Source organism: Heloderma suspectum, chromosome 9 (genome assembly GCF_057233095.1).
Source record: "Heloderma suspectum isolate Gila_16-S chromosome 9, 16-S_ref, whole genome shotgun sequence".
Lineage (NCBI taxonomy): Eukaryota > Metazoa > Chordata > Lepidosauria > Squamata > Helodermatidae > Heloderma > Heloderma suspectum.
In genome coordinates, this window is record NC_139466.1 from 903107 (window position 1) to 971555 (window position 68449).

Below are 68449 nucleotides of genomic sequence, written 5' to 3' on the forward strand. Positions count from 1 at the left end.
CATCTATGTGAAGACCCTTTGCCCCAATGTGCATCACTTTACATTTATTTATTTGTATTTTTTTATTTGATTTGAATGTCGCCAACCGGTAAATGCCCTTGGGGCAGTTTACAATCATAAAACCAAACAACAACAAAGTAACAAAACAGAACAAAACCACAACAACAAAAGTTTCAAAATAAAACAATAATAAACATTAAAATATGTAAACATATTAAAACATTGAAGAGCCAGCAGTAAAATTAATAAGCAATGCCTGCTGAAAAAGGTCTTAACCTGGCATTTAAATGTATACATGGATGGCGTCAGCTGGATCTCCCTGGGAAGGGCATTCCACAGATGGGGCCACTTCAGAGAAGGCTTTATCTCTGGCAGCTGTCCATTGCACCATTGTGGGCAGCAACACCCAGAAAAGAGCATTCAAAGATGATTCTAATAACCGGGCAGAAACATATGGGAGGAGGTGCTGCTTCTGGAGGACAGGTCCTAAGCCATTTAGGGCTTTCAAGGTCAGCACCAGGACTTTGAACTGGGCCCAGAAACTGACTGGCAACCAGTGCAGTTGACGCAGTCCTGGCGTAATATGCTCGAAATGGCCAGCCCCAGTAAGCAGCCTCCCTGCTCTGTTCTGCACTAACTGAAGTTTCCGGACCACCTTCAGAAGCAGCCCCATGCAGAATGCATTGTGACAATCCAGGTGGGAGGTTACAAGCACACGGATACCTGTAGCCAGGCTCTCTCTGTCCAGGTAGGGCCACAGCTGGTAAATCAGCCAAAGCTGGTAAAAGGCAATTCGTGCCCCTGGGGCCACTTGGGCCTCGAGTGACAGAGCTGGAGCTACGAACTTGCTCCTTCTGGGAGAGAGCCACCACATTTAGAGCAGCTTGAATGCCACTCAGCTGGACAGATGAACCACCTACTATCAGAAGCTCTGCCTTGTCTGGATTGAGTCTCAATTTATTGCCACTCATCCAGCCCATTGCCAAGTCCAAGCACCAGTTCAGGACAGTCACTGCCTCATCTGCATTTGATGAATAGGATTGGTGGAGTTGGGTGTCATCTGCATATTGATGACACTTCACCCCATCCCTCCAGACAACCTCTCCCAGCAGTTTCATGTGGATGTTAAAAAGCATGGGGGAGAAAATACAGCCCAGAGGGATGCCACATCCCTCCATGAAGCAGAACTCTAGTCCACCAGCACCACCTTCTGGAACTGGCTGTCCAAGTAGGAGGAGAACCCCTGTAAAACAGTGCCTCCAACTCCCAGTTCAGACAGCCTCCCTGGGAGGATACCATGCCTGGTGGTAGCAAAACCACTAACAGCCCTATGAGAAGCAACAGGGATGCACTCCCCATCTTTCTCCCAGCAAAGTTCATCCCACAGGGCAACCAAGGCAGTCTACCCCAAAACCAGGGTTAGCGATATTTTGCTTATCGCAGTCTTGTAAGCTGCCCAGAAAATATTTGTTGATGGGCAGCCATATACATTTCAAAACTCAGTCATGCACAAAAGCTCCTAGGCTCAGCCCCACATCTCCTGTTTGGATCTGAGGTAATGGATCTGAGGTAAGAGGCCTAGGAAGTGCCTCTCTCTGCTGAGACCCTGAAGACTTTCTGCCTGTCAGACTCAGAGGAGGCACTGCTTAGCTAGATGCACCAGCTGCGTGATGTGGGACAAGGCAACTTCTCAACCCTGGAGCAAAACATTGAAAGTGACAATCAGAAACCCCATCAAAGTGATTTGCTGGGGACCATGAGTGGGAGGGTGCTAGTGCATTCATGTGCTACTTGTGCACTTCCCACTGGTGCATCTGGTTGGCCACTGCGTGGACAGAATGCTGGACTTGATGGATCCTTGGCCCAATCCTGCAGGCCCTTCCTTGTGTTCTTATGAAATAGGGAGTTGGTGTTCTGCGCATGGTGCTGAGCATTTGAGGATGGCAGTGTCTGTCAGCAGTGGATCCATGGAGCACACAGAGGCTGTGCGGCCCCTCCATGTGGCTGCGGTCATGCCTTAGCCACTTCTTTCCTTGCTACCCATCCGATGCAAACACATATGCATGCAAATAAACCAAAGAAGAAATGTGAGTAAAGACAAAAATGGAGGCCGGGCCTCTTAACAAATGGATAGTGGTACAAGTTGCCATAGCCAAAAGCCATCATTGGAACCAATTCCCTAGGGAGGTGGTGGGCTCTCCCACACTGGAGGCATTCAAGGCGAGGCTGGACAGCCACCTGTCAGGGATGCTCTGACTTGGATTCCTGCATTGAGCAGGGGGCTGGACTCGATGGCCTTGTAGGCCCCTTCCAAACCCACTATTCTATGATTCTATGATCATCAGATGCATGGAAGGTGTTGGACGTTATAGACTTGAGTGCTGGGGAGGGAGATAAAGGGACGTAACCCTGGAAGTATCCAACATAAACCAGTTAATGGTCATTAATCATGCACATCTGTCTCTCAGCCCATAACAAGGCTTTTAGGGGGCAAGGGACATGCTGCCTCAGGCTACCACCAGGCGGCGCCAATGCAGTGCTTTTGACATGCAAGCCAATCAAATGGGCGGGGGGACCTGCCTGAGGACCGCTGCGGGGTGGGGGGCAGGCTGCGATGAAGCGGGCCCTTGGGTCCTCTTTGGAAGGTTCCACCCACCATGCAGGTTGGAGTGTGCCGCTAACAGGTGGCAGAAGAGGGGGCCTCTGTGATGTCAAAGCCCACGTTCAGGCGGCAGAAGAAATGCCAGCAGCACCTGGAGAACCCCCCTTGCCGCGGCTGTGGGTCAGCTGCCCCCCTGGTTCCAGCTGTTCCCATCATGGTGCAGAAAGTAGAGGCTGCCTTGCTCAGCCCCTTTCTTTGGTCTCGGGTCGAGGCCCTCGCCCAGCCCTGGCAGTTGCGGCCTCCCAGGAGAAGGGCAGGACTCTCGGGCCCTTTGGGACAGTCCTGCTCTGCAGTCCCAAGCACAGGAGCACACCCAGGCCCTGCTGGAGGGCGAGGGGGAGGCTGCCCTTGCGTGTGGGGCTCCGCACTTGCCTGCGTGAAGCCAGGCGTCTGGGCCTGCAGGAACCCCTCCCCTTCCCGCAAGAGGCCAACACGCCCCTCAGAGCAGCCTCTGGGGACATGAGAGGCCTCAGAAGATCTATCAGCGGGGCGGGGGACGACTTACGTCAGGGTTGCGGCACCTGGGGGCCTGGCTCTGTCGCCCGGGATGAAGAGGCCACTCCAGGGCCCTGGACCTCCTCCTCCTCCTCCTCGCCATCGCCCGACTCCTCAGAGTCCTCGCAGAGGCTGATGGTGGCCTGCACGGGGAAGTTCTCCAGCAGCTGCTCACCCTCAGCATACAGATAGTCGAAGGATCTGGATTTGGGCCAGCAGAGCCTGTGGGGGAGGAGAAGCACGGGAGGGGGCTGACCCAGGCCAGTACTCCACCCTGAAGAGAACAGCTGTGGGGGGTGTCTCTCTCTGCAGGCCTGGGGATTGCAGAGGAGGGCGAGTGGGCGGGCGGTTGGGCAGACGTGCGGGTGGGAGCCCGGGGCTAAAGCTGGGCAGGGGGTGGAAATGGCTGAGGCAAGGCCGTGTCGTCTCGGCTTTTTCGTACCTACGTGGCAGATCCCTCATAAGCCTAAAACTGCTATCTTGATTGGAGGGCAGCTGGGCACGGACCTCCAAGTCCAGTTTTGGACGTTTACCACAGGGGTCACCCTCAAGTCAGCCTTGGCTGATGTCAAGAAGTCAGCAGGGGAAGCGAAGAGCCCCCCCCCCCCACGCACATGTTTCCACCATCAAAGGTTGGCTCTGGACTGAGCGGCGCACACACCTGACAGGGTGTCGGAATGCCACGAGCACCTTGCTGGTCCTGCAGCCCTCCCTGTGCCAGGCCTGAGGGGAAGAAGGGAGAGGTGTTTGGCTGCAGCCAGGGCTCCGCCCGTCACCACACCAAGGAGGAACACAGGCATGCAGGCCCTGCGAGGCAGCACATGCCCGCCACAGGCTTCGACCAGCTGTTCCCTGCCACTGGAGAGCCCTGGGAGAGACCCTGCCGTGGGCCCACAGCCAAGTGGGGCCAGTCCCACGGGGGCAGCAGGAAGCCGTGGGACCCTGCAAGAGACCCTGGGGCTGTGTGGCTCAGCCAGCACCTCTCCCTAGCTTCCAGAACCGTGGAAGACAGCGGCTGGGGCTTCAAGGCAGTGGGGAGGTGGAGAGCAGCACTCTGTCCAGGCGCAGCCTCTGCTGAGGGACCCTCCTTCATCACCAGAAGGCAGTGCTGGGCAAGAGGGATGCCAAAGGCCTCCTGATGCGTGCCTTGGGGACAGTCAGAGTGGGCTGAAGTCCAGGGGGGTCAAAGGACCACCGAGGGAGTGGCAGCTGGTGGGGCAGAGGCAAACAGGCCCCGCCACAGCACCTGGGCTGGCCTGGGCGCCCCGCCCCCCCAGGGCCGACACTGCTGCTGGCCTCCCTTTTTCCTTTTGTTAAGAAACATTTAATAGCTGGGGGGCAGCCAGCTGGCCGTGTACTTGGGTGGAGATGTATTTTTACTTTAAAATACATATTACCTTTTTCTACAGTAAACTGGAGCGTATTCCCAAGTGTATTTGTTTAGCATCGGGGCACCAGAAGCAAACTCCATTTTATTCTTGTAGTCATGATGGAGCTATGATTTAAGTTTAAAATGTGAAACTGCACATGCTCAGAGTATGGCTGAGCATGTGCATCAGGGCTGGCAAGCAGTTTTCTTGCTGTTATTTTGCTCTACGGTATCAGGAATGTAGAAGGAGTTGCAAAGCATGGAATAGCAGGGAGAGGCATGGAAATGTGTGCTTCATGGCTGCGTTGTGTGTATTATGGTGGGCGGGGGTAAGAATTCTGCCTGAAGGCTGCTCTTCCACAGTCCCCCTGCCATGCCCCCACCCCCTTGCTGCTGTTCTGGCACTTCCAGTGTTGCTGCCAACTGAGGTCAATTGTCCCAGAGATAAACTGAACTTGTTAGATCAAAGGGAGCCCTTTGGACTCCTCTGCAGGCAGCTTCTGTGCAAGGGGCACAGACATTGTCTGCGCTTGCTAGCTGGGAAAGTCCACCATCGCCCCGGCAATGGCACGGAACTGAAGGCTGCCGGTGGAAAAGGCCGCCTGTCCGGCTGCCTCCCCCGACCACCCACCCAGAAGAAGGGCTGAGAGGCTGAGACTGCCTGGAAGCCAAGCCTTCCCACGCACGCGGCAGCTGCAGCTCAAAAGAGGATCAGCCCCCCAACCAGGGCTCCAGCTGCCGCCCTCCCATGGGCCAAATCCCACTAACCCCTCCAGGAATGCTGCTGCCCCGTGGGGGAACAAGCCGCCCTCTCAGCTTGTCTGCCTGGCACAGCCATAGCACAGGACTCAAGAAACGCAGGACCGCCCCCCAGCCCACTGATCTCTTTCGCACTGCCCCCTGCAGCTCCTGGGGGGGCAGGAGGGCAGCAAACCTGGAGCGCACCGTTTCCCCTCCAAAACTGGCCCAGGCCTGCTCGCGGCAGCCAGTCGAAATACGACAGGCCTGGCACGGTTGCCCCCACCCTTGGCGGCCTCAGGAGCCCTTGCTGCCTTTCTCTGGGTGTCCCGTGGAATAGAGCAGGAGCCTCCCCGGGCCCGCTCCCTGCCTTGGGTGCCTGCCTGGGGCGGGAGAGCAGCACTTACAGGGCCTGCGCGTGGCTTGGCCTCTTCGGTGGCCTCTGGGGCGGCAGGCAGCCACGGCCTCCATGGTGCAGTGGGCCTGTGGCAAAAAGGGGGAGGTGCAGATACGAGGCCAAAGGGCCCAGAGGCCTCCTGTCATGCACCCACCCACTCCCGCAGCTCGCCCCTGGCTTCTTCCAGGCCCCGGCCACAAAGACACGGGCACCCGTGTGGGACGTGCACATGGCCCGACTCTAGCTTCGCCAGCTCCCCTCCCACCAGCCACAGAGGCGTTGCAGCGGGAACACATTGGCTCAGCTGGAGCCCTGGGGTTCTGTGCGCATCTGCACGCAGCCCGCGCTGGTCCTGCAGCCCTGCACAGGCCGGGCCGGGCCGGGCCAGCGGCTGCCTCCCCAGGTGCCAGCAAAGCACCTTTCCGACACTAAGGTGCTTCTGGGCTGGTTGCTCAAGGCAGCCAAATGTGTGGCTTGCAGCCTGCCTCCCTTCCCTGCCCTCTCTCCCACCCCTGCCTCCTAGACCTTTGGAAGGAGCCCAAAGCCAGGAGCGTCCCCTACCTTCCTCCTCGTCTCCCTGGGCTCTGGATGTGGCTCCTGAACCCCAGGGGCTGAGAGCCAGGGAGCGTGGGCAGACGCCTCCGGGCAGACGCTTCTTCCATAGCTGGACCCCTCTGGGCATCCCTCACTCCTGGGTGCACTTTATAGCACTGGCTTGGAGTCGGGGATGGGGCAGCCTGGGCAGTGAAATGCATCCCAGTTGAATAAACAGGGGCACCATGGGGGGCTGAGGAACTTTGCCAGCTCCAGTGACAAAGCCAAACACAGAAAGGAAAAGTCAGGCACCATTTGTGAGAAACACTCCAGGGGGCAAGGATGGGAAGAGATGGGGGCCACCATCCATGGAGGTAATAGGTGGGAGGGGGAGTGGAGAGGCACAATCAGGGGAGATAATGAGAGGCTCTTCATAGCCATGCCTGTAAAGCTGGGCTACAGAAGGAAGCGAGGTCAGGCCTGGCCAACGCCCCATGTTGGCTGGGATGCGTCATAGAATCATAGAACAGTAGGGTTGGAAGGGGCCTACAAGACCATCAAGTCCACCCCCACCCCCCCACCCCGCTCAGTGCAGGAATCCAACTCAGACCATCCCTGACAAATGGCAGTCCAGCTTCATCTTGAATGCCTCCAGTGTGGGAGAGCCCCCCACCTCCCTAGGCAATTGGTTCCATCTCTGTATTGCTCTAACCACCAGGAAGTTTTCCCTGATGTTCAGCCGGAATCTGGCTTCCTGTCACTTGAGCCCACTGTCACCTAACCCCAGTGGGAGTTTTTCAGAAAGAAAAGAGAAAGTTACGCTTTAAGATACATAAACGGTACTGGGAGGATAAAATCAAAGTCCAGTGGTAGTATTTCCCCCTTTTGATGGCATAACCTGACTGCTTGTGTTCTCCCCCCTGGGCACGGGATTGCGAGGAGAATCAAGCGGCCATCTTGCATGTGTGAACTGCCGCCCACCCCTGGCTTTGTGGCCCCCAGAGACGGCCATCTGCCTGGCAGCCACCTGGGGTCTGGTTGTCCCCAGCTGCTCCCCCAGGAGTGGCCGGATGGATGGTGGAGGCTCAGTTGAGACCCCTCTCAGCAGCAGCAATCGGGAGCTGAGTCTGCCTTGGCAGAGAAAGGAGCAGCAGGGGGGGGGCCTGGGCTATGGGCGCAGAGCGGTGGCATGCAGCCCGGCACCTCTGCAACCACGTCAGGCTGGCCCAAACATGGCCGAAGGCGGGGTGAGCTGCTCCTGCTGCCACTGCAGGGCTCTTCAGGGACAGGGCAGACACTTGGGACTCTTCTGCCCTGGCTGAGCCCTCTGGCCCCCGCCCCTCGTGGAGCCCCTTCTCTGAGAAATCCAGCTCCGGCAGCCCAGGCTGCTTCTCTCTCTCTCTCTGCCTTCACACACCAGTTAAAACCCTTTCTATTTAGATGCCCCTTTCAAGAAATATGCCTGTGATCCTTTGCGGCTGGGATGGATATTTGCTTGTGGTGCTGCTCACTGATGCTGTGTTCCGTTTGTGCACCTCTTTTGTTTTATGATTGTTTCTCCTTTTTGAATGGTGCAGCTGAAGTCCGGGGTCACCTCAGCCAGTCCCTCCTGGAGCCAAAGGGTAGGATACAATAGGTATTCACGGATCAATAGAGCCAAATCTGTCTGAAAAACCATGAACGTCCCCACCCTGGAGTCCTGTTCGCCAAAGCCAAGAACAACAGGGTCTGCCCCAGGGATCCCCCTCCCCTTGCCCCACAAGGGCTTTGGCATAAGAGAAATGAAGAAAGATCCCAGGGAATCGGTCTGAATGTTCTTTCCTCCGTGGACATTCCCTGGCATGGCCCCATTTGCCCCTCCCTCCCTCCCTCCATTTGCAGGCTGTTCCTTTCTCCCATTTGCTTCTCATTTGGGACAGGGGTCTTGAAATAACAAGCCCCCCAGAGGGCAGCAAAGAAGCTGCCACTCCTTGTATGTCCACACAGTCTGGAAAGCAGCTGCCACTGCCACTTGGCTTGGGGGGGGGGGTGTTGGGGGGGTGCTCAGGAGGTCTCTGCCACCCGCCAGGCTCAAGGTTGCTCCTGCTGCCAGGGCTGCTTGGCCTGTCAGCGCTCTGGCATGTCCCGAGCAGTGCTGGCGGAAGAGGGCCCTTTGCAGCAAGAGGTCTGAAGGGGACACTTCGCACCTGGGCTCTGCAAGGGCTTGTTCGCACCCTGCCTTTTGTCAGCCGACACCTGACCGAGGACTGTGGTGGCGGCACACTCTGCCTTGGGGCCGCATCTCTGTTCCTTTGGCAGCACCCATGGAAGCCCCAGGCCCAGCTTGTGTCCAAGTATTGGAGAGGGCCACCGCGTCACTGTTGAGGAGGATCGGGACACAGTTCCCAGACCGGCTCCTTCCAGGGCCGTGAATGCTCCGGCATCCGAGTGCTGAGCAGAAGCCTCATCCGGCAGCAGCACGCCTCCCTGGAGACAGGCTGTCTGCAGCTGCTTCCCTCCCATGGCTTCACAGTGGCTTTGCTCCAATCCACACCCATCCGTCTATGTCCTGCTTTTCAAGGCCTACAAGCATTGCAAATATACTGACAACAATAACAATCCAATAAACAACTAAGATAATAAAGCACACCATCAAACTAAAAGCAACAAAAAGTATACAAAGAGCCAGAGCAAAGCTTATGATATCTTCAGCAGAGATGCACATAGAATTAAAGAACAGGGTGCCTCTGAGCATGTTCTGAGCCTAGGAATTTGTTTTCAGTACTGGTGTGCTTCCAGACAAGGGCTCCTAGCACAAGAGATCTAAAGGTATTGTCCAGCTATTCTGGCTTTTCCTTCTTCATGTATTATCTGCAGTTTGATAAAAGATGGAAGAAGAGGTGGGGAAACACAGCAGGGTTACAAGTGGAAGACGATGTCCTCTGGACCCCCATGAAATTCTGTGAATCTGGCCGGCAGTCTAGAGGGCAATGCTGGGGGAGAATCACATCCCCTAGAATCGTAGGGCTGGAAGGGGCCTGCAAGGCCGTCGAGTCCAGCCCCCTGCTCAGTGCAGGAGTCCAAGTCAGAGCATCCCCGACAGGTGGCTGTCCAGCCTCGTCTTGAACGCCTCCAGTGTGGGGGAGCCCCCCACCTCCCTCGGGAATTGGTTCCATTGTCGTATTGCTCTGACAGCCAGGAAGTTTTTCCTGATGTTCAGCCGGAATCTGGCTTCCTGTCACTTCAGCCCATGATTCTGCGTCCTGCACTCTGGGATGATCGAGAAGAGATGCTGGCTTTCCACTATGTGACAACCTTTCAAGTGCTTGAAGAGTGCTATCATGTCTCCTCTCAGTCTTCTCTTCCTGCCAGGCCTCTGTGATGCATGCTCACCCAGGATCAAGTCCTGGGTGGCCACCCTCTTACCATGAACCAGTCTGGCATTAGCCAGCAGCACCTTCAGGCTCATGACTACCAAGCTGCCCTGGTGTGCGAAAAGAACCAAAAGAAGAGACAGCAGTGAAATGGCTCACTCTCCTTCCTCTGCAACAGCTTCTCCAACTCCCACCATCATACCTCCCCCTGCCCACTGCACTGTAAATGGCAGCAGCCCCCTGCCCCCCTCCCACGTGCCTCCATCACTGCCTCTGCAGACACATCCTGATGCTACACCAGCACTAAAGGGGAAACACCACGAGAGTCAATGCCCCCGCCCCCACCGCCCAAATAACCAACAGCAATACTGTTTAGATCCAGCAACACGATAGATGCCGAATTGTCTGGGGGGTGGGGGTGCTCGTAGAAGTACCAGCTGAAGCATTTTCTAGCGCAGGAGCATCCCGCATGCAACCTCCCTGCATGGCGAAAATGCTGACGGCTGCATTCTTAAGAAGACACACCTGCTCGCAGGAAAGGGGACAGGCAAGTCCACTGAATGATGGTCTTTGGAGTGACATCACTTCATGTCTCGGACCCCTATCCCAATAGGAAAGGGCTGCCATCTGAGTCAGCTGCTGGTGCACAAACCAGATTCATTTGCAGGGTTCTTGCTTCATCAGCAAGGAAAAGGCCCTTCTGGGCACTGCTGGCAGCACAGGCTCAGCTCGGCAGGCCTGCTTGCTTCCCCCAGCCTTTCTCAGCACCCGGCCTCCTTTTTTATGGCCCAGAACTGTACAGAGAGAGCTCATCCGGGCAGCCCAGCCAGTGCTGTGGGTCTCACTCATTCCAGATGGCTCTGGGCCGGTTGGTGGCAGTGGCTGCACCTGCCTCTCCCCACACTTCTTTCCCCCCCTGGCTGAGTAAGGACTGGACCATGGGAGCTGCCCTGCTTTCAGCCATGCCCCAGCTGCCCCCTGATACATGGGGGGGCACCAAGGAGTGATCCGGGCCCTGGTCCTGCTGCTGGCCCTGCTTCCCAACCTGTTCATCCTCTTTGCAGTTCTCTGAATTGTCTCCACTTTGGCTTCCTCCTTTCTTAAAATGTGGGGCTTGCACTGGACCTAGAACTCAGCTGATACTGAGCCAGGGCAAGGGCACAATGGGCCTGACCTCCTGTTGGTCCCCATCATCTAGGACTCAGAGATCCTCAAGACAGGAGCAGAGGAAGCTGCCTTATAGCAAGTCAGAACCCCCTGGGCCCATCCAGCCCTGTCTTGCACACTGATTGGCAGCAATGGCTCTGCAAGGTTTCAGGCAGGGTTGTTCCCCAGCCCTCCCTGGAGAAGCTGTCAGGGATTGGACCTGGGACCTTCTGCAGGCCAAGGAGGAGCTCTGCCACCAAGTCCCCCACCCCCGTTTTGTGAGGATGGCTGACAACTGTTGATGGGCTCTGCCCTATGGCATGTGTTGCGTCTTTCTATGCACAGAGGTGCTGAGCAGCGGTTCATGCCATGAATACCATGGAACTTGGATGTTAGCCCCAAAGGCTGGACAATTTGCCACACTTGAAGCAAGCTTATACCTAATTTCACACACACACACACGTACACAGGGCCATGCAAAGTCTTTTCATGATCAAACCTTCTAGCATTGTCAACTGAATATCAACCAAGCAGCATTTCCCACTGGATCAGGGGCTGTTCATGCTCCTGTCTTTTCCCAAAGGAAACCAGATGGAGCTGTCTCCTCTTCCTCACCACCCACCCCTTCCTCCTCTTTCTTTCCCACCCAGCCTGGCCGAATTTACTGCAGCTAAAAGACATGTAATCGGGGGGCGGGGCAGGGGTGCCAGGGGAAAGGCACCCAGGCTCCTCAATCTTGTATAGCCCTTAAAGAGTTTAATCTGATCTGGACTAAGCCTCTGACCCAAGCAACGATTTGCAGATGGATTTGGCAAAGCTGCAGTGAACAATCAGAAAGCCCGTCACCCTTGGGGCCCAGCCCTCCCTCCCACCCACCCCCTCTGAGGAGGCACCTCATTCGCGGTGCATGGATGTCTGACCCCACCCGTCAAGGCTCCTCCACACAGCCCAGAGGCTGCAACTCCGAGGCTGGCACGGTAAGTGTCCCACAGTGTGCCACGTGTCTCCCGTTTCCTTGTCTGTCCCTTCTCAGCTTCCTCTGCCTTGTCCCCAACTCCACTGCATCATGTGCTGAATGGAATGCTGCTGGGGAACCTGACCAGCTGTTTCTGGCCTGGCTGTAGGCTGCCTGGGCAAGGTTTCGTGGAGGCCTTTCAAAGACACTCCAGAAATAGCTCTTCTTCCTACTACTCAGCTTCTGGGCCTCCTCCTGGCACCAGAGGGGAGATGGCCTCTTCTGCCTTGGATGCCTTTAGAAGGGAATGAATGGAGGAAGACGAGGAGCAGAGGGTGAATCCATGCTTAACAGCTGTGGCTAGAGCCTCCATGTTCAGTGGCAGGGTACCACTGAATACCGGTCAACAAGGAGGAGGACCTGCTGCTGCTGCCTTCAAGCACTCCAAGTGGGCTCCCACTGGGGCTGTCAGCTGGTCCCTCTCGAATGCTGGAGCAGCTGGGCCTGCAAGTCTGACCCGGCAAGGGCCGCCTTATGCTCTCATCAGCCGTGGTGGATAGGAATGGATCCTGTGTGTTGAGAGGCAGCTCCCTAAGACTATCATATGCTGGGGACAGAGGGCTGGGGGGCCTTTTGCCTTCACGTCCTGCTGCTGCTGGTGGTGGGCTTCCCGGAGGCATCTGGCAGGGCCCTGAGCTGGGGGGCAGGAGGCTGAGCTCAAGGATCCAGCAGGGCTCCGCTTAGGCTCTCAGGACAGTGCTGGGCAGCATCCTGCTGGTGGCTCCCTTTAGACTGGGGCAGGGTGGGGGGGGCTGTGCCCCACAGGGTAACAGCAGAAGCCCTCTGAACACCGTCAGCTCAGACCTCTAGTGAGAGCGATCTGCCCCCCCCCAGCAGCCTGCTAGATGGGGAGGAAGAGGGAGGGGCCCTGGAGGGGCTGTGCCCAAGCGCCCTCAAAGACCCAGAGCCAGCACTGCCCTGGGCAGAAAGCAAGCTCCCTCCCCTGCTTTGGGCTGTCTGGGGAGAGCGAGCCGCTTCTGCTGCCCGTCTCCTGCTGCCTCCTCCTGCATCTGGGCAGGGGAGGTGTGGGACCACAGAAGCACAGGGGGCTGGGTGTGGCTGAGGGACACACCGCCCTTGCCTGGCCTTTGGCTCTTGCCAGCAATGTTTCCTAGGGCAAGCAGGGAGCCCCACCACCACCACGGGAGGCCCCCGCCGCCATTTGGGTGGAAATGCAGCTGAGGCTGCCGCAGAGCTTTGGAGCCACCCACCACCCTGCCTGGGCACCCAAGTGCTCAATGGAGCCTCTCCTGCAGGCAGCCAGAGAGGCCTTCCGCACTTGCAGCGCGCGCCCCCATTGGAATCTCCCTCTGCTGTCATTTTTGCCAGCAAAGACCTTTCTTCGTTCTCCCAGGCTTTTAAAACGTCCAGACTGTTTCAAAATAGGGTGGCCTGCTTTGCAGAGGAGAGAGCTCGCACAGGACAGTGCTCTGTTTGAAGAGGTGTCCAGCCCATGACTGGCTTAAAGTCGAGGAACCCAAGGACAGCGAGGCAGGCGGGGCTGGATGTTCCAACCACCGCTGGCGGGGCCTGGAGGGTGGGCTGAATAGCAGCAGGCACACAGCTTCTGCATGAGGGTGAGTCGCTGGATTTCTATCCGAATTATAGTCCTTATTTCTAAATGGGCAGCTAGACGTATTCACTTACATCTACAAATGTTATGCGCATTGGTGTCCTCTTTTGCCCTGGTGATACACTTCCTCTTTTTTGGCAATGCAAAAGTGGCGCTCTGTTTCAAATGCTGCTTTTGAATTGCAGTTGTATTTATTATCATCATCTATATCCCATCTTTACCAAGGCAGCTTACAAGCCAAGACAAAAACTGCATTAATAAAGTCACAATATAAAAATATCCAAAAAAACTGCTCAGGGTCTTTCCAGGGGGGCAGCTGGCGGTAGCAGGCTCTGGGGAGGCAAGAGGCAGCCCAGGTGTATTATCATGGTTTTATGTTTATGCCTTCATGCTTTTGTGTTTTTTATGGTTACTTATATGTTTCATAAAACTGCCTTGGAAACCATTTTTGTTGAAGGCGGACAGAACTGCCTGCAGCAGCCACGCCTCCTGAGATTCGGAAGGGGGGGTTCAGTCCCCAGAGGCAGCTCCAGGTTGGGCTGAGGAAGAGCCCCCCCTGCCTGAAGCCCTGGAGAGCTGCGGCTGCCAGTCAGTGTCGACAATGCTGGGTTGGACAGACCAAGCGGGGTCATACCCCATATAAAGCAGCTGCCTGTGTTCTGCCTCTGGCTGTGGGAGCTGGGGAGGGGGACCGAACTCTCTCTTTCTCTCCCCCCACCCCGTGGTCCCAGCAAAACTCCCCTGTCCCAAACCACCATGTGCATTTGAAGAGAAGCTTCCACTTGGTGCCAAAGGGAGACTGTCTCGAAGTGCCCACTGCAGCTCCAGAGAGTCAACCTCCCACTCCTCACCTAATTGCATTCACACCACTCATGCCATGCCTAGCTTGGCCTAAAGTGGCTTCAGGCCTGGCCCCAGAGTGCCCTCTTGGCAAAATGGAGAAGGACCCAGGTGAACACGCAGGAACCGCGGAAGCTGCCTTGTACCCTATCAGGCCCTGGGTCCAGCTCGCCCAGTATCGTCTACGCTGACTGGCAGCAGGGGCTCCAGGCAGGAGCCTTTCCCAGCCCCACCTGGAGATGCTGCGGGGGATCGGACCTGGGGCCTTCTGCAGGCCAAGCGGGGGCTCTGCCCTGGAGCAACGGCCCTTCCCAGCCTACCAAGAAAGGCCTCCTGAACAGGGGCGGCTGGCTGGGGGGAGCGATCCTTCTTCCAGCCCGGAGGGAACAGAACCAGGCCGCTGTCAGGGTGGACACTGAGCCCATAGAATCCCAGAGTAGTTCTGATGCTGAGGAAGAGCAGTCGCTCCTTCAGGAGAGGAGCGCGCTCCTTTTTTCCCAGGACCAACAGCTGACGGAGATTCCTCCCACCCACATTCCTAGTTTAGAAAGCAGTCCAGGGAGTGACTCAGCACAGACAGCAGACTGGGGGGGATGCGCAGCGCAGACGCAGAGAGCGGCGCCAAATGGTTCACGCTCAAAGAACGGTTGCGCCCAGAGGATCCAAGGGAAAAGGGGAGGGATTCTCCCTAGTCCTTATATTCAGGGGTCTGCCAGTAATTGCCTTTCAAACGGGGACCAACTGTTCCAACTTGGGGCATAGGGATGCTGCTGCTCAGATCTAGTTGCTACCTGTAGAGCTGTTAAGTTGTAAAAGAAGAATAAAGCTTTGAAAAGAATCCCTTTGTCTGTGTCTGGACTTGGCTACTGGATTAGACTGAGAGCCCTCCAAGGAGCCCTTGACAGCTGCGCCTCGGCCACCATCACCATCTGGTTTGCGTTCCCCACTCCAGCCGCCCACCGTCGCCCCAGCTGTTGTCAGATGCGGACCCAGCAGTCCAGGGCCAAGTTCCAACTCGGAAGAGGCCGGCTGTGTGCGTCGCCGCCCATCCCGGCCCCCTGGCAGGGTCTTCCCTCCCTCCTTGTCCCAGGGATCCGAGATGGCTCCTTCTCCGTCCACCGGTTATCCCTGCGGGGGCGCTTTCTGCCGTTTCGAAGCGCGACTTCCGCAGATAACGGGGCGGGCAGGCGGGGGCGAAAGGGCACCTGGCATCTTTCAGGAGCCGCGGGTGGTCAATAATTAATCCGCGCGGGCGGCTCCCGCTCTCCCCCCGGGTCTCCCAGATGGCCTTTTCTCGCCCTCCCGCAGCCTGCACAAGGGCCAGCGCACAAGGCCCTGGGAGGGCTACCGGCACAGCGGCGGCGCCCCAGCAGAGCGGAGAGGACGCGCGAGCCGCGGCCGGAGAGCGGCGGCGCCCCGGCAGAGAGCATGGCCTCGGTGGGCCTGCAGCTGGCGGGCTACCTGCTGGGCTTGCTGGGCCTGCTGGGCGCCGTGGTGGCCACGCTGCTGCCCAGCTGGAGGACCCGCTCCCACGTCGGCCCCAGCATCGTCACGGCCGTGGGCTTCTCCAAAGGCCTGTGGATGGAGTGCGCCTCCCACAGCACGGGCATCACGCAGTGCGACGTCTACAGCTCCCTGCTCGGCCTGCCCGCCGACCTGCAGGCGGCTCAGGCGCTGATGTCCGCGTCCGTCGCCGTCTCCCTGCTGGCGGCCGCCCTCTGCGTGGCGGGCCTGAGGTGCACCGTCTTCTCCCAGGGCTCCCCGGCCAAGGACAGGGTGGCTGTGGCGGGAGGGGCGGCCTTCGTCCTGGCGGGGCTGCTCTGCTTCATCCCCGTCGCGTGGAACCTCCACGCGGTGCTCCGGGACTTCTATAGCCCTGTCGTCCCAGACAGCATGAAGTTTGAGATCGGGGACGCTTTGTACCTGGGCCTCCTCGCCTCCCTGGCCTCCCTGGCTGGGGGCTTCGTCCTCTGCGCCTCCTGCCCATCCCGGGGCCCGCAGACGGCCTACGACAGCCGTTACCGCGCGCGAGCCCTGCCGAGCTCGAGCAGGAGCCCCCCGCCAGCAGCGGCGGCGGCGGCCGTCCCCTCTCCGAAGACCAAGGCCGAGTTCAGCGCGTACAACCTGACCGGCTACGTGTAACGGCTACCGGACTCCGCCGGCCTGCCCCCGGGATCCCTGTGCGGTGACTGCAGGGCCCTCGGCTCCCCGGGCTGCCCTGAACAGGCAAGCAGGCGGGTGGCCGCGCGGATTCTCTCCCCACCCCACCCCGTTCCTCGGTCCTCGACACGGCTTGCCACTCAAGCCCCGGCTCCCCCCAGCCTGCCAGTGGGCCTCGCGGGGCATCACTTGCAAACCACCTGATGGCTGCAGCAGCCTCCTTGCGGACCTCAGAGCTGCATCTCCTCCGAAGGAAGCCTTCCCGCGTCCTGAAGGACCCGAGGGACTTGCAGTCCACCTCTCCAAGGCATCAGGTTGCTAGTGCTCAGTGCGGAGGAGACGAGGACACGTGCAAGACACCCGCCAAGTCCCAGTGGCCACCGTCCTACAGGCGCACGTGCATCTGTGGGGCCCTGCATGGCCCCTGGCACAAGACACTGACTGGGGGCCACCGAGCACGAGGGAAGCCGGAAGCTGGGCGCGGGGGGCATGGGATGCTGGGGAGAACTGTGCCCCTGGGAGGGGGGGCCTGCGGGGACCCAGCCGTGGGGAAGACAAGAACGGGGCTCCCGGGAAGGGCGTGGCTGCTGGCCTCCGGGGGGCATGGCGAAGGCGCCGGGCGCGGCAGGGCTGGGGGCGCGGCAGAAAACCCAAAGCCCCCCTCGGATGGGCCCTCGCAGCCCTTGTCAGACGCTCCCAGCCCGCGGCCCCCACGGCTGCCAGCCGAGGGCCCCGCGGGGCGGGAAAGCGGGCGGCCTCCGCGGTGGCGCCTGCCAAAGAGGAGAGGGAGCCACGTAGCCGGCGTTGAAGGCCGCGCCCGCGGGCGGGGCGCGCTGCCCTCGGCGGATGGGCGCCTTCAGAGCCGGCGGCGGCGAGGGGCGCCTCTGCTGCGGGCGAAGGGCCGCCGGCCAGCGCGCCCCCGCTCTCGCCGCGGCTCGCGGGCCCCGAGGGCAGCAGGCGCAGCAGCACCGGCCCGTGGGGCAGCGCGGCGGAGGCGCCAAGGCCGGGGCGCCAGCCGCCTGGGGCGCGGCGCCGGGCCAGGACTCCGCCCGCGCGCCGGCCCAGCGCAACTCTTGCTGAACGGGGCCGCGTGCAAGCAAAAGCTGCTGCGGCGCACCCTGGGGAGCCCCCGGCCCTTCCCCACGGCCCGGGCTCGGGGCCAGAAATGCACGGATGAAGCCGGCCGGCCGCCGGGGCTCCTGCTTCCGGGCTGTGGCTACCTCTGGGCGCTGGAGGGCGAGTGGGGGCCCTAGCATGGCCGGCTGCACAGCCCTCTGTCAGAGGGGCTGCCGGAGGGGTGTCCTCTGCTTTGGAGGCGCCCTCTGTTGGAAGGGCTGCCCAGCCCAAGCCCGGGGTCAGCATAAAGACCCCTCGGAAGGGCAGGCCCGGGTGTTGCCCAGCCACCCTTAGCAGCACCTGGCAGCAGACGGAGCAAGGGTCTTCCCTGCTGTGGGGGAGTGAAGCCTCTGACACACCCTGGCTGAGGTGGGATGCGGGTGTGAGAGATTTCAACTCGAGAACAGCCCAAACTGCTCCGGGGGGTGAGAGGGCTGTCTGAACGGGACCCTCTCAGTGCTGATGGCCTGGCCGGCCTGGGTGCAATCCTGGGGGATTTCAGGTCCAGGGAGCTAAAGGGGAAGAGGGCAGCTAAGCCAGCTATTTCGGCCCTGACAAGGCAAGGAAGTGGGCAAGGAAGGGCAAGAAGCAAAAGGATTGGGACCAGGTGTGTGAGCGGGGAGGGGAGTTTTGCATAGCGGTTGAGCTAACTGCCAGTTCCTGAGCTGCAGAGGGTCTCTGGCCACTTGCCAAGGAGTTCTCTGTGCCTCCTGTGCTCCTGAGCACACTGGCGAGGAGGAAAGAGTTGTTCCCGCATCAGAAGAACTCCCAGGACAAAGAGGAGAGGAGCGGCAGGCCCAGGGCAGGCTGACTTTCTCACCGTTGTCAGGCAGCCACTGCACAAGGAAGTTGATGTGGAGGAGGGCAGCAGCTGGCCATGGCTGGCTGGCAGAGGACAAAGGCTAGTGAGAGGAACGTGGAGGGAAGGGCAGAGATCTCCCACCCACCCCGGCCTGGCCCAGTTGCTACTCAGGCACCTGCTTGGCAGACATAGGCACAGTTCAGGCAGGGAAGGGTCCCATTACTGCCCTGGCTCCTGCCCAGCTCTCTGGCTGCACAGAGCACCTTGATGGAAGCCCAGCTACCTTCCTGGGGCCCAAGATGCACCCAGCAGGGTCCCAGAGCCCTTGTCAGGACAGCCAAGGCCTCTCCGTGGCTCTGTGCAGTTCCACCTTGGAAGTGCAGGGTTGTTGTCAGGATAAATTGGAGAGGAGGAGGATCACGTTAGCCGCTTTGGGTTCTTCGCAAGAGAAAAAGAGGAGGGATATAAATGTAGTAACAATAACAGTATATACACACACTCACTGCCGCTGTGGGGTGGGGGTGGGGGTGGGGGTGGGGAGATTGTTAGCAGTGAAGTTGTTGGCATGGGGATGCAAAAAGCACAGACCGAGTTAACAAAGAGCTGGTAAATGCATATAAAATCGCTAAAGTGACCATTCGTGTTGATAGCACAGACATCCTAGCATTTGGTGAGCTGTTACTAACGCTGGTATTGAGAGACCTTAGCAATACGCACAAGGACACATCAGTAGCTTTGACAGTTGAAATGTACCTGTGATTTGAATGGCCCAAATCTGGCCGCCTCATTAGACTGATTCACAAAACTGTGTTGGTAACAACAATAAAAGTCTACCTTTCTGCTTACAATTACCAAAGGGAGGCTTGCCAAAAAAAGAAAAAAGAATAGCAATCAGAGATAAAGCCAATAAAGGTTCAAACACCCAAACGCAACACCCTGTCGGGGCCCATCACCCACTGAGTTGGGCAATATCCTAGCATGGCAAAAGAGCGCACACACATCCCATTTCTGTTAACTGCCCAGAGAGCTTCGGCTATCGGGCAGTATAGAAATGAAATATACACACACACTTGCCTCACTGGTGGTGTGGCGGGCTCTCCTGTGGCAGGGCCTTGTAACAACGGGGATGTGCAGTTGTATGAGGCAGGCCACTGAGTCACAGCAGGACTGCTCCCAGCCTCAGCCAGCACGGGTAAGGAAGGCGGCCAGCCCAGCCTCACCCACGGATAGAGTCCTATGGCTACAGCAGCCAGGCCAGGCTGACACCTTGCGCTGGCAGGCCTCACCTCAACAAGAAACGCGCCCCCCCCGCGAGGCTCTCCCTCAGGCCCCTTGCCACTGCTTCAGTGCACACGCCACGTGGCCCTACTTACACAAAAGATGCAGCAAGAGTATCATCCAGGAGCCAGCTAGCTCCACCCCACCATGACGTGAGGGCAGGAGGAAGGGGGCCACCAGTCATCTGAACAGCCCCAAGGCGCTTGCAGGCAAGGTGGGCAGAGTGCCCCCAGTGGAGACGCGCGTGCCTGGCTCCCAAAGGGTTGTGGGGGGGGAAGAGATCTTTCTGCAGAGGGCTCCTAGACAAACACCTTTGCAGGTGATCCCTAAGGGGTCTTCTGCACCTGTAACGACTCGTGGAAGCGACTCTGGGTGTGCATTGACCGCATTCTCTCTGGCCAGATTGTGTCAGGACTGGCTGGGGGCGGGACAGGGAGAAAAACCACTCATTTGGCACAACCCTCTGCTTGCATCTCTGCTGTGCCCGGCGTACGCACCAGCGCAAGGTGGGATCCGTGGAACACCCCTGGTCAGGAGTGAAGAGCCACCCCGGTGAGAACAGAAGCAGGCAGCGGAGGGCAGCTGAGGAACAGGGCGAAGCCCACAGCGTGGACGATGTGCAGCCCCTCCCACATGGGCTCCTCAGTCTTCGGGGGGGGGGTCTAGTGCTTGATCCTGGCTGCAGGCCCGTGGTCACTCTGGGCAGGGGAGCCATTGTCAGCATTTGGGGACAATGTGAACGCAAACAGGACACAAGAAGGGGAGGCCTGATGAAGCAGGTGCCGAGTGAAGAGCCGCCTCACGCTTCCTCTCCTCTGCTCTCATGTCAGAGCTCTGCGGGGACTTGCGAGCGTTGCACTGGAGGCTGCCTTCTGCACGTCACAGCACCAATCCTGTCTGTATACAGACTCCTTCGCCTCTGTGCTGTACGCGCTGGGTGCTGTCCCAAGGGGAAAGGCAGCTTGTTTCAAATCTCTTGCACAAGCGACCCTGCCACTTTTACGTAGTGCTGGACCGATTCTAGCGCAGCTGTGGGTGCAAGGAAATGGCACCCCTCTTCCCTGGCCCCTCAGGCCCCGCCCACCCCCACTGCTCTGGTGTACTGAGCCTCCGCCGGGTGTTCAATGGAGGCGAGCAAGCAGGGGCTACAAGCCAGCAATCCCTCAACTGGAGCGCTGGCCATCCCTCTCGGAGGCAATGGCTGAGGTTAGCAAAGGAAAGTGGAGGAAGGCCCAGCCAGCCAGCTCCGGCCATATTTGTGGCTCAGTTCTTCTCACTGCCTGCCCGCCCACTCACACCCCTGGGAAATGTCTGTTACAGGCAGGGGAGGTAGGTGGCAGCAGGGGGCGGAACAGCCTGCTTCTGGCCCCACGGGCCACGGAGGCCTGAAGGTGTGTGCGAGACGCGCTCATCCTAGGAAGCAGAGCCACAATCCCAGGGCCCTGGCTCAGCAGAGGACACCTGCAAGGAAGGGACCTTCAGAATGAGGCTGGAGCAGCAGACTTGCGGAAGGGGACTTGCCCAGGGAGAAGGCTGTGGCTCTAGAGGGCAGCTCCTCTCGCGAGCGGTAGGCCACCTCTCCTTCGGAGGGCCAGGAGGCCTCGTGGACCCCTCGGCCCGTCCATGCGGCCCTCTGCCTCTGAGCCACAGGAGCCCTGGCTGGAGGGCTCCGAGGGCCAGCTCTTTTGAGCACCCTCTGTCTTTCGCACGAGTGAGCCACCCACCACCCTCTCACAGGCGCCTGGGCTCCCTCCCAACCTTGGGGCTGCAAAGGTAGGATTGTGCTCAGCAGGAGCATGGGATCCCCACCCCCCAAAGGTGGGAGGAAGGCAGAGGCAGGTTCACTGCTTTGCTCTTGGTGTCCTGGCCAGAGCGCGACCAGCACGCTTCCCACCACCCTCGTCCCAGGGGCCGGGGGGGAGGGGGGCATGGCTCTGCAGAAGAGCCCCTGCTGGCGTGCAGGCGGTCCCCAGGTCAGTCCCTAGCGGCTTCTCCAGGAAGGTTTGGAAAAGGTGCCTGTCTGAAAGGCGGGAGAGCCATCGCTGCCAGCCCGTGAGGCCATGCTGGCTGGCTGGACCCAGGGCCCGATCCAGGATAAGGCAGCCACCTCCAGCGTCCCTCGCTCCAGTAATGGCAAGCCCCTTCATTGGGAAATTGCTCAAACTGCTCAGAACAGGCTATGGAAGAGGATTTTATTCTCGTCACTCAGAACAAATCCCATTTCAAAAGGGATCCTTCAGCTGTGGCCGAGGCACAAAGCCAGGCAAACAGCAACCGCCCCCACAGTATTATGTTTCACGTGCCTCTGACCCAGTGGGCACCAAGCATCTGCCAGCCATCTCACCCTGAACCAGTGGGAGAGAGTTAATCAGCCAAAATCCTTGAGCCTTAATTAGTCAAAAGGGAAATTTAATACCCGTGGGGGTGAAAAATGGTCAACCCCCCCCCCCCCCCGCTTCTTGGAATGTTGAGTTCCCTCCTGTCTTTTGTCCTGAGATCACGTCCATTGATTAGCCTCAGTCAGGTTTATTTTTATGTTTCTGATGTGTTCCATTTAAAACAGGCACCCTGCATGCTCAGAGGGGGATGCCCCAGCTGCATGTACAAAAACAAAAAAAGGCTGAGTACCTTCCTTGGGCAATATGGAAATGACCCCTTCAAAATGAGGATGTTTGGCGGGAAGGAGGTGTCGGTGGCATAAACCCACCACTGTACAGAAGCAAGGCAGATTCAGTACCCTCCCTCTGCACGAGGGTTTAGACACCCCTGCCTTACAAAACAGGTTCAGGGATTTAGTGGGGTTGCAGGGGATGTCTGTGATTGCTTTGTAAAAGGGAAACATGGAGGATCTGTGGGGGGAAATGTGGGGCTTTTGAGAAACAAGTTGCTCAAAACACTGGGAAAAATCATCTTGAAGAAATGTAAAAATAGCAGTCAGTGAACTGGCTTCAGGAAGAGGCTGCAGGCAGCAGGAGATGCTGACAACAGTCATCCGTATAGAGCTAAGGGTCAAGAAGCCCCTGGGTGCGGAGTGAGGGTGACCCAGGCTGCCTCCACATCTCTTCTTGCAAGTCCAGTGGAAACAAACCCCTCTCTGCAGGAGCGGTCATTGCCAAATAGCACAACCTAGCAAGAGAGCCCTTGCCCCTGCTCTGCCCCAGACCAGAGTGCCTCCTGGGCCTTCCAGCCAGAGGGATCTGCCTCAAAGCACAGCTCCAACTCTCCCTCCCGCTCTGGCCTCGGGGCATTGCCTGTTTTGCGCCCAGCTCCTTCTCCCAGGTGGTTCTTCCACGAGAGTTCTGCTTCTGGCTCCTACTGTGATGTTACCCTGTCAATCCGTGCAACTGGCTAGAGCCCATTTGCTCCCTAGGACATGTCGGAGGTCCCAGGCCCTGGTGCAGGCTCTGTGCGGGGTCCAGCAGCTGGCCTCCCGGCTCTCCCAAACTCGATCACAAGCGGCTTCCCCAACAGGTCGAACCCGTTTGCCAGCTGCAGGGCTGCCTGAGCCATCGAGACACCTGGAACCAAACAGCGATGTGGGCTCAGCGCTTGGGACTCAACTCAGGGAGGAGGTGTCTGTGGGAGTCTGGGGCAAGAGGGGCAGAGGCATGTGTTTGGGGCCTTCACGCTCCCCCCACCCCATACAGCAGGGGCAGACAGACCAAGACCGGGCTTGTTTGGAAGGCGGCTGCAGGTATCTGGGGGGCTGGCTACTCACTGGGAAACGTGAGGAAGGCTTGGCCCCGCATGCGCCCGCTGAGCAGGCGGAACCGGATCTGGGGGCCACTGGGCTCCTGGAACCTGGCAAACAAGGACAACAGGTCCTGCACTGTCACGTGGCGGCTGAGGTTCTTCAGGTACAGCACCTAATCCACACCCAAGAACACCGATGTCATCGGGGCCTTTTAGAGGCAAAGCAGCCCCACGTAGGCCTGCTCCACGACCCGCGCCAAGGGCACTTCCCAGGATCCCTGGAAGAAACCCTCCCCAAAGCCCCGTGTGCATGTGCACGTGAGAGCCAGCGGCAAGAGTCGCGACCCGCTGCTGGGCTCTGGGCAGTAAGACAGCCCAGTGGCGAAGCACCGGACCAGGCGGAGGAACAGCCTCGCTCCACCCCAGGCCCTGGAGCTGGGCTGCTGTTCAGAGCTAACCATCCAGGCTCCAGGGTGCTGATGGTCAGCAGCCCCCCGCTGGCAACATCACGTCTCTTTCTCTCTGCTGTTTACAGAAGGAGGCCGTGGGCACTGCCCCCTGGCACGTTCTGCGCAAGCCCGCTGAGAGGAAGGGGTGGCTTGTGTCAGCCTCCCGGACTACAGCCGCAATCCCATCGTCACCTGTTTGCCCAGCCTTCGGAGAAACAACCCATTGATCTGGGTGCAAATGCGCCAGCTCTTGACACCAGACCAGGGTGGCTGCAGCTGTGCAAGGTGTGCTGGGCATGGCCAACAGGCAGCTCTGCCATGGGTCCAGAGGAAGCAATCCTTCCCAAGGGCCCATCATGAGCATCAGAAGATGCCCAGCTCAGGAACTGGTGGTGGGGAGTTACCTCACTTGGCTCCCCAGGGCTGTAGGAGGAAAATCTGGGGATCTTGCGGATCTCTTCCTCCGAGAGGCGATTCTTGCGGATCTCCTCCTCCGGGACAGACTCCACTGGCTCGGTCACCAGCACCAGCCCCGAAGGAGGCTGCTGGGCCGAGCCCTGAGCTGCTGTGGGGCTGCTGCCACCACCGCTGGGGGCCATGGAGCAAGATGAGCCAGGGTCACCTCCGGGAGCCTGGAGGGGTGCTGGCATCCCTTGGGCCAGCAGTTCTCGATAAACGGTCTCCAGGTGAGCCATTGGGTCCCTTTCGTGAGTTGCCTTCGGCAAAGCGTCATCTGCATCGCAAGGAAATCAACGGTCCCCTGCAGACAAGGCCGGATTGTGCACGAGCCCCCAGTTAACTTCCACCCCCCCACTGACGATCCCAGGGCGCCCCAAGGCCTCACGGGGACCTACCTTGGTGGTAGAGCATCCTCAGGAAGGAGTGGCGATCCGTGCCCCGGAAGAGCGCGTTCTCGATCTCCATCTCGCGACGGCTCAGCTGCTTGCTACCTGCAAAGCGCTGTGGCAGGCAGAGGATGCGCTGGTGCTCGGCCATTTTCTCTTGGATGGCTCGGATCCTGTCCTGGGTGGCTTCAGGGGCCGCTCCGAGGCCAGAACTCTGGAGGGAAGCCATGACAACAGATCAGCCACCGCCTGCCTGCTGCCAGGCAGTCTCTGGGGGACGGACGGACCAGAAGCTGCAGCTCCTCCCCTCCAAGCTTCTCCTCAGGTACCAGATGAAGAGCCAAGTGGCCGGTTCTTTGAAAGGATGAAGAACTTCACTGCCTGGCACAAGAGTGGGCAACACACAGCCCCACGGCCGTTTTTGCAGCCCCCGCTGTGTCCCCCTGCTGCTCCCACAGCGGTAGCAACAAAAATCATGGTGATTTCTCAGGGATACCAGATTGTTTCCAAGCAGAATTATGCTCCCAGAAGCACAATCCTGTTTGAGAAGAAGGCACACGCTCCCAAATGCCTCATTCCCCTGCAACGTTGTCGCATGCTTGGGGTGGGTTCTGGGGAGGGGGCAATGCAGCCTTCCAACCCCCAGAATTGGCCCACTCTGACCTAGCACAAGCCCTCCTCCTCCTCCTTTCTGAAACTGGAGAATGTGCTCCGACTGCTGCAGATTGGCAAAGGCTCGTCACCCAGAAGGTGAGCTTCAGCCTTTGGGACTGAGGGTGCCTTTCTGTGCCCACTTGGCCATGTTTCTAGCCCATGGACACAGGACTGCAGACAGAGGCCTGTCCCTGGCCTGAGGCCCTCCAGACGCCAGCGCTGAGGCTCCAGACTGGGACTGGAGGCACCCTTCCTAGCAGGATGATGCCTTCCAACTACGGACTGTAACGATACCCTCTGCAACTGGGATGTCTGTCAGCCACAAAGGCTGGAGATGAACCTCTGCACAGGGCCTTTTGTTCTGGTGCAATGGGATCCGTCTCTCCGCACACAGCGCCAAGCAGGGCCAAGTGCTTGGCCGTGTGGAGACACAGAACCTGGCGCAGGTCTCCCAAGACCCCGCCAGCCCCAACCACCCTTGACATGAGCAGCATCTCCCAACGGCTCCGGGGCACCCTTTAGGAGGAAGAGCAGAACTCGTGCGAGACACACCCAGCCCCCCCCCCCCCCCAAGTTCGCAGGGCTTAAATACGGTAGGATTTTGGCCCCTGGCACACAACATGCCAAGGCTTGCCTGCTGGCCGGACTGCCTGCCTCCACAAGAGCTCCATCTGTCGAGACACAAAAGCAGCACGGTGCAGCTGCTCGCCAGGAGCATCTGAGCTCCTCTGCTCTTACCTTCTCTGCCAAAGCACGATTCTTCCAGAGGTGGATCTCAGTGTCTGAGAGGCCCAGCTCCCGGAGAGAGGCTGTCTCTTGGCTGCTCTCCTGCAGGGCCTGGAACTGAGGCAAGCTGCGGGCCCCGGCAGCCTCCTCTCCAAAGGGCTTGTACACCGCGGCAGGGGCGAAGCAGTGGCGCTTGGACACACATCTGCAATGCAACACCACGCAAAGCAGCAGCATCAGAAGAGGGGCAGCCCATGAGGGCAGAAGCACAGCCTCAGGCCACAGAACCCCTGCCTCAGGCATGATGTGGAAAAGCCCTGCCCGAAACCCAGAGAGCCACCCGTGCCAGTAACACTGGGCTAGACGGACCAGGCCTGGCTCTACACGAGGCCACTTCCTCCTGCGTTCTTAGGATGATGTATGAAAAACATTTCCAAATGTCCTGCATTCCAGCGATCCCTAAGACAGCTGGCATCAAAAGGCTGAGCGTTCATACGGTGCTTCAGCGCGTTCAAAGCTCTTGAGCCTCAGCACTTGGTCGCATCGCTTTACATGAAGGATCGCAGGCTGCACAGAGGGACATGAGAGGGAAGCAGGCCTGCTCCACCAGCCCTGCTGAAAGGCGACTTGATTTCCCCCCTTTCCACCCCCACCCCTTTCCCTTGCGTGCCACGTCGCTTTAGATTGTAAGCCTGTGGGGGGCAGGGGCTGAGTGCATGTAAGCTGCTCCAAGAAGGGGGCATTTCTGGCTGAGGAGTGCAGTCAACACACTGCAAATAAATAGCAAACAAGCACTCACTGCTCGATGGAGATGGACGTGTCAAGCTGATGATGCAGGAGGCTCTTGAGCTGCCTCTCCCCTTCCGTCTCCAGATCCTCCGGGAGGAGATCCTCACTGCTGAGGCTGCTGCTGACCCTGCCAAGGGTGAGAGCAAGGAGGGAAGCTGGGGAGGCAGCAGTGGCTGGGCCTCCAGAAGGGCCATGCTCCTGGGGCCCTGCTGGCCAGCTCCCGAGGGCTCTGGTGGAAGAGCTAGGGTGCAGCACAGCAAGACGGTCCCTTGGCCTGGGAGGCTGCCCAGTTCCACTTGCTCAGGCTGCCTGCCCTGGCCGATATCCAAAGGTGATTACTGTGAAAGCCCTCGCAGTAGGTGTGAGTACAGCCTGAGGCGTGCTTTGATGGCCTACGGGGGATGCGCTGCTGGTTCACATACAAGGCTGTTCCATACACATTTGTGCCAAAGGAAATCCCTTCTGTGTCCCATGGTGCTTACTCAGTCGTACATGTATTCATCGCACCTGAATTTATTTTTAAAATGCACAGACTGCTTTGGGGCAAAGACCTGAAATTAAAACACACACACACGTATATATAGAGACAGTGGCCAGAATAATGAGAGTTGGGATCCAACATCTCTGGAAGGCACCAGGCTGGAAGGGATGCAGAAGCGCAGACACAGCCCTCCTGGCGCATTGCAACAGCCATCTGGAAGGGCAGTGCGAGGCCACAAAATCCTAACTTCCCATATAAGTTGATGGGGCCTGAGCTGGTGGTGGCTGACCAGGAGAAGGAACTCGGGGTTGTGGTGGATTGCTGGAAAGAAACGTCGACCCTGTGTGTGGCTGCTGGGAAAAAGGCGAACGCCACAGTGGGTGTCATTAGGGAAGGCAACAAAAATAAAACTGCCAAGGCCGTTCTCCCCTTACATAAATCTGTGGTGTGACCACACTTGGAACACCATTAGCCAAAGAGAGCTTTGGTTACTGAGTAGCACAGAAATGCAATAAATAATTGAAGTTTTCAGCAGTGGTCACTGCACCTTCCCCTTTATGGATCACTGCCTTGTTGTGGCGAAGGGGCTTGCGTAACTCAGTGAAGCCATAAGCTATGCCGTGCAGGGCCACCCAAGACGGACAGGTCATGGCAGAGAGTTCTGACAAAATGTGGTCCACTGGAAAAGGAAATGGCAACCCACTCCAGTATTCTCGCCAAGAAAACCCCACCGAACGTATCACAAGGCTAAAAGAGATGACGCCGGAAGATGAGCCCCTCAGGTCGGAAGGTGTCCAATATACTACTGGGGAAGAGCACCGGGAATTTCCAGGTAGCGCCAGAAAGAGTGAAGCGGCTGGGCCAAAGCCGAAAGGACACTCAGCTGTGGATGTGTCTGGTGGTGAAAAGAAAATCCGATGCTGTAAAGAACAATATTGTTTAGGAACCTGGAATGTCAGATCAATGAATCAAGGTAAGCTGGAGGTGGTCAAACATGAGGTGGCAAGACTGAACATCGACATCTTGGGAATCAGCGAACTAAAATGGACAGGCATGGGCGAATTTAATTCAGGTGACCATCATATCTACTACTGTGGGCAAGAATCCCTTAGAAGAAATGGAGTAGCACTCACAGTCAACAAAAGGGTGGGAAAAGCAGTACTGGGGTACAATCTCAAAAACGATACAATGATCTCAGTATGAATCCAAGGCAAACCATTCAACATCACAGTAATTCAAGTCTATGCCCCAACCACTAAGGCCGAAGAAGCTGAGGTTGATCGGTTCTATGAAGACCTACAACACCTTCTAGAACTAACACCAAAAAAAGATGTCCTCTTCATCATAGGGGATTGGAATGCTAAAGTAGGAAGTCAAGAAATCACCGGGATAACAGGCAAGCATGGCCTCGGTGTACAAAATGAAGCAGGACAAAGGCTAATCGTGTTTTGCCAAGAGAACACGCTGATCATAGCAAACACTCTTTTCCAACAGCACAAGAGGCGACTCTACACGTGGACATCACCAGATGGTCAGTATCGAAATCAGATTGATTATGTCCTTTGCAGCCAATGATGGAGAAGCTCCATACAGTCAGTCAGAACAAGACCTGGAGCTGACTGTGGCTCAGATCATGAGCTGCTTCTTGCAAAATTTCAGCTTAAATTGAAGAATGTAGGGAAAACCACTAAACTGTTCAAGTATGACCTAATCATATCCCTTATGAATATACAGTGGAGGTGAGGAACAGATTTCAGGGATTAGACCTGATAGACATAGTGCCTGAGGAACTATGGACGGATGTCCGTAACATTGTTCAGGAGGCAGCAACTCAATCCATCCCAAAGAAAAAGAAATGCAAGAAAGCCAAGTGGCTGTCTGATGAGGCTTTACAAGTAGCTGAGGAAAGAAGGGAATCAAAAAGCAAGGGAGAAAGGGGAAGATATACCCAACTGAATGCAGAGTTCCAGAGAATAGCAAGGAGAGACAAGAAGGCCTTCTTAAATGAACAATGCAAAGAAATCGAGGAAAACAACAGAATGGGAAAGACTAGAGATCTCTTCAAGAAAATTGGAGATCTCAAGGGAACGTTTTGTGCAAAGATAGGCATGATAAAGGACAAAGTAGGCAGGGACCTAACAGAAGCAGATGAGATTAAGAAGAGGTGGAAAGAATACACAGAAGAACTATACAGGAAAGATCTGAATGTCCCTGATAGCCAGGATAGTGCAGTCACTGAACTTGAGCCGGACACCCTCGAGAGTGAAGTCAAGTGGGCCTTAGGAAGCATCACTAACAACAAAGCTAACGGAGATGACAGTATTCCAGCTGAGCTATTTAAGATCCTAAAAGACGATGCTGTTAAAGTGCTGCACTCAATATGCCAACACATGTGGAACACTCAACAGTGGCCACAAGACTGGAAAAGGTCAGTTTACATTCCAATTCCAAAGAAGGACAATGCCAAAGAGTGTTCAAACTACCGTACAATTGCGCTCATTTCACATGCCAGCAAGGTGATGCTCAAAATCCTACAAGCTAGGCTTCAGCAGTATGTGAACCGAGAACTACGGGAAGTATAAGCTGGGTTTCGAAGAGGCAGAGGAACTAGAGATCAAATCGCCAACTTTCGCTGGATCATGGAGAAAGCAAGAGAATTCCAGAAAAACGTCTATTTCTGCTTCATTGACTACGCTAAAGCCTTTGATTGTGTGGATCACAACAAACTCTGGCAAATTCTGAAAGAGATGGGGGTACCAGACCGCCTTACCTGTCTCCTGAGAAACCTGTATGAGGGTCAAGAAGCAACAGTAAGAACCACACATGGAACAACCGAGTGGTTCAAAATTGGGAAAGGAGTACGACAAGGCTGCATATTGTCGCCCTGCTTATTTAACTTATATGCAGAGTACATCATGAGAAACGCTGGGTTGGATGAATCACAGGTCGGAATTAAGATTGCCAGGAGAATTATCAGCCTCAGATACGCAGACGATACCACCCTAATGGCAGAAAGTGAAGAGGATCTCAAGAGCCTCTTGTTGAGGGTGAAAGAGGAGAGTGCAAAAGCTGGTTTGAAACTCAACATTAAAAAAACTAAGATCATGTCATCTGGCCCTATTACTTCCTGGCATATGAAAGGGGAAGAAATGGAAGCAGTGACAGATTTTATTTTCTTGGGCTCCAAGGTCACCGCAGACGGTGACTGTAGCCATGAAATTAAAAGACGCTTGCTCCTTGGGAGGAAAGCTATGGCAAACCTAGACAGCATAGCAAGAAGCAGAGACATCACCTTGCCGACAAAGGTCCGTCTAATCAAAGGTATGGTTTTCCCAGTAGTAATATATGGCTGTGAGAGCTGGACTATAAGGAAGGCTGAGCGCCGAAGAATTGATGCTTTCGAACTGTGGTGCTGGAGAAGACTCTTACGAGTGCCCTGGACTGCAAGGAGGTCAGATCAGTCCATCCTAAAGGAAATCAACCCTGAGTGCTCATTGGAAGGACAGATACTGAAGGTGAAGCTCCAATATTTTGGCCACCTAATGCGAAGAGAAAACTCTCTGGAAAAGACCCTGTTGCTGGGAAAGACTGAAGGCCAAAGGAGAAGGGGACGGCAGAGGGTGAGATGGCTGGATAGCATCCCCGATGCAATGAATATGGACTTGAGCACACTCCGGGAGAGAACGCAGGACAGGAAGGCCTGGCGTGCTCTGGTCCATGGGGTCACGAAGAGTCGGACACGACTGAGCAAGTGAACAACAACAACAACACTGCACCTGAAAAAGGATATTTTACAGCTGGAAAAAGGGCAGAAAGGGGCAACCAAAATGATGAAGGGGCTGGGACAACTCCCCTGTGAGCAAAGGCTGCAACATCTGGGGCTGCCTGGCGACTGAGGCGAGATGCGATACAGGGGCACAACGCTACCCGCGGCGCGGACAAGGCGGGCGGGGCGGCGCTGCCCCCCTGGGCTCGAATCCAGCGGGCCCCCGGGAAGGCGGCGGGCGGAGGCGCGGGCCAGGGCGGGGCACTTCTCGGCAGCGCGGATCGAGCTGAGGAAGCCGCCGCCGCGTGGCGCAGGGGCGGCCGCGGCTGGGGCCTCCGGGGGCGGCGGTCCCGGAGAGGGGGCCGCGGCTGCCGCGGACGTGGCTGGCGCTGCTCAGGCGCCGCCCTGCGGGCCCCGCGGCCTGCGCCGCCGCCCGGCCCGTCGCGGGGCCCGAGGAGCCGCCGGGAGGGGCGCGCCGGGCCGGGATCCCGCCCGAAGCCGCCGCCGCCGCGCCCCTCACCTCCTCATGGCCGCCGCCGCCGCCGCGCAGGTCCCGGCATGCCGCGCGGCAGAGGCGCCCGACGCCGGCGCGGGGGCTGCCGGGAGAGGCGGCGCGGCGCTGCCGCCTTCGCAGCCGAGCCGAGCCGAGCCGAGCCGGCGGGCGGGCGGCCAGCAGGAGGGGCCGGGCCTGCGCCCGCGGGCGTCTTGCGGGCCTGGCGCGCCTCGGACTCCGCCGCGGCCGCGCTTGCCGCTCGAGCAAGGGCCGCAGCCGCGGTCGCCGGGCAGGGCGGAGGGGCAGCGCAGGCTTCCCCCAGGCCGCCTGCTGCGCGAGCGCGGGGCGCGAGGCACGCGGCGCGAGCGGCCGCCGCGCCCGTAGCCGCGGCTGGCGCACAGCGGCCCGTCCGTCTCGCGCGGCAGGGCGACCCAGGTGCCCGCCCGCCCGCCCGTTTCAACGCCCCCTGCAGCGACGAGGGGGAGGGAAGGCCTGGCGAGCGGACGGGGCGCTTAGCTCGCGCGAGCAGCCGTGACCGCAAGGGGGAGAACGGCCCTGTCGGGGCAGCGGGCAGCTCCGGGTGGAAAACGATCCCTTTATTTTACCACGGCAAAGGAGGCATCACGTTGCAACTATTGGCACGTATCTGCACATCAACATATTTATTTATGTGTAAGGCTGGGGGAACATCAGGCGGTCGGCCTCAGTCAAACGTAATCCGGAAGCTGCGCTCTTGTTCTTTGCGTCGGCTCTCGCAAACCTTTGTCACTTCCTCAACTTTCCTCTGCAGCAGCGCTGAAAGCAAACACGCCCCCCCAGGACAGCATCAGACACGGGCCTGAAAATCCTGACACCACACACACAGCTCTGGCAAGAAAAAGCCTTGTGGAGAAACGCTTCTGTGCGCATGGCTGCATTTGCAGCACAACGGAAGCACATGCTCTTCCCCGCCAGCATCCACGCAAAGCGCAGGGGCAGACTCAAGAACCGCGCTGCCGGGTCCTGCCCACGGGCCGCACTGCCACCCCAGTAGCATCCCCTGGTGGCCAACTGCATGCAGTTCGCACTGGAGATGCGCTGATCTGACACAGCCCCGGCAGGCAGCCTGCTGGCCTCCTACAGCGGCCGAGTAGATCTCAGCCCCTGCTCATGCTGCGCTGCTGATCGGGCCCCACAAAAGGATGGCTCCCAAACTCAAGGCAAGGAAGGCTTTCCAGTGAGTACTGCTACTGCAGCTTCAGAGCTGCCACCCCCACCTGGGCCATCACCCCATCTTGATGCCTCAGGACTAGCAAAGGCAAACCTATACTTGTTCATCCAGATGCAGTTGGCCCTGGCCATTAGTTCCTGACTGTTAGAGCAATACGACAATGGAACCAATGACCTAGGGAGGTGGTGGGCTCTCCCACACTGGAGGCGTTCAAGACGAGGCTGGACAGCCACCCATCAGGGATGCTCTGACTTGGATTCCTGCAGTGAGCTGGGGGTTGGACTCGATGGCCTTGTAGGCCCCTCCCAACCCTACTATTGTATGATTCTATGGTCCTGGGTTCAAATCCCCCCACAGCCACGAAGCTCATAGGACAGCCTTTGGCAAATTGTTCTCTCAAGGTCAGCAACTTTGAGGGAGGCTGAAGTAAGTACCAAGGAAGAAACCATAGCTCTCTAGGAACAACACACAGTGCTGAATACCTGAATTCTGATCGATCCACTGGAGAGAGTCCATGTGTGCATTCAGAATTTTGCAGATCTGCTGAAGCTGAGAGAGAGAGGAGGGAGGAAGACTGTCGTGATGAGTTGTCATACCTGGCCAGGCGCAACTGAGACCACTTGAGACCAGTATCTACAAAGACCAGTATCTGAGATACTGAGACCAGTATCTACAAAGACCAGGCCAAGAGCCAAGTGTTTAAGGTTCCCACATCCTGGTACTCTAAAGAACAGTCCAACTATGAACAGTACCATCAAAAATAGGAACAAAGCATAACTACCAGGAGCTGAAAAGGAAGCCTTTGCTTGCCCCAGGTAAGCAGCCCCAAACATTGCTTGACACCAAGCCCTGAGAAGCCAGAGTGTCGGGCTACCCCAGGCAGGCTTGCCACAGTGCCTTGCCTTCCCTTTGGAACCACCAGAGGGATAGTGCCACTTCTTGACTCAACAGTAAGAGGGCCGTGGGGGGCCTGTGAGGCACGGACATCAGTGGAAGACAAGGCAGGTGAATGGACAGACCATGCCTGTGGGCAGAAAGCACTACAACACCCCCACCCCCCCACCCGGGGAAACAAGCGAAGGATGAGCGTGTGACAAGCAGAGTGCAGACGGGGCTCCCTCCTCCAGTTCATGAGACCAAACACAACAGCAGCTTTGCAACATGGGTGGGAGGGTGCTGTTGCGCTCATGCCCTGCTTGTGGGTCCCTGGTCGACAGCTGGTTGGCCGCTGTGTGAACAGAATGCTGGACTGGCTGGGCCCTTGGCCTGATCCAGCAGGGCTCTTCCCATGTTCTTAAGCCCTCCGGTAACTGAAGTTCCACACAGCCGCAAGGGGTGCCTGGCTTTAGGCAAAAGGGTGGGATTGCGCGGGAGCACCACCTGGAGCTGCTAATTCTCTCCACACCTGGCTGCCTCCCTTCCTGTGAGGGCGAAGCAGGCTGGCATGCAGAAACAGACCCCCGGCGCCAAGCAAGTCTGTTGTGACTGGACTGCTGTAGGAGGACACACAGCAGCAAAGAACTGCCTCATGGGAGAAAGCTCGGTAGGGGAGGAGGCCTGTTCAGAAAAGAACGCACAGCACCCTCAGAAGGGGCACGGCGCATCGCGCAGGTGTGCTCACAGGGTCGCTCGTGTCAGCAGGGCCGCCAGAAGTATTCAAGTGCTCGATGATATCTTTCAGGTCTTGTGCCATGCGCTTCAGCTGGGCATCAATGTTCTCAGCCAGCTTGTATCTACAGCACAGGGTACAAGTGGCCCATCAATGCCAGTCAAGGGATGGTAATCCTGCCCTGCCAAGGCCCCAACCCAATCGAAAGGGAGCTGCACATCCACCACAAAGGCGCCCTTCAACTCTCCCACAGTACCGGCAAGGCTGCTCTCGTTACGGGGAGAGTGGCTGGATTCCAGAGTGGGCCTTTGAGCCAAGACAGGCTCCTCTTTGAATGAGAGATGGGAACATAACAACACTCAGTATAAGGGACTGAGCAGAAGTACCTTTGGGAGACACCAGGTGCCGTTCAGGCTGTCAGTTCAGCCTTGGTGTTCCAATGTAAGCAGAAGGGCCCCCCAAAGCCCTCTCTGCGCAAGCGCAGATGCAACACCCACTCCACCCATATCCAAAACCCAGCTACCATCAGCCTTCAAAATCTGATGGGAAAGGAAAGCCTTGCTTTCTGGAACCTCAGAAGAGCACAACATGGACCAAGGAACGTTTCCTGGATATTAGCACATTGGGGGGCCATGCGAGAAGGATCCCCTTCCCTCATCACCCCCTTGGCCTGTCCAAGGCAGGCATCTGCTTACGTCTTCTCCCGCTCCTCGTCTGCATGCTGCAAGTAGATGGTCCCGCTTTGTTCCTTCACAGATTCCTCCAGAGGGACCAACAAGTCTTCCAGCTCCTTTTGCTGGGACAAAATAAAATCCAGTTCTTGGTCCAACCTGCACAGGAAGGAAGCAGGCAACATGTTACAGAAAGCTAGGAAGGGAAAACATTGGCATGCCAACCTCTCTAGCTGCCAGATAGAGCTCAGGGGGAGTTCCCCAAGAGAGCTTCACGATCTGTGTCAAACAAGGCCCATCCCACAGAATTGAAAGAGGAATGAGGGTGGGTGACATGTCCAACCCTTCCCTTGGGGCTGGTGGGATTTCAGAGCTCTCTGGGGGGAAATGTCCCCTCCACTGGGATGCCTTCAATGTCAGTGGCTCGGCGAAACTGTGAAGACACCAACCCTGGCCCTCTGGAGCTGAAGGCAGAAACAAGACACCACGGGGGGGGGGGGGGGTACTCTGGCTGCTTTACAATGCCAAGTGTGAGCTTTATGCATGTCTGACCACAGAAACTGCAGCCAGCTCTCCACACACCTGAAGCACACCGAGTACAAGCTGCTAAGGGCTCCAGAGATCAAAGGCAGCACTCTGAGCCCATCGGGAAACCACCTGGCCCCTGAGGGCATCTCACTCCAGCATGCACTCTGAAGAGGCTGCCTGATTGCGACGGCAGCCTCAGCCAAGGCTGGCCTCTTTTCAGACCAGCCGCACCACTGACCATGGAGGCACCCCAGTGGAGCGGGTGTTTCCACCACAGAGCGCAGAATTCCCACCAGCCCCGAAGGGAGGCTCAGCTGTCCCTTGCACCACGGCAGCAGGGGGCTGTGCTTCCTGAAGGCAACAGGGGAGGAATCTGACTCATGTCATCAATATGTGAATGACACGCCACTCCACCTCTCGTTCAAATCTCCACCAAGGTTGGCCGTAGAATCCCTGTCCAAATGTCTGGAGACGGTGAGTGGCTGGATGGGGAGGAACAAGCTGAAGCTGAACCCCGACAAGGCCGAGGTACTTTTGGTGGGAGACAAGAGGAGGCTGGGGGATGTTGACCTGGTGTTGAATGGGGTACAGCTACCCTTGAAAGACTAGGTCCGCAGCCTGGGGGTCATTTTAGACTCCCAGCTGTCCATGGAGGCTCAGGTGTCAGCTGTGAGCTGGACAGCGCTGTACCAACTCCATCTGATACGACGGCTGCGCCCCTTCCTTCCCGACCATCTGCTCCCATCGGTAGTATGTGCCCTGGTCTCCTCTCGTTTAGACTACTGTAATGCGCTCTACATGGGGTTACCCTTGAAGACAGTTTGGAAGCTGCAGCTGATACAGAACATGGCAGCTCACCTGATTAAAGGCAGCCGCCAGCGAGATCACATCACTCCAGTGCTGAAGGAGTTGCACTGGTTACCAGTTGTTTTCCGGGCCAAATTCAAGGTGTTGGTTTTGACCTTTAAAACCCTATACAGTTCCGGCCCAGCCTATCTTAAGGAGCGCCTCCAGCAGCACCAGACAGGCCTCTTAACAAGATCAGCCTCGGATGGCCTTCTCTCTGTCCCATCAGCCAGGACAGCTAGACTGGTGGGGACGAGGGAGAGGGCCTTTTCTGTGGTGGCCCCCACTCTGTGGAACTCCCTCCCTAGGGAACTCTGCCATGCCCCCTCTCTAATGAGCTTCCGTCGTACATTAAAAACGTTGTTGTTCAGGCAGGCATTTGGGGTGGGTTAGGGTATTTTAGAAAATGTTTTTACTGTAGAATTTTATTGTTTTAAACTGTTTTATTTTACGCTGTACATCGCCCAGAGTGGCTGGGTGACCAGCCAGATAGGCGATTAATAAATTTAATAATAAAATAAAAATAAATGTGGGCCAAACACATCCCAGCCCACCTCTCCACCTATCAGAGCACTATTTTGTTCTGGCCAGTCCTCTTCCTAGAGGAAAAACTTTCATGAAAGGAGAAACGGGGGGAGGGCTGTTTTAAAGTCAAGGACCTGGGGGGAAATTGGGCAGGAGCTACATACTAGTGGATTGGGGGGATCCCTTCTTTCTCCCTCCCCTCTATCCACATGCACATGCACACTCCCCCACTCCCCTTGCTGCTCAGGAGTAAAGGAGAGACACAAACTGGGGAGGGGGGCTGATAGTACTTTTTAAAGTTACAAGACCACGTTCTGGATACAGACGTTTTAAGGCTTCCTTGCAGTATCCTGCCCCCCACCCATACCTCTTCTGATCCAACTTCACTTTCTCCACTTCTCTGTGCAGAGATGTAATCTATAAGACAGAGACAGGGTTTACTGACTCAGTGTTAGGACCATACCATCTTCTCATGGTATGGAATGAGGAAAAAAGGGAACATCATTCAGGCAGTGATGTTAGCAGCAGCAATTATTACCACAAAGCTGGCCAAAGGAATGAGTTGAGTAGAAGCAGCTGAAGCAGAAGACTGGACATTTTGTCACAGCACAGAAGCTTCCTGCAGTGCACACGCATTTGGGTTTACTGTTAACACATACAACTCGAGCAATTACTGCACACAGAGTCCTGTGTAGCCAAGAAGCCTGTATACTTTTACCCCAACAGGCTGTAGCACCACCCCACTTGAAAATAGGCGCTGCCATGACCCGCTCCATGCTCCTGCTCGTGGCAGCTGAAGCCCCCGCGAAGAAGCCAGTGGGCAAAATGCTCCCCACCCCCTGTACCTTCTCCCCGTTCTCAATCACTGTCCTGTCCCAGGCATTGACTTGGGTGGCCTGCTGGAGGAAATGCTTCTCCTGGTCCTCCAGCTCCAGGCTCCACTTGTTAATCAGGCTCTCCAGCTGGGCATAGGTCATCACTGGGGGGGCCCTGTGAAGTAGAGGGAAGGAGCATGCTAGGCATTGTGGGGGGGGGGAGGCTCCCACAGCTCACCACCACTCTTTCAGTCCAAGGGGGCACATCTGGGGCACTGCTGCTCTCAGAACCCATCAGGGCCTCCTCTCCTAATGCACAGGAGCCCCTGTGCTGCACCCTCAAATCCATGGCTCACAAGGCAATCTCACACACACGGAACGTACGTGACTGTGGTGGTGGACACAGTGGATGTAGCAGCCACAGTACCAGTTGTGGCCAGGGGCTTCAGGTTCAGGATGAATCCCGTAGTGGGCGCGGCCACGACACCTAGGGAGAAGATGCTCTTCCATCAGGAACTGGCCTGGGCAGCCGAGGCCTTGGGCTGCTCCCAGGCGAAAGCTCAGTGACAACAGATGAGGGGAAGGGGGGCACCTAAAGGCTGCTCAGCACAGACCCGAGTCTCCATCTGCTGCAGCCAGCCTCAGCACCACCCTGGAATCTCAACATTTCCCCTGAGGGCAGAAAGCTCCACACTTCCAGTCAAGGCACCCACTGAGCCAGAGGGGCCAGAGGAAGAGTAGCGAGGCTGCTCACACACTGGCCAAGCAGGGCTACAAGAACGCAACAAGAGGAACGAGGCTGGGAGGCTTCTGCTCGCACCTCCTCGGGGCCCCTGGGGCAGCATGGTCCTCTGCCAACCAGGTCTCCAGCTAGCAGCTGCTGGGGCAAAGTGCGGTGGCCAAGCTGACCTCTGGAGCCCGTTTTGCTGATTCCCCCCCACCTCACACACACACGTTTTGCTTCATCTGCACTGGCTTCCCATTTGTTTCTGGGCACAATTCAAAGTGCTGGTTCTTACCCTAACAAGCTCTATACGCTTTGGAACCAGGATATCTGAAGGTCTCTCCGTTATGACCCTGCCTGCCCACATCTTCAACACTGGAGGGCCTGCTACACATCCCACCACACCACAACTGTTGAGGCTGAGAATCAGGGCAGGGATTTTCCCTGGGGAGTACTGGCTGGCTGCACCCCATTTAAGCTTCAGGCAAGCTGCTGACCTTTTTATTTCACTGTGCTTTTAGTGCGGCTTTAAAAAATCAGTTTTTATGCAGCATTGTTTTATTCTTATATCCTGGTTTTATTGTATGAAATTGATTTTAGTAATTTTGGACAATTTTCACTGTATTATATGTGTGGTCTGGGCTTTTTTGTAAGCTGCTTTGAGTTTGTTCTAGAAAGGAAAGCGGTGTATACGCTTTTAAAAAATATAACCACCGGTAAGGAAGGCAAGCCACAAGTCTACAGCATCCAGAACATTCCACTCCAAGGGCTGGTCAGCCCAAGAGGCCCCCACCCTCCTCACATCCCATTTTGCCTTCTGATCCTTACTGGTTGTTGTGGGGGCAGCCGCCACCGCCGCCGTCCCAGGGAGTTTTGAGCCAAACCCCAAAGTTGCAGTAGGAGCCGTCCCAGCTGAGGTGACTCCAACTGTAGGAGAAAGCAAATGGCAAAGGCTCCTGAGTGGCAAGGCTGGCTCCTGCCCAGTGGAAACATTAAAAGGCAGCCCCTGTTGAGTTACTTGGCTGCAAAAGCCTAAAAGGGTTCCAGTATATCTCTTAGGCAAAACCAGGCAAAATACACAAGACTCCGAGCTGAGGGCAGATATGGCCAAAACAATGCCAGAGGAGCTGGAACCACCCACATCCCTCCTCCACCTTGCTGCTCTCCTCAGTCTCCAGGAGTGAGGCCCCCGCCGGCTGCAGCCCCGCCCCACTCACGCGAGAGGCTGCCGGCACTAGAGGCGGCTGGTGCAGAGGAGCTGGCGATGGATGCAAACAGCGTCGGCCCAGACAGGCCAAGGAGGGAATTCGCAGTCGTGGCGGCGGGTACCGTGGAGGGGGCAGTTGTACCTGTTGGGGGGGGGGGGAGGAAGGGGAGAGACATGCATTTGGGGGTTTAAGAGTGCCCCTAGGAAGAGAACAAGCGGCGCTTCTTCTGGGCACAGGCACACACGTGCTTTCTGCATGCATCTTGCCTCAAGCCAAGGAAGACGCTGTGGCCCTTAGCACCTCCTGTCTTCCAACTCCTACTCATGCATAATTTGCGTATACAAAAGTCTCTTTTGATTGAAGTCCACTGGAGCCCAGTTCTACCAAAGACAGCTGGAAATTCCATCGCATCCCCTCCGTCAGTATATTAACGGGAGTTACTTCTCCAGCTGCTGCTGCAGTTCCAGTACACTAGGTTCTGTGCAAAGCAGCTGCCCTTGCACTGTCACTCTGATGTGGGATGCACAAGACAAAAGCACAAGGAGAGAGCAAAGCTTCACAAAGGGGCTGGCATGATGGAGAACTTAAGTAGCAACAGAAAGTCTCGTAAAAGAGGAAAAAGAATAGGCTATCATTGTTCAGGCAATAATTGCCAAAGGAATTCTTCAAGGAAGTGGTGGTGAGACAAAAGCAGCAACTCAAGGCATGGGGAGGAGGAAGATCAGAAGAACTGGAGGAAAAGCACCAAAGGGGATTATAGGGATGAGCAAGAAGAGAGAGCAGAGAGGCTTACATGAGGACTAGGAGCTTGAAACTGATGGCAAGTCAAGTGATGGAAAAGGCCAGAAATTCTAATGCTGCTTCAGAGGAAGGTGGCAGGTGGGAAGGCCAGCAGGACATGAATAGACCCCAGCATGGATGCCCAGGCCTGGCCCACCCCCCCTACCTCACCCCTTAGAAAGCCCCACTCCTTTTTGTCCAACTTACCTCCAAGTTTAGCTCCAAAGGACAAGGAAGGCCCCTGGCTCAGTGTCCCTGTAGGGGTTGAGGTGGCAGCTGCTGAAGTTAACAAGCCAAAGCCAGTACCTGAAATAAGAACTGAAAAGAGTAAGAGAGACAGCCCACTACCATCTGCTAATTCACCATATTCTATTCCCTTGCCAATCTGCCAGTGAACTATTAGGACCACATCCTCTATGCAACATGTAGCTGCGACATTCCGGGGCAAAGAGACTCTCTCTGCATGTTACAGTCCTTCACCTATACACATCTCCCTGTAGCTTCAAGATGGTCTGATCCTACTGCATCAAGATGGGAAAAGAAAGAGAGGGAGAGATTGGTACATGGGCTTCTGTCCTCATGCAGCTCATAATGGGCCAGTTCACGAATAGCAAACCACGGCGGAGCAAGCGAGCATGCTGCCTCCTGCACGCTCCTCGCTTCTGATCAACATCCTACAATTAGCCCGGCCGTAGGCTGTGAGTGTGGCACCCAAACCCGAAGCGCTGGGTTATTTAGAGGCTAAACCAACCCAGCAGTTAATCCATGGTTTGTTGTTGGGTTAACCACTGAGTTTTAGCCCCTAGACAACCCAGCGCTCCTGGTTTGCACAATATGCTCTCGACCTGGCTGATTGTAGGGTGTTGATTAAAAGTGGAAGTGAGGAGCACACAGGAGGCACCGTGCGCGCTTCCTCACTCCCTCTCCTGCACGGTGAATTGGGTTGGTGTCACTTGACTTGGCATTGTCCTGTATGATTGCTGAAAGTGCTCACGTGCAAGGAGCGGGTTCCCACCTGCGGACTGTGCGCCAAGGCTGAAGGCTGTAGCAGGCTGTGACGTGGCTGCTGTGGTTGTAGCAGTGCTGGCTGGGGCTGGAGCCATGCCAAACGTCAGCCCGGTGGACGCCGCTTGCTGTGCTGCATTCCCCATGGAGCCGAGGCTGAAGCTGGGGGTTCCGGTCTGAGCTGTTCCCGCGGCTCCAAAGCTGAAGCCTCCAGTGGGGGCAGGCTGGGTAGCGGCAGCGGTGCCAAACACAAAGCCCGAAGAAGCCACTGGCTGGCCAGCCGGCACGCTACTTGGGACAGAGCTGCCCAGCCCACCACTGCCGCCAAGCCCAAAGCCACCCATCATGCCAGGAGCTTGTGTGGTGCTGGTGCTGCCCAAGTTCAACTTGGGCGCACTTCCCCTAAACAAGGAACAAGAATGAGTTCAGAGTGATTGCTTGCTCTCAGCCAAGATTTAGAGCATCTCAAGTTTTCCTACACTGGCATTTCTCTTTGGTTTTCTTCCTCTTCCCAATCAGATCACTTTGTATGCCAGGGAGACCCAGGCCTGTGGGTCAAATCTGGCCCTCCTGGGGACCCAATCCAGCCCTCCAGGGTCCTCTAAAAGGTCACACACCCTTTCCCCCAGCCCCACCCCTTTCCAACAACTACTGGTCATTTGCTGGTTTCCCAACTTTTGTGCAGTTTTCCCCCATTCTAAAAGGCCAAAATGCGTCTTCTAAAGCTTTGGTACTGGCTGTAAGCGTAAGCAACAATATGCTGGTGTTTTTGCCCTGCCCACCACCAGAAGGCAGCCCCTGAGCGCTTCTCTTGGGATGAAAGAGGTTCTGCACCCCTGATGTAGGGCTATAGTAACCATTATCCACTGGTTGCCCTAGCACAGAACTCAAGTTTTAACAAACTGATGGAAAATTAATGCAATGTTGTGGCAGAACTGGTTTTTGTGAGTAGCTCATGGCAGCACCTCCGGCCCAAACTGTCCTTACCCCAATGTGAAGACATTTCCAGCAGGAGCTGCTGTGGATGTGGCCGGTGTGGCAAAGCTGAATCCAGAGGTCTGCACTGATGTTGTTGGAGTAGCAAAGGAGAACAGCCCCGCAGGCTGGGTGCTTGCAGGGTTTTGAGCAGGTGTCCCAAAACTGAAGCTTCCTCCTCCTCCTCCTCCTCCTGAAGTGGCCGAAGAGAAGGAGAACCCTGTGGGGGCTGTGCTGGCCGCTGTCTTTGGAATACCAAAAGTGAACCCTCCTCCAGCAGCGCCTCCCGTGGCACCAAAATTGAATTGATTCATGGTGACCTCTGGTCCTGTAAGAGAACAGCAAAACCCCACCCTGTTATCTCCAGAGGTTTTTCACCTTCATACAGACTGGAAAACTCCACTGAAGCTGCAAGAAACCAAAGCAGCACACTTCACTGTATGTCACCACACAGCGTTACTCTGGGGAACCTGCATACCCTTGTGACACCTCCAGTCGGCCCTAGTTCTGCGCACCGCAGAAAAGATAAGAGGACCCAGAAGAATTTGCCAGCACTGTGTGTGCGCGCGTGCGTGCAAGAAAGAGCCCTTCCACGGCTGAGCGGCACCCAGGGAGGGGCAGGGGGGCCGTGTGCGGCCTCCGAGGGATCTCGACGTCCTCCAGCTGCCACAACAAGCCTCACCCCTCAGGCCTGTTAAAAGCGGCCGGGCTGCGGGGTCGAGGTGCTCGCCGCCGCCGCCGCCAAGGCAGAGCGGGGCTGGGCGGAGTTCGGCGCCCGCGGAGAGCGGCGTCCGAGCCCGCGGGAGACGCAGCCCTGGGCAGCCCGGCGAGGGGCGCTCGCTCGCTCGCCCGCCCGCCCGGTGGCCCGCCGCTGCAGGGCGGCGCTGGGGGCCCGCGGGCGCTGGAGGGGGCCTCGGGTCTTCCGGCATATGTCGGTACTGAGCACGTGAGCCGCTCCGGGACACCGGCGCCCGGGGGGGCGGAGGAAACACCTGTTTGCGGCTATTGCCGCTGCTGTTCTTGGCGACCGCCACGCGAGCCGCGGCTACGACGCTCCAGGAAAGGCGCCGCGCCGCCGCCCGCTTCCCCTCCGTCGCTCCCGCGCGGCCTCCGCGACACTCGCAGGGCCTCCCCGCCGCGCGCCCTTATGACGCCACCGAGCGCGCGCCAGCGCGCGGGCACAAGAGGCGGCGGCGCGCGCCCACGACGGACGCCTCTCTCGAGCGGCCGGCGCGCTGGTTCCGCCCCCTCCGCGGCTCTTGGGCGCGCGGCGGTTGCCAGGCGACGCGGGAGACGCTCGCCGCGGCCTCGGAGCCGAGGCGGGCCGCGGCAGGCGCTCCGCCCGCCATGGCGTCCGCGGGGCTCGACCCCTGCCCGGCGGCCTCCTTGCTGGCGCTGGCCGAGATGCTCCGCGCCCCACCGGGAGGCGGCGGCGACGCTGATGGAGGCCTCGGGGTCAGCCCCTCCCCCGGGACCCCAGCCGCCCCCGCGCGGGCGCCGGGCGGGCAGGGGCGCCCCCTGCTCCGCAGAGCCCCGCGCGCCTCCCGGCTCGCGCCCCGCCGCCCGTGCCCCCATCGGCCCCTGGGCGGCTGCAGCCAGAGCCGGGCGACCCGCCGCGGAGGGCGGCGGCTGGGCGCCGGAGCTCCTGGCCGCGCGTGCCAGCCACCGGCCCAAGCCCGAGGCAGGGGAGGCTGCCAGCAGCCTGCGCGGGCCGCCTGGTGCTCGAGGGCCTCTTCCCCCGGCCCCGGGGCGCTGCCTGCCCACGGCCTCTTCCTGGGCAAGGGGGGCAAACGGACCGGCAGCGGCAGGGGGGGTTTCTTGCCTTGGGCCCCGCCCCCTTTGCCTTCAACTCCACCCACCACCAGAATGCGGCCCCCAGGCTGGAAAAGGTGTGGGTCCCCATCCCCCCGCTTGGAGTCACCCATCTCGGGGAATCCTTTCAAAGCAGGGGTGCTTAAGCTGTGTCCCCCAAAGGAGCCCTGCCACCGCTCCTCCGACTGCTGTCAAATTCCCCCCACCTGAACTCTTCACTTCCTATGCCAGTGGGCCTAATTCAGATCCCTTTTTCCTCACTGCTTTCAGCACTGATGTACAGTACGACTGGAAAAGCAGGCCCAAAATGCACAAATCCTGGCTTCTGTTTCGTAGAGAGCAAACATTCCCTTAGCGCAGGTTAACAAACCACACAAGCCGCTACAGCACCGTGTGCTCCTTTTGCAGACATCCTCCTCACTGAGCAACATGGGGCCAGGGAGCATTGGACCCTCAAGGGCAGCAGGACTGGCAGGTAAGTCAGACAGCCACACATCACAAAAGTAGCTCCAGCCCATCTTCTCTGGGGGACAAGGATGGAGCTTTGCTGAACCTCTGTTGGAGGCAGGTGAAGGAATCACCAACAGGTAAAGTTGCCCTGCGCTCCACTTACATTTGGAGCGGGAGAGGAGAGATGCTGCCTCTATATCCATTGTGTTTTCCCCTTGGTAGGGATGGGGGCAATGTACCACTCGGCAGATCCCCAAATTACACAAAATGGCCAGCAAGAAACTGCCAGAGTTCACTGGTCAGGCCACCAGCCAGGCTGCAGTGGCCAAGAGCTGAGCTCCTGCATGGTCTCCAGGACCCCTCTTCCCCTTGGCAACCCATGTGATCAGCTCCGCAATTTGCCAGCTAGACCAGCCCTGGCAAGTAGCTGCCCAGCATGCCTGTCTCCCTCTGCCGATTGACTGCCTCAGACCCCCTGGTGGTAACACCCCAACAAGCCTGCCCACTCCTGCAGTCCCGGGAACCTGGGAGGCCCTGAGCCTGTCCAGCTCCCTGCATGCCCCTCGGGAGTCCCATCCTGAGGCCAGCTGAAGTCCAGTCGTACAAATCCTCACATCCAGATACTCCAGACGGGCTCCTAGGCCTTGGGCAATGGCTCTGGTGCAGTGTCCCAGATGGCCCCAGCTGCCATGTTGTGAACACCTTCACTTGTTGTATCACTGTCAAGTGTGCACAGGATACCTATGCCATAGAGGAACAGCCAGGAGTGCGGTCTGCGTGAAACAAGTGGGGGGGACAGAGCCAGTATGTCTAGGAGAGTAGCCGCCGGTGGAGAGCAAGGTGAACGCAGACAGAGAACAATGAGCAATAGTCAGCAGCTGGAGCCCATCATCCCTGAACCTGATGGCATAGGAGGTGCTTGTGAGAAGCCAAGAGAAGAGGGAGCAGCACCACCTGAGTGCTCAGGCCTTGGTCTCTCCCCCCCAACCCCAAAGGAGGGATGGGGAGATGGTAATGACTGTGATCATACCCATTCCTCTTTGGAGAAGGGGGGGGATTATGGAAGTTATTGTCCAACACATCTGGAGAGCGCAGGGTTGGAGAAGGCTGTTTTAGTGGAGGCCTCTGGGTAGGGAACATAGTGTTCTGCTCCCTCCTTCCAGGCTGAGATCCTGCAAGGCAAAAGTGCTGAAGAGTGTTTGGCCAGCAGTGGCAATGGTTGCCGTGGAACACCCAGCTTTTGCCAGCAGAGAATGGACCTGCACGTGGGGAAGATGAGGGCATCCCCAGGGTGGGAGACTCTGTTCCCTGCTGTTGGGGGAAAGGAGTGTCAAAACAATATGGTCTGGGCGAAAGAGGTTGGGGAGGAGGCAAGGGAGAGTGACGGGAGTCAAACTCTGCAGCCTGGGTTTCCCCCTCCTTTGTGTACTTGGATGGGTTCTGTTGTGGTGCTCCAGCTGGTGGAGTGGAGTTTGATGTGGGATGTTTTGTCTGGACTCCCAAGGTGAGGTACACATTCGAGTTCTAGGCAGAGCAATGCTGTCAAGGGGCTCAAGTTCCTTCCCTGGTGTGTTGTGAGGCTCTCGTGGGCAAAGGGCTCCTCCTCCGTGTTTGCCATCATAGGATCATAGAAGAGTAGGGTTGGAAGGGGCCTACAAGGCCATCGAGTCCAACCCCCTGCTCAGTGCAGGAATCCAAGTCAGAGCATCCCTGACAGGTGGCTGTCCAGCCTCATTTGGAATGCCTCCAGGGTGGGAGAGCTCCCCACCTCCCCAGGTAATTGGTTCTATTGTTGTATTGCTCTAACAGTCAGGAAGTTTTTCCTGATGATCACCACCAAAGTACCTCCATGTGTGCATGACCTGAGGCCAGGTAGAGGGCACCCTGGGCTGCACACTCAAGTCTTCCTGTGTGGGCTTTAGATACTGTGGGTCTCCTGTGAGTGAGTGCTCGCTTGCACCAAAGCCTGTGCTCTGTTGTGGCAATGTGGCTGAGATGCTTGTCATCATAAAGGCAGGTATTTTCTCATTAATTTTTCTCTTCCACTGAATGGAGGGGGGGGGGGTTGAATTCCTTGCAGCAGGTCCAGGGCTGGTGTAAAGTTGTGCCATTCGAGAGGTGTGCTTGCGGTTTGGAAGAGTATCAGGTTCGGCATCCATGTGTTCCTGTTCACGCTGCCCCATTTTGGCCATTCCAACGGCCTATGTCCACCAGTGTAATAGCTGCACTGGTGGAGTGTTCTGCTGCCATATCCGAGATGTTTCACCAGCATAACTTTTGTGCTGGTGGTGTAACTGCTGTGCCAGCATAGCAGGGCTTCTGTCATCTGCTGTAGCCCCTCAGCCAGCATAACCAAGGTTGTGCCCTGAAAGAGAGTTGAGGCAGGCAGAGGGAGGGGACGAGAGCAAGGAGAGTACAGGAGGAGGAGGAGCGTAGGAGGACCCCTCAACCAAGCATCTTGGAGGCAGCATACAAGTCAAGAAGAGTGGCCAAACACAACTTTGCACATGCTGACGTGCAGGAGGAATTGGAAGTGTGAGCGAGCCACATTTCCTGTCTGCTGTGCCTTTTTTGCCACCCTCACATCTCCCCTTGCACCGAGATGTATGAGCACCGGGTGGCTGTGGAGGCGGCACCCATATTTCCCTGTGGTGGGGGAGATGCCCCGGGTGTTTCTGAAGGTCACAGAGAACAGCTCGCTGTTCTCCCAAGTCAAAGCTGCCCTCAGATTTAGTCCTGCGGGGCTCACGGAAGAAGCACTGGGGGAGGAGCAGCTTCAGTTGAGCAGGATGGCTGAAAACCAGACTGGAGGATGAGACACAATGACAGCGAGGAGGTGCAGAGCATTTGCTCAAGGATTTGGGGGATGAGTGGAAAGTGGGCCGGGGGTGGGGGTTAGAATGCTGGAGAACTGAGCCTGCTTAAAACCTGCGGAGAAAGCCACGTCCTAATCCTGCCTCAGCAGTGGACTTATTTCTCAGCCTCCGTTCCTGCTTCGGGGAACACTCTTTGGAGAGGGTGTTGTGTGATACCAAAATTATTAAAACACTGTTTAGCTGAACCTATTGTCATAGTTCTTTTACCTAGTTTCTGGCACACTTTACAATGCCTATATAAGCCCGTTCTTCCCAAAATAAGTAGCAGTTTTCTCAGTTGGACCATATTGGGTACCAAATCATCACTTCTTAAGGATAGATAAGGAATTAATAGGAATTCAGCCCTCGTCAGTATTTACAGTTTGAAAACGGAGAGGCTCACTGATTTATGGATCCTGCTGTTCAGTCGCTCCCCAGTGCCGTGACTATGTGATGAGCTGGTCTTGGGCAGTCAGTTGCTCTGCAGATGTTGGCATTTCACTGCCTGGTGCCAGTCACGGATCAGGTTGCAAAGCACTCAGAGCTGAGTGTTTTGCAAGGGCAGATAAACAGGTGATACGGTTTCCTTCCCTCCAGCCACCACTCAAATGAAATCTGGAGGCAGCAAAGAGATCTGGAGCACGGAGGAGGTGCCAGAGGGGTCCGAATATGATGATGCCTGGGACGCCAGGGAGCAGCCCGAGTAAGCACTTCTAAGCTGTGCACCTGGGTTGGGAGTCCATGCTGCCCCACCAGGAGAGTTTTCCATTAAAAAAAAAAGGTAACGGTGTCCCCAGCCAGTCGTGTCCGACTCTAGGGTGTGGTGCTCATCTCCATTTCTAAGCTGAAGAGCCAGCACTGTCTGAAGACGCTTCCATGGTCGTGTGGCCAGCATGACTGAACACCAAGGTGCACGGAACGCTGTTACCTTTGCTGCCGAAGCGGTACCTATTTAACTACTTGCAATTTCTTGCTTTCGAACTGCTAGGTTGGTAGGAGCTGGGACTGAAGACGGGAGCTCACTCCATCACGCAGCACTCTGGTCTCGATCTGCTGTCCTGCCGACCTTCCGGTCTGCAGTTCAGCATCTTAACCACTAAGCCACCGTGGCCCCTAAGAGTTTTCCATAGAGCCCCCCATTTGTCTCCCTCGTCCAAACAGCTTCCCCAGGGTCAGTGCTCTGTGTTTGCCCTCTGGTGACTGATTCTTGTTACCAGTTTTGTATGTGCTGGTTAACAAATGAAAACTGCTGCTATTAGATGAGTAACATTATACATTAGCTTGAGCTGGATAAACGATCATCACTTCCCAAGAGCCGCCCCGTGATGGAGAAGTAAGTGAACCCCATTCTTGGCCATAGATTTGTCACAGGCCCACCTGCGCTGCTGCTCCGCATGGTGCCCCAGAAACACTTCATGTTTTGGTTAATGCCTGTCAGGCACATAAACTGGCCCCAATTATGTTTTCTGCACAGAAGTAAAGTCTGCCTGTTCATCCTCAATCAAATTCTCTTGACATTTGCTGGGCAAAGGCAGCTCTTAGCATCCAAAATCTCCTGCTGTGTGGCACAGAGAGATCTTTGTACTAGTTTCCCAAACTAAATCATGGACATTTCCTGACAGAAAATGGAGGCGATCTGGAGCAATTAAGGGGTAGGCTTTGAGTTTACAGCGAAAGAACGGCTGGAATTTTGTTCAGCTATGGACTAGCATTGCTACCAAATCTGTAGACAAAAGTTCTGGTTCCTGCACAGCCCTTCCAATGATTTGGGGAAATAACTCAATTTGTTTTGCTCAATTATATAGGAGCATTACACGCTTGAAATACAATAGTCATTCATGTTTTCTCATTTGTAAAAATCAGAAGAAAGAGAACAAGCAGTTCCTGCATTCTGAATTAGACAAATTGGCTTGGAGGGCGAGAAAAATCAATGGTTGCCAAATGGAAAATAATTAAAATTGGTTAGAAAAGCTCTGTGAGACCCAGGCTCCTAGAAGGTATTAGGCATGGGGTGGGGAAGAGGAGAGAGGCATTACAACTAGCAATGGCTTGCCTGATGATTGCTTGGCAGCCTGCTTGTGAGAAGTCTTCCCAGAGGGAGGGCGGCCCCAGCACCACCTTCCTCCCATGGCTTTCTGGTGTTGCAATGGCTCAGCAGGAACTGGGGGCAGTGGAGTCTGCGCTATGGGGAACGTGGGGACTGCCAAACTGCAGAATGAGCTGAGAAATGGAGGTGGTCCTCAGAGCCTCCCCCACCCCATATGCAAGTGTGGCAGGCCCCCCTGTGGCCTCCCAGTTTGCTGACTCATGTTGTCTTTCACAGGTATGAAATTCTATTCAAGCAGCAGGTGGGCACTGAGGACATGTTCCTGGGGATGAGCTGGAAGGACCCCTCCACCGCTTGCTGTGAGGACATGCTGGTAAGAGCAGGTGCTTCTTCCTAGCTGCCAGGCCCTTGCCTCTTGGGCCAGTTCACGGTGGGAGCCACATTGCCCTGAAGGCTGGCTTCCACAAATCCCTCCCGGGCACCTGGTGATGCTGCCTGTCCCAAGGATGTGGGGTGCCTTGAGGTTTCAGCAATGTGAAATGACCTCCCCCCGCCCCCCCCCGGTGCGGTTTGGTATCCACGTGATTGCTGTGTGCAGGGACAGGGTGAAAACCATCCGATGCTCCCCTTGCAGGCTCAGAGGCAGGTGGGAGTCAGGAGTCCTGCGCCTCTTTGGGCCAGTGGTGCTCCTGGCCTTTGCAGAGGCCATGCTGCGCAGTGACTCCAGGACTTCTCAGCTTGGAATGTTGCTGCAGGGGGTGGTTGGCCAGAGCGCAGCAGAGGGGGGTCTCTTGCAGCCCCTCCAAAGGAAGGGCAGTGGGCCATATGCAGTTATGATCAGAGCCTATTGCAAGGTCCTGTGGGGCCAGCCTTCAGCCCAAGAGGTTTGATCTTCTGATATAAAAATTCTGAATGATCCCTTTTGGTAAGGCAACCAAACTCTCCGTGGTGGCTGTTCCCACTTACTTCCTCTGTTTTTCATTTAAGATTAAAATCAAACTCCCTGACACAAAGGCTTCAGACATTACCCTCGATATCCAGGAAAAGGTTCTTGATCTTCGGAGCCCCCAGAAGTAAGTCGAGGGCAGGGATGTGGCATTTTTCCATCAGTAATTTCCCCCAATCCAGCAGTCCCTTGTTCATGCAAAAACTCCTGCTGCGTGCACAAGGGTTCCCCATTCAGCGTCAGGGACCAGGCGAGACCAAGTGCAGGCATCAGGATTTCTGGGCAGGGAGGCAGATGTCACTCCTGCCTGTGACCCTCATGCTGCTGCCTCGGGGCAGCAGCAGGGTGGGGCTGGGGCTTCTGGTTGTTCTCAGTGTTGTGGTAACTGCCCTGTGTAATCCTCCTCTCAGCATAAAGTGCAGAATGGGGGGGGGGGGGGGCTAGTTCAGCCTCAGCCGCGTGCCATGCTCTACGGTGTACTCCTGAGTCCCACTTGAAGTTGCCCGTTTTCCAGGAAGCTCCTCTTGCCTCTACCCCATCCTGTGGACAGCAAGAGTGGGAAGGCCTGTTTCCTCTCTGAAAAGGGCACCTTGGAAGTCACCTTGAGGATGAAGCGAGAGCTTGATTTCATCAACTTTGCCTAAAGAGGAAGGGAGACCATCCACCCCATCAAGGGGCTATGGAAGGCCGATGGAGACTTCTCAGTTCGGCAGTTGGGCAGGAGGCGTGGGGCCTTTCCACCCCTGCTTCCAAATGGGCTGCTGCAGTGCTTGGTGGATCATCCATGCTGTGCTGGGAGACACAGGGGTGGGGGGAGTCTGGGCAGCTTTGCTCCCTCTCCTGGACTCTGGGATGGAAATCTTGCTGAGTAAGCCCTCAGCCTCTTGAGCGATTTCCTTAAGCTCAGTTGCTGCTTTCAGTGAGGCTTTATAACCACCTTTGTCTGCAGCAGCAGCAAGTGGGGGGGCAGGCCTGCACCTCTAAACAGAGGGGGCAGTGAGGGAGGTAAGGGAGGACTGTCAGCTTTGTAAACAGGCCTGCTTGTTTTTGAGGATCTGGTGCCTGCTTTATGGATAATTAAACTGTTTTTACCCTTCCTTGAAAGTTTGCGCAGCAATATTCTTTTGAGACGATCAGCACATATCAGTAGGAATGTAAGGGTTTCCGTACATTTGATGTCTGCCCATTTTCAGGGCCGCCAAGTGGACCTAATGGTGTTCTCCAGAAAGCAGGTTATCCCAACTGATCACTTCTCCTGGGCTAGATAGACCAGTTTAAGGAACTTCTCTGTTGTGAGAGGAGATAAAGAGCCACAGTCCTTGAAATGTGCTTCAAAGTTCAGATGAAAGCAGGAAACAACCGTTGTGCAGAGACAAAAAAGGACAAAAGTGGCTGGAAACACAACTGTCGCTGCCAAGTCTGATCCTGAGTGCCAGATGGTAAAAGAGCCTTTGTATGGTTAAGCTGGTTGCACCTTGTGCTGGAATCTTAACACTGCTACCTCACTGCAGCATGCCTGCAGGGGAGACATGCTCCCAAGAAGGTAGAGGAAGGACCAGGACCAGACAGGTGGGAGAGGAGTTAACTGGGATTGAGGGTGCTCCTTGGAATGTGTAAGCAGGTCAAACATGATGTGCAGGAGAGATGTTCCAAGGGAGGACGCTTCTGCAAAGGTTCCCAGGCATCCTCTTGTTCTTCAGAACATCCTTCCTTAGAGAGGAAAGGAGGCGCAGGGTTGTGGGAGTGGCAGCGAAGCGTGCACGCGCCTGCTGCTCCAGTGTTTCCAAGGGAATTTGCTGCTAATTTGGCCTGTACAAATGCCCAAAGGCCGCTTGGGAAAAGGAACAGCATCGTGCCACTGCAGGAGTTCACACTACTGATGGCGCATGCAACCCCCAAGTGGTGTTTTTATCATGTATTCAGCACCGTCAGTATCAGTTTTCGTTGCGCCAGTTTGTATATGTGTTGCGATCTTAAGCCACCCATGCCCGCCCGCCCTGCTGCCCTTGTGCCCTTTTGGCAACACCTCCAACCGCTGTGTGCCACCTGGAATCGCCTCGGAGAACAGGCCATGCAGCTGACAAAAGGGGGCTATGTGAGAGCAGACATGGTGGAGCTGGAATAGGTCGTGAGGGAAGTGGGGAGGGGGCTCACAAAACTGCTTCAGCTGAAGGCTTGGAGGCTGACTGCTGACCCCCAAATGAGGCCAATTGGGCAGCTTTTAACCCCCAGCCAGTGTTCTGGGACGGAGGAGAGCTGGCCTACTGAGTCCATACAAGGAAGCATGGAGTTGGTTCAGCCCTGTTACCAGGCAAGGCAAGTTAAGTAAGTGGCCCTGTGGACCACAGTTACAAGATGGGGAATACTTGGCTTAACAACACTACAAGCGAGAAGGATCTTGGAAATGTCGATCACAAGCTGAATATGAGCCAACAATGTGATGTGGCTGCAAAAAAGGCCAATGCTATTTTGGGCTGCATTAATAGAAGCATAGCTTCCAAATCCTGGGAAGTACTAGTTCCCCTCTACTCAGCACTAGGCCTCATCTGGAGTACTGTGTCCAGTTCTGGGCACCACACTTGAAGAAGGATGCAGACAAACTGGAGAGGGTTCAGAGGAGGGCAACAAAGATGATCAGGGGACTGGAAACAAAGCCCAATGAAGAGAGACTGAAAGAACTGGGCATGTTTAGCCTTGAGAAGAGAAGACTGAGGGGAGATAGGATAGGGCTCTTCAAGTCCCTGAAAGGTGGTCACAGAGAGGAAGGCCAGGATCTCTTCTCAATCATCCCAGAGTGCAGAACACGGAATAATGGGCTCAAGTGACAGGAAGCCAGATTCCGGCTGAACATCAGGAAAAACTTCCTGACTGTAAGAGCAATACGACAATGGAACCGATTACCTGGGGAGGTGGTGGGCTCTCCCACACTGGAGGCTTTCAAGACGAGGCTGGACAGCCACCTGTCAGGGATGCTCTGACTTGGATTCCTGCAGTGAGCAGGGGGTTGGACTCGATGGCCTTGTAGGTCCCTTCCAATCCTACTATTCTATGATTCTATGACCCCTTTCCCTCACATCCCAGCTCTGCGCTGGGACCAGAGGGAGAGTTGCCTGGCCTGCCACTGAGCCCGAGGACTCAGATCCCCATTTGCACATCTCGTCTTGCTCCGTTCCAGCCCTTCAGTGCTACCCAGAAATATGAACAGCAGGGGACGGTGGCAGCAGGTCAGGAATGAGCAGCGTTGGGCCAGAGAAGTGGGTATGGACAGGCAGTGTTGGGCGGACACTGCTGGATATAGCCACGACCATGTGTTGGCATTGCTTTGAGAAATCTCCAGGGACGAAATGGGCAGAATGGTGAAATGAGCGCCTTTAATGGTCGGACAAGTTGTTTAGAAGTGCTGCCTGTTGCCAGACCCTCCCTGGGGGAGGCACAGGAAACACCTGTCCAGCGGATTGCCTGAGCATTCTCCAGTGGGATGGAGGGCTGCTAATTGGTTCACAGGTTGTGTACAGCTTTGCCCAGAGAAACGGACATCGGCTCCGGTTTCATTAAGCGCTTCAGAGACAAGGTGGTGAAATCAGCCCACAAGTAAAGCAGCTTCTGAAATGCTCTGGACTTAGGTATTTCTCTCCAGTTCGTTTGGGCGTTCACAATGGCAGGAAATGCTGTTAAGGTTAGAAGTGGAGCACCACTCAGGAACCAATTGGCTCGCTAAGTTTGCATCTTTTATGTTTAAAAACCCTGATTAAATCAAAGGCAAAGGAGACACAGCTAGGAGAGGACATGATGGACAGAAAGGAAGGAGTGGTGTGCTTTGTGCAAAATAAGTGGGGGGGGAGAAACACTGTGGATGGACTGATAGATAGGAGGCAAAGGTCAGCTCGGGCTGATGAGAGGGCCAATGGAGTACCTTTGTTAGGAAGTGGAGAGCACTGAGGGTCACTTTAAGGACCTACTGCTGGGTGGCTCACATTTGTCCAAAAGGGAAGCCCTCCCTGTTACAACAGTTTGGCGGTGGGAGCAGGGAGGAGGACTTAGGCTCCCCCCCCGCCTGCCCCCAGCCCAATCCTCCCAGAGGGTGGAGGCTCCCTCCAGCTGCTGCCTCTTCGCAGTGCCCCTGATGCAGAAGCAATGGTGCTCCCAGACTGGTGAAGTATCAAGTGTGAGACGGTCGCATTTGGCCGTAGTTTCTCCGACTGGCATTACACGGCTGCAGTTTCAGTCTGCAAAACGCAGTTATTACAGAACTGTTCACAAGGGAACTGGGAGTGCAAGAGTACTCGGAGAGCACTTTCAAATGGAACATTCTCAGATTCTGTTCCAGGAAAGAAGAGTTTGCAAGTGGCTAGGTGAGAGAAAGGGCCAAAGGTCTGAGCCCTCAGTCCAATGATCTGCACCCAGGGTGCATGGAAGCCCTTGCCGGGGGGGGGGGGGGTGAGCAGGAGCCAGTTTTCCAAACAGCAGCAGAGAAGACAAGAGGTTTGGGAGGGAAAGCAAGTGCAGGTTGAAACCTGGCAAACACAGGCAGCCATTCAAGCCCTCTGCCGACTCAGGCCGAAGTTCTGAAATAAGGCTACCCACAGAAAATTGGGAGGGATGCACCTGGAGGCTGGTTTGGGCCCACCCTGGCTAGCTGAGGCCTGAGGAGGGCATTATGCATCAGGGTGTGGTGCCTTAGCTCGTCCCTTGCTGGGAAGGACTTTAGTCAGGACCTGCCACAGCTCTGAGCCGGGTCAGTTTTTGCCCTTTGTGGCATTTGGTGTGTCAGTTTGTGGATTTATTTGTTTTCCCCCAAAGCCACGGAGTTTTGCACATGCAAACACCATCTGTGGCAAAGCTGTTCAGCTGGCATCAGTGGTGATCTGAGAGGGAGAGGGAATGCTCCTCTGGAAACAGGAAGAGCTAGGAATGGCCCTTTGTCGTGCTGTTATCAGCAACTACCTTTGACAGCTAAACAGAGCCCCCAGCTTTAGGAGCAGTTTTGGGGGGGTGGGGCAAATGGTGGGGCAGAAGGAGCCCCAGCCTCATGCTTGGGAACTTCCCAAAGGCACCTGGTTGGCCACTGGCAGAAGGAGGAGGATGCTGGACTGCCTGGACCCTGGTCTGACCCATCTTCAGTTGTTCACCTCCTGGGCATCTGGCCGTGACTCCATGACCCTTAAGGTTAGGGCTGAACGAGCCAAGGAAGAGACCTGAGTACCCAAAAAGCATAGGCAAGGAAGGGAGAGAGCTCCCTTCTCTCTTCTGCTAAAGACAGAGGGATGCTTTCCCACAGGGAGGAGCGTGGGGCAGGGGCTCCATTCACCAACTTTGAATTGATCTCCTACTGTTCATGAAGGCCATCAGTCTCTGATTGACTGATTAAGAACTGCTGTGCCAATCCCTATTCCTGCACTAAAACAAATATCGACTCATTAAAGTTTAATGTTCCAAAAGTAATTAAATATTAATTGAATTATTTCAGTTTAATTACTCCGTTAGAAGCACTTCCTGTCTCTGGGGTTGCTCTGCAAAGCAGTGTCAGGCCTCCAGGGTTGAAACATCCTCCTTCTTCCGCCTCAAAAGAGGACTTTGGTTAGGCTAACTGCTGCCTGCCAGGATTTGGCACACCATTCCCGAGGCACAGGAGGAGGGGGCATGGCGCCACTGCAGGGAACTGGCACCCCTCCACCCAGGCATGGCAAGGGCTTGTGAAAGTCTGCCATAGCAGCCGGCCAGTGCCCTGAGTGTGCAGCCTCACCCCAAAGGGAGCAGAAACAGCCCTTTGCATCGAAGGAATGGGTAGCAGCTTTGGCAACGTGTGTCAGATTTAATCCTTGAGGGGTGCCGCCTGACTCCCGCTCCTTCAGTTGCCAGCCCTTTCCCTCCCTCCTTTGTGTGCTTCCTGAAATGGCACAGGAGGGGGCAGAGTATAATCATGATGGGGGGGGGGGGAGTGGAGGAAAGCAGCCCTCCAGGGATCTCTCCTGCAAAGGAAAGCAGCCCTGATAAGCACTGCTCTTGGAACGTGAAATCCGCCATCCCTTCAAAGAGACACCTGCCTTTTACCAGCCGCTGCAGCACCTCCTCCAACAGAAGCCTTTTCCTGAAAGAATCATAGAATAATATAGTATAGTAGGGTTGGAAGGGGCCTACAAGGCCACCGCAGAGGGCTCTGCCATCCCACAATTGAAGGCAGAATGGGGTTTCTGTCGCTAGCAGCAGCACGCAGCTCTTCCTTGCCACCCCTCTGTGCAGCATGTGCAATGGGATAGTACCAATAGGGATAAGAAAAAACAGCTGTAAGGCTGGAAACCAAAATCAAAAGTCTCTTAAGAGTTTGTAATTTCCTTGATAAAGGCCTGTGTTGAAACGCGTTGGGAATTCAACTGGTGCAGTGTTTCTTTTTTAATTTTAGCATGTACAATGCTCCTCACCATGAACTCGCCTCCTGCTGGGTGGGAGGCTCTTTTCCAGCCCTTCTGGGTCCCAGAGGTGCCCCAACAAGAATGCCTACACCCCCTGATCCCAGGTAGCATCCGCAATCGCAATGGAGGGGTCCTGTGGGGAGAGACATTCTGTGGTCTGAGTGCTGGGAGAATGCAATACGCCCACAACATCAGGAGGAATCATGATGACCACACACTGCTTGTGTCTCGCCTTTCCTTCCTCCACAAAGCTTAGAGCAGCTGGCATGGGGTTGTCTTAGCTTTATCAACAACCCTCTGAAATGGATTAGAGGGAGGCGCTAGTCCAAGGGCACCCAGAGAGCTTCCTGGCAAAGCAGGGATTCAGATGCCCAAGGGAGGCTTGGATCTGCCACCCCACATTGGCTCTTGGGCTTCTTGAGCTGGAGAGAGAGAGAAACACTCCCCATGTCAGGCTCTAGCCCTGAGAGTGGCAGCTCTCTTGGTGCTCTTTTCCTTCCCCATTTCCTGGCTCGTTCTTTTGGTCTCCATCACTTTCCCTCCCTGTTGCAGTTTTTCTTTGCACCCTCTTCCAGAGGTCTCCCACCTCCTGCTAAATGTCATCACTTCACATCATTTCAATATTGCAGCCCATTTAAAAAGCCGGTAACACTAAGAGGAAGACTAGGCCGCAAATAAGTGTTCATAGAATCATAGAATAGTAGGGTTGGAAGGGGCCTACAAGGCCATCGAGTCCAACCCCCTGCTCAATGCAGGAATCCAAGTGTTCAGAAGAAACAGCAGCTTTCATGTTCACCCTAGAGGCAAATTAAATTATTTTAAATGTGGAGCAGAGAGGGAGCGGATGGCAAAGGAGAAGTCAGTTAGCCTTGGCAAGAAGTGGTGCTGCCAGCTCCCTCCCCTTTGGGTCTGAAGAGCCAGGGCAGCCATGCCACTGCTGTCAGAGCCCTTTGGGGCCGGGTGGGTATCCCTTGTGCCGGGTGGGAGGCTGGCGGGGACCCTCCATGCTGCGCAGCTTCCCCTGGTTTCCCAGCTCGAGAGCTGAGGACATGGGAAGAGTGTGCCATGGGGCCTCTTTCATTCCCCAACTGCAAATGCTTGGAGGAAGAGGAGGATGTCAGACATATTTTTAACATTTATAAACAGCCCTTTATCCACAAAGGATCCCAGGGCAGCCTACATAACATTATAGAAAGAAACATACAATTTCACTGTGAGAAAATGACAAAATAAGAGTCAAGAAACTATTCAACCAGCAAACAAGCAAATCAATGTAAGTAAAATTAAGATGCCTGGGCAAAAGGGATTGTTTTGATTTGGTGCTGGAAAGAAACCAAGGACAGTGCCAATTGTATCTCCCTTGAGAAGGCATTTCAAAGTTGGGGTGCCAACACAGAAAATACCTTCTCTAGCAAATACATATTCAGACCCAAAGGACCTACACCTAGAAGCGCCTGCGTGTGTACAGTGAATAAAACTATGGTGTGCACTGTCTCTGCCTCTTTCTCACACGCACACGCAGCAAAGGGAAGGGCTGGTGGGCTGGCCTGAACAGGGACAGAAGAGCAGTGTGCATGTTTGTTTAATCCTGTCTGATGGGACAGGATTAAACAAAACCAGAAAGACAATGAGGAAGGATCTGTTGTTTTTTCAGGCAAGGCTGGGCCAAATTTTTGGAACAAAGCTGGGCTAAATCATGGTACTGCCCCCAGCCTTCAGAGAAGGGTGGGCCCACACTCCCACACTCAGCACCTCAAAGCGCAGTGCATTGGAGGGCCACAAGGAGCCACTCCCAGCACTGGGCGGGAGGGACTGTTGGTTGGCGGCATCTTCCTGCCCTGCCACAGGTGCATCCCGTGGGCCCCGACGACATCGCAAAGGGCAACGCCAAGAACAAAAGCCTGGCTGCACACGGCTCCCTTGGCACCCCTAGGTGGTTGTCCTTGTGGAGAAGCATCTCAAGAGCAGTGTGTGTGTGTGTGTGTGCGCGTGCGACAAAGACAGAAAAAGTGAAACGTCTCCAGGCACAGTGCTGGCTTGCAGGGAAGGCTCTAGCATTAGCTCAGCCAGCTGGCCAGGTAGCGGAACAAAATAATTTATTGCTTTCTTGCTGCACATTCAAAATGGCTTTGATGCTGGGCCATTCATTGTGGTAACTGGAGTAATAACACAATTAATTTCTGCTGTAGCCCCACACAAATGGATGGCTTTAATAATGGCTAATTTGGGATGACGAATGGGCCATTTGGGGTGACGTTAATGCTGAATCAGGAGAAGGAAGTCGGGGTGGGGGGAGCTGGAAAGACACCACTCCGAGTGCCTGCAGTCCGCACACGCGTGCCAGCTTGTCCCTTTGCCTGTTTCAAAGCATCCAAAGCAGAGTGTGTGTGCTTTTGCTTGACGCTTTCGGGAACTCCCTAGTCCCTGCGGCCCTAGCCAAACATGTGTCTATGTGGCCACACAGTGCCCACAAGACTCAGAAAGCAGGAGGCACGTTAAGAGAATGCATTTTTAAAACCACTCAAGATTTAAGTGACTTACGGTTTTAATATTCTGAAAATAATATTTTCATGCAATTACATTAGTATTATTTCATAATAATATTCTGAAATACAGAATATGGCATTCTAGGATCAGCCAGGGTAATCTACAGTACTTTACGGACTGAGCAGAACAATTCTGTGTGCTCAATTTACCCTGGCAATGGAGATGCTATGGAGAGCCAGTGTGGTGTAGTGGCTAGAGTGCTGGACTGGGAGTCGGGAGATCCGGGTTCGAGTCCCCACTCGGCCATGGAAGCTCACTGGGTGACTTTGGGCCAGTCACAGACTCTAAGCCCAACCTACCTCACAGGGTTGTTGTTGTGAGGATAAAATGGAAGAAGGAGGAGGATCGTGTACACTGCCTTGAGTTCCTTGGAGGAAAAAAGGTGGGATATAAATGCAATAAATAAATTAAATAAATAAAATAAAGATGCTACAGTGGTGCTGCACCGGCAGAATGGCCAAAGTCTCCGAAGCAGGCTGGGCTGCGAAGGGGGAAAAGAAAATACACCAATGGCAGGGAAAGAGCAGGCCTGCCCCAGTGGAAACAGCACCCCAGCCCACCAATCAGGGGCTGTGCTAGTCATGACACCCAAGCACAGGGAGCCAATGAACTCACAATGATGAGGACACCCCGCCCCCCAGCACAGCCCCTGCAGCACAACACACTCGACACACAAGTGACCCCAGGCTACCCCGCCCATCAGCCCCAGGGGCTCATCCCGCAGCAGCCCCGCCACTGCAAATTAAGGAATGGGCCGCGGCTCAGAGGCTTTGCATGCAGCAGGCCCCAGGTTCCATCCCCAGCAGCATCTCCAGGGAGAGGTAGGCAGGAATCCTGCCTGAAACCCTGGAGAGCCGCTGCTGCCACTCAGTGTCGAGAATACTGGGCTAGATGACCCAGGGGGATCTGACTCAGCATAAGGCAGTTGTTCTTACATTCCTATGTCCCCCGGCATTCCCCAGATCCCCTTCTGCTCCTCACAATCACTGTTTTGGGGGACAGCCCAAAGGCAGGAAGGGGAGCCCACACGACACAGCGCTGCCATAGCTCCCTGAGCAGGGAGCCTGCAGAGAGAACACAAAGTCCTGCTGGGAGAAGGGTCTGAGACCCATGCGGGGGGGGGGGGGGGACGACGACACTCTGGAGGCGCCAGGAGGTCCCTCAAGGGTAGCCACAGACACTGACAGCAGCAGCCTCTGGCGACTCACAGGAGATGGGAAGGGCATAAATGCCCTCTCTCACCTTCGCATGCCTGGGAGGAAAAAGTCAGATCAGGGACAAAAGAGAGGGAGCTTCCAGGACCCAAACCCATGCTGCAGACGCCACAGAGCGGTCCCCGGCCCGCTCAGCCACTGCAGAAGACAGCAGTTGGATACACTGCAGGGTATTTGCCTTCCCCAAGAGCCCGTTACGGACACCAGGAGCCCAGGGGGCCAGGAGCAGCCTTGGCCAGGTGCAGCAGCCCACGTTTTCCATGACAGGTCCCTGCTTAGGCCCCAGGGTGCCATCCTGCACGAGGGAAGCGGGGAGGGTCCCTGCCCAGGCACACCTCAGACCGTCAGGAGGAGGGCTGAGTAGACCAGGCCTGGGGCTGGTGTCGTGTTGTGCCGTCGATGGGGGCGTGGCTGAGGACTGAAGGGGCCTAGCAGATGGTATGTGCTCCAGCCTGTGCTGCCCATGTCCCGCCCAGGACTCCAGCCTTTGGCCGATCCACTGGGGTACCTTCGCCGGTGGAACGCCCCCGCTGGCGTATCTGTCATGGCAGCGACACGCGGTGCTTCACTGGCATAGCTGCGCTTCTGTCGAATCCAAGGTGTGTCTTCGGAATAGGGCTGTACTCTAAATGGATCAATTTAAACCAGTCTTTAATCACACGGGAAGAAATCTCTTCCCTGGAATCCAGCAGTCTGTGGTACCGCAGGACTGACTGTGCCCATTTATTATGGCAATATGAGAAGGAGCCACCTCCATGCCACGTGTCTCAGCTGTGGGGAAGGACCCACAAGCCCCTTGGCCTGGATTTTGGTGCTCACGGGACAAAGCAAAGGGAGAACACGGCCAGAGAAGGCGAGAGCCCTTAAGGGCTCCTCTGGTCTCATCCTCCAGGAGGAAGTTTGGCAAACCAGGAAGGTCTAATTCTGCAGCCTCTCAACTGTGGAGCCACCAATTAATGTCTCACCCCTGTTGCTTCTATTTAAAAAAAAATTTTTTTTGTTTAATTTGCGGCACCCAAGGGGACAAGCTCAAGCAGGCAAATAAAAGACAAAGATTAATATAAAAAGGGAAGATGGCAAAAAACAATAAGATATTAACAAAGCTGAGGGAGAAAGTTAATTCTAATTAGAGACGGGCAAGTCTGGGACATTCAGGCACCGTATTTCAAAGAAACTTCTGCCAGGGCAGGGAAGCTCAGCTCAGGGGACAGGAAATGCTGGGCCGGGGGTGGGGGCAGACATGCTTGATCTCAGCAGGAGGCCACTACAGCTGCGCTGTTGCCACGGGGGCACTCCCGCTCGACCTGCAGCGCCTGGTCCCGTTCCCAGGGAGATCTGTGTGCCTCCAAGGCCCCTCAAGCAGGCCCGACCGCAGGGCCACCTCACCTGTCAAGCACTCCGGCAGCTCCAGTGGGCTGAGGACATCCATCGCCAAACACACATCTCCCCCGCCCCATCTTGGCTCATCATCCCTTCAAGAAAGGTGAAGAGAAGCGGACCTCACTGGAGGGTCATATTGTCAAAACATGATAGACTCACAGGAGAGAGAGACTGAGAGGGAGAGTGATGCCTGCGTGACCACCTTTCAAACCACCCCCCACGTGCTCTTTATCACCAGTGTCTCTAGCAGAGGTGGAGCTCGCAGGGTGCCTGGGCATTGCCTCAGGAAGTTCTCAGGTGGCCGGAGAAGCCCGCCACTGCATGAATTGACTGCTCCATGATCTGATCAGTGGAGAACATGGGAAAAGCCCTGCCTGGCCAGGCTGAGGGTTCATTTAGTGCAGCATTTTGCCTCCCACAATAGCTAAATGGCCCCTTTCAGGGAGCCCACACACACAAGGCATGGTCAGGTCCCAGCTCACCTCAAACTGCTGCCCACCACCCAGGCCTGATGCACATGAGGGCATCTGCCCTCACCTGTGATTTGTGTCCCCTCCCAAATAAAACAATCCTTAGAGGCATAGCATAGGCTGTATTCCAATCCTTTGGTAAGAAGGCCAATTTAGCGACAAGCTGCATATTTCTGACAGAAGTCCAACAATAAAGCAAACAAACTCTCATTTGAGTTATCGGAGAGCTTTTGGTGTATTCCCTTGGAAGCCGGCCGCTTCTGTTTTTAATTTGTCTGTTCGCCCAGGAACTCCATCTCTTGCCACCTCCATCCCTTCCCAAAAGGCCTGGGCATCTGTCCAGCACCATCCACCACACTGAAGACCAATGCAAGGAATTCATTCAGCTTCTCTGAGGGAATAAACCTCTCACTCCCTTGTCACCTAATGATCCAACCTCCTCCCTGGCTGGTTTCCTGCTTCTGATGTATTTAAAGACAGTTATTGTTTGTATCCATGTTTCTGACAAAATGCTGTTCAAACTACCTTTACTTTTCCTTGCCTCATCTATCATCTGCTTCTGTTCTGCAGAGTTTGCACTCCTTCTTGTTCTCCTTCTTTAGGCAAGGCTTTCTACTCAGAAGGCAGTCCAAAGTCACCTTCCCTCTAGTCAGTGCCAAGACACAGGCGTTCAGGCATTCAATCCATTTCTATGCAACCTTCTAGGCCAAGCTCTCCCAAGGTAGCTTACAATTTAAAAAAAAGTTTAAAAACAGACATAATAAAATAACATTTCCATTTGTCTCTTTGTCACGTGCATTTACCTAGATATTGTGAGGTTAGCTAAAATTGCCCATTACAACAAAGCTTTCTCTCTTTGTTGCCTCACTTATTTCCTTCTCCATCTCAAGATCACCCTTAACATTTTGGTCAAGGGGGTGGCAGTTTAGCCCCACTTCCATGTACTGTACTTTGTATTCCCATTCCCACTGATTCTGCGGAGGAGCTTGTACCTCTTACAGAGCAACCCTATGCATGCCCACTCAAAAGTAAGACTCATTGTGTTCAATAGGGTTTACTTATAGTTAAGTGGATATAGGATTATAGCCTCAAAAATTCTAGTTTATTGGATGGATTCTTAGAAATAGATCAACACTACTCCCAATATGCCCTTTCTGTAGAACTTAGATTTATGTTACCCATTTTCTATTTAAAGAACTGTCTCTAGATACTGAATTTGATATTGTCTTTGCCTGTTTTCCCTGGTAGGAAGTACATACAATGTGCTTTCCTATGCAACAAAGTTAGTCCAGTTGACTCACTAATTCTCTGTGGCACAAAATCTGCACAACATCAAGGGCCTGCAGTCGGGCACAGAGGTGGTCACCCTGGTTAGTTCCACAGCCTCGGTATCCACTACTAAACTCATCTTTCTCCTTTCTTCCTCAGGAGTGTGTGTGTGTGTGTGTGTGTGTGTGTAAGAAAGGCATGGATGGGCAATGCAGGCAGAGCAGCCCTGTGTATGTCTACTCAGAAGTAAGTCCCACTGAGTTTAATGGGGCTCATTCCCAGACAGTTCTAAGATATGGTTTACATGGCAATTTTAAATGAATGGTTATGTATGTTGTGGCATCCAAACCACCCCCTCTTACTTACCTTTCTACCTCAGTTTGCCTCTCTGTGAAATGGGTCCTTGAGAACTGTGAGTTTGAAGAGGGATGTTGTGTGCTGAGGTGCTCCAAGAGTGAAGCGGCTGGGCCAAAGCCGAAAGGACACTCAGCTGTGGATGTTTCTGGTGGTGAAAAGAAAATCCGATGCTGTAAAGAACAATATTGTTTAGGAACCTGGAATGTCAGATCAATGAATCAAGGCAAGCTGGAGGTGGTCAAACATGAGATGGCAAGATTCAACATCGACATCTTGGGAATCAGCAAACTAAAATGGACAAGCATGGGCGAATTTAATTCAGGTGACCTTCATATCTACTACTGTGGGCAAGAATCCCTCAGAAGAAATGGAGTAGCACTCATAGTCAACAAAAGAGTGGGAAAAGCAGTACTGGGGTACAATCTCAAAAATGATACAATGATCTCAGTACAAATCCAAGGCAAACCATTCAACATCACAGTAATTCAAGTCTATGCCCCAACCACTGAGGCCGAAGAAGCTGAGGTCGATCGGTTCTATGAAGACCTACAACACCTTGTAGAACTAACACCAAAAAAAGATGTCCTCTTCATCATAGGGGATTGGAATGCTTAAAGTAGGAAGTCAAGAAATCACCGGGATAACAGGCAAGCATGGCCTTGGTGTACAAAATGAAGCAGGACAAAGGCTAATCGAGTTTTGCCAAGAGAACACGCTGATCATAGCAAACACGCTTTTCCAACAGCACAAGAGGCGACTCTACACGTGGACATCACCAGATGGTCAATATCGAAATCAGATTGATTATGTCCTTTGCAGCCAAAGATGGAGAAGCTCTATACAGTCAGTCAAAACAAGACCTGGAGCTGACTGTGGCTCAGATCATGAGCTGCTTCTTGCAAAATTTCGGCTGAAATTGAAGAACATAGGGAAAACCACTAAACCATTTTGGTACGACCTAAATCATATCCCTTATGAATATACAGTGGAAGTGAGGAATAGACTTAAGGGATTAGACCTGATAAACAGAGTGCCCCAGGAACTATGGATGGAGGTCCGTAACATTGTTCAGGAGGCAGCAACGAAATCCATCCCAAAGAAAAAGAAATGCAAGAAAGCCAAGTAGCTGTCTGATGAGGCTTTACAAGTAGCTGAGGAAAGAAGGGAAGCGAAAAGCAAGGGAGAAAGGGGAAGATATATCCAACTGAATGCAGAGTTCCAGAGAATAGCAAGGAGAGACAAGAAGGCCTTCTTAAATGAACAATGCAAAGAAATCGAGGAAAACAACAGAATGGGAAAGACTAGAGATCTCTTCAAGAAAATTGGAGATCTCAAGGGAACATTTTGTGCAAAGATGGGCATGATGAAGGACAAAGAGGGCAGGGACCTAACAGAAGCAGATGAGATTAAGAAGAGGTGGAAAGAATACACAGAAGAACTATACAGGAAAGATCTGAATGTCCCTGATAGCCATGATAGTGCGGTCACTGAACTTGAGCCAGACATCCTAGAGAGTGAAGTCAAGTGGGCCTTAGGAAGCATTACTAACAACAAAGCTAGCGGAGATGACAGTCTTCCAGCTGAGCTATTTAAAATCCTAAAAGATGATGCTGTTAAAGTGCTGCGCTCAATATGCCAACACATTTGGAACACTCAACAGTGGCCACAAGACTGGAAAAGGTCAGTTTACATTCCAATTCCAAAGAAGGACAACGCCAAAGAGTGTTCAAACTACCGCACAATTGCACTCATTTCACATGCCAGCAAGGTTATGCTCAAAATCCTACAAGCTAGGCTTCAGCAGTATGCGAACCGAGAACTACCGGAAGTACAAGCGGGGTTTCCAAGAGGCAGAGGAACTAGAGATCAAATCGCCAACATTCGCTGGATCATGGAGAAAGCAAGAGAATTCCAGAAAAATGTCTATTTCTGCTTCATTGACTATGCTAAAGCCTTTGATTGTGTGGATCACAACAGACTCTGCCAAATTCTACCAGACCACCTTACCTGTCTCCTGAGAAACCTGTACGAGGGTCAAGCAGCAACAGTAAGAACCGGACATGGAACAACCGAGTGGTTCAAAATTGGGAAAGGAGTATGACAAGGCTACATATTGTCGCCCTGCTTATTTAACTTATATGCAGAGTACATCATGAGAAACGCTGGGTTGGATGAATCACAGGTCGGAATTAAGATTTCCGGGAGAATTATCAACAACCTCAGATACGCAGACGATACCACCCTAATGGCAGAAAGCGAAGAGGATCTCAAGAGCCTCTTGTTGAGGGTGAAAGTGAAGAGTGCAAAAGCTGGTTTGAAACTCAACATTAAAAAAACGAAGATCATGGCATCTGGCCTCACCACTTCCTGGTATATGGAAGGGGAAGAAATGGAAGCAGTGACAGATTTTATTTTCTTGGGCTCCAAGTTCACTGCAGACGGTGACTGTAGCCATGAAGTTAAAAGACACTTGCTCCTTGGGAGGAAAGCTATGGCCAACCTAGACAGCATAGTAAGAAGCAGAGACATCACCTTGCCGACAAAGGTCCGTCTAATCAAAGCTATGGTTTTCCCAGTAGTAATGTATGGCTGTGTGGACTGTAAGGAAGGCTGAGTGCCAAAGAATTGATGCTTTCGAACTGTGGTGCTGGAGAAGACTCTTACGAGTCCCCTGGACTGCAAGGAGGACAAATCAGTCAGTCTTAAAGGAAATCAACCCTGACTGCTCATTGGAAGGACAGATACTGAAGGTGAAGCTCAAATATTTTGGCCACCTAATGCAACGAGAAAACTCTCTGGAAAAGACCCTGATGCTGGGAAAGACTGAAGGCAAAAGGAGAAGGAGACGACAGAGGATGAGATGGCTAGATAGCATCAGGGATGCAATGAATATGGACTAGAGCACGCTTCGGGAGAGAGCTCAGGACAGGAAGGCCTGGTGTGCTATGGTCCACAGGGTCACGAAGAGTCAGACATGACTGAACGATTGAGCAACAACTATCTGCTGTTAGCTACCCTGCCCTTCTCCGCTGCCACTGGATCTATTTGTTTTATTGCAAAATGTTCCAAAATCAGATAAAATCCTGTCAGGAGGTCCAACAAAAAAAAACCTGGGAGAGAAAAGGAGGCAAGACAGCTAACCCAAGACAAGATCTGGAGGCAGCAGCCACATCATCTTCAAGCACAGCAGAGCAAATATATAAAGTCAGGGCCACCCAAGGGATCTGGTTGCTTTCCAGCCTGTCAGCTAGTGAGCACTGATGCAGAGGCCCTCCATTCAGACATCCATCTCCTTCAAGCGATGGACCCTTCTGAGCCTCTCCACTGTCTAACTGTGCAAGGAAGACACTGCTGTGATTTGGCCAAACAACAACCCAGCAATAAAGAAGAGGCCATTTTACAACCTTTCATAAACTTCAGCTTTGACAGGCACAACAAAGATTCCTGCAAGTCCTGTGGGGCAAGTTTCTTCTAAGTCGTTCTGCTAATTTGAAGAGAAAGAGCCCAGGCTGGCTTCCCTGAGTGGAGCTGTAGAGAGGACGTTCAGTTGCCTGCCCCTTGGAGAGCTCCAGGGGGAGTGGATGGCTGGGGACTGTGCAGGAGTGCTATGGAGTGAGCTGGAAGGTAGGAAAGGAGCAGCAGAGGCAGCAGCAGAATGCCACCCCCACCCCTGTTTCACTCCCTGCTGGACGGTGAGACAGCTTCAGGGCTTTTTTCACACATGCTGCTAATGTGGATCAGAACACAGAAGAGAAACGACCAAACGGCCAATGTTGCCTGTGCAGGTTTTACAGTTGTGCTGCAGACCAATTATGCTGCTTGCATGGACAGCACTTCTTGAGACTCCGTGGGGGGCCAGGGCATGGATGCTAGGAAGACACTGATGGTGTGCTGCAAATGTCCATCTTGGCCTATGAAGGCACTTCTGCGATCTCAACAATGCAGCCGGCCATAAGAACAGCCCTGCTGGATCAGATCAAGCGTCCACCTCGTCCAGCATTGTGTTCACACAGTGGTCGACCAGCTGTCCATGGGAAACCCACAAGCAGGACATGGGTGCAACAGCATCCTCACCCCAAGTTTCCCAGCAACGGGTGTATGCAGGCGTACTGCCTCTGATACTGGAGGCAGCATAGAGCCACCAGGACCAAAAGCCATGGACAGCCTTCTCCTCCTCCAAGAATTTGTCCAGTCCCCTTTTAAAGCCATCCAAATTGGTGTTCATCAGCCCGTCTTGTGGTAAATTCCAGTCTGAATGCACCATTACGGCAGAGGCCACCAGATGGTGCTCCTGCTAGAAGCCTTCCCCGCTCTGGGGCACAAATGCAGCTGTGAGCAGAAGTGGGGCCTCAGGAGGGCATCTGTCCCCTGCTGGAGCCCATCACCAAGGTGCTGAAGAGGGCTTTTCTGACTTGTGCCTGG

At 55.3% G+C, this 68449-nt stretch overlaps 4 protein-coding genes across 4 annotated transcripts; 2 read left to right on the forward strand and 2 right to left on the reverse strand.

Moving 5' to 3' along the window:
* The first annotated feature begins 15477 nt into the window (after nucleotides 1-15477).
* Nucleotides 15478-16276, forward strand: CLDN2 (claudin 2). Its single transcript, XM_084813420.1, has one exon. The coding sequence runs from the start codon at nucleotides 15551-15553 to the stop codon at nucleotides 16262-16264; it is 714 nt and encodes a 237-aa protein (XP_084669546.1). The 5' UTR covers nucleotides 15478-15550; the 3' UTR covers nucleotides 16265-16276.
* Nucleotides 16277-18824: 2548 nt separating this feature from the next.
* On the reverse strand, nucleotides 18825-31446 carry RBM41 (RNA binding motif protein 41). Its single transcript, XM_084813417.1, has 7 exons — nucleotides 31402-31446; nucleotides 26645-26761; nucleotides 25858-26050; nucleotides 24475-24679; nucleotides 24025-24353; nucleotides 23197-23344; nucleotides 18825-22996 (listed from the first exon to the last, which is right to left on the reverse strand). Exons 1-7 carry the CDS (start codon nucleotides 31407-31409, stop codon nucleotides 22845-22847), a joined length of 1152 nt encoding a protein of 383 aa, XP_084669543.1. The 5' UTR covers nucleotides 31410-31446; the 3' UTR covers nucleotides 18825-22844.
* Nucleotides 31447-32009: 563 nt separating this feature from the next.
* Nucleotides 32010-43391, reverse strand: NUP62CL (nucleoporin 62 C-terminal like). The gene is made up of 13 exons (XM_084813414.1): nucleotides 43263-43391; nucleotides 42283-42598; nucleotides 41306-41697; nucleotides 40498-40596; nucleotides 39520-39651; nucleotides 39131-39229; nucleotides 37963-38065; nucleotides 37609-37753; nucleotides 37131-37180; nucleotides 34889-35023; nucleotides 34206-34317; nucleotides 33067-33133; nucleotides 32010-32169 (listed from the first exon to the last, which is right to left on the reverse strand). The coding sequence occupies exons 2-13, from the start codon at nucleotides 42582-42584 to the stop codon at nucleotides 32078-32080; spliced, it is 1728 nt and encodes a 575-aa protein (XP_084669540.1). The 5' UTR covers nucleotides 42585-42598; nucleotides 43263-43391; the 3' UTR covers nucleotides 32010-32077.
* A 140-nt stretch (nucleotides 43392-43531) lies between these two features.
* DNAAF6 (dynein axonemal assembly factor 6) lies at nucleotides 43532-51486 on the forward strand. Its single transcript, XM_084813421.1, has 6 exons — nucleotides 43532-43725; nucleotides 44491-44557; nucleotides 47985-48090; nucleotides 49711-49807; nucleotides 50422-50507; nucleotides 50895-51486. Exons 1-6 carry the CDS (start codon nucleotides 43618-43620, stop codon nucleotides 51022-51024), a joined length of 594 nt encoding a protein of 197 aa, XP_084669547.1. The 5' UTR covers nucleotides 43532-43617; the 3' UTR covers nucleotides 51025-51486.
* Nucleotides 51487-68449: the final 16963 nt, after the last annotated feature.

Bases quoted from the DNA above. Each gene is read 5' to 3' on its own strand.
- RBM41 (XM_084813417.1), bottom strand. The intron at 26,051-26,644 runs GTGAGTGCTTGT...GTTGCATTGCAG, and splicing joins ACGTCCATCTCCATCGAGCA to ATGTGTGTCCAAGCGCCACT. The intron at 24,680-25,857 runs GTAAGAGCAGAG...GCTTCCCTCCAG, and splicing joins ATCGTGCTTTGGCAGAGAAG to AGTTCTGGCCTCGGAGCGGC.
- CLDN2 (XM_084813420.1), top strand. From the start codon at position 15,551: ATGGCCTCGGTGGGCCTGCAGCTGGCGGGCTACCTGCTGGGCTTGCTG.
- NUP62CL (XM_084813414.1), bottom strand. From the start codon at position 42,584: ATGAATCAATTCAATTTTGGTGCCACGGGAGGCGCTGCTGGAGGAGGG. The intron at 39,652-40,497 runs GTAAGTTGGACA...CCCCCCCAACAG, and splicing joins CTTTGGAGCTAAACTTGGAG to GTACAACTGCCCCCTCCACG. The intron at 39,230-39,519 runs GTGAGTGGGGCG...TTTCTCCTACAG, and splicing joins TAGTGCCGGCAGCCTCTCGC to TTGGAGTCACCTCAGCTGGG.
- DNAAF6 (XM_084813421.1), top strand. From the start codon at position 43,618: ATGGCGTCCGCGGGGCTCGACCCCTGCCCGGCGGCCTCCTTGCTGGCG. The intron at 48,091-49,710 runs GTAAGCACTTCT...TGTCTTTCACAG, and splicing joins GACGCCAGGGAGCAGCCCGA to GTATGAAATTCTATTCAAGC. The intron at 50,508-50,894 runs GTAAGTCGAGGG...CCCGTTTTCCAG, and splicing joins GATCTTCGGAGCCCCCAGAA to GAAGCTCCTCTTGCCTCTAC.